Source organism: Silurus aristotelis, assembly GCF_946808225.1.
Source record: "Silurus aristotelis genome assembly, chromosome: 7".
NCBI lineage: Eukaryota > Metazoa > Chordata > Actinopteri > Siluriformes > Siluridae > Silurus > Silurus aristotelis.
Genome location: NC_139580.1, coordinates 16,657,028 through 16,718,908, shown reverse-complemented (window position 1 = coordinate 16,718,908; position 61,881 = coordinate 16,657,028). Strand labels below are relative to the sequence as shown.

Genomic DNA, 61,881 nt, shown 5'->3' with positions numbered 1-61,881 from the left:
CCTCCATGATTTCTAAGTGGGAGAACTTGCAAAATAGCAGGGTGTTCAAATACTTATTTTCCTCACTGTATATATATATATATATATATATATATATATATATATATATATATATATATATATATATATATATATATATATATATTTTTTTTTTTAAGCTACTATCATTTACAAAAGTATGGTTTATAACATTGTGTGAAATGATTGCTTGTAATATTATCTTTAAAGTGAATATAGAAGAAATATTTTCATTCAATTTACACTGTGATATCATTACTATTACTATATATATATATATATATATATATATATATATATATATATATATATATATATATATATATATATATAATTTTTTTTTTGTTCTGTATTATTCCATGCTTATAGTAAAGACTTAGAGCATTTCTGTGTTCATATTCTGAACAAAAGATGTGTTTGTTCGGGTTATAAAGATGATGGCAATTGATGGCTATGTTATACATAGTTAAGATGAATTAGATCATAATGATGTAAAGACCAGTAATGTAGAAAAGAAGCGATTTTAGTAAAACTGTTTTTTCAAAAACAAAAGGGGCAAAAAGCCTCAAAAAGATTACCACTCCGAATAAAACATGTACCTGCTGCAGCAGACAGAAAATTATTTAATATTTCGTAGGATTATGCCTTTTGTGGCATGTTGATTTTTTTCCATGTTAACCAACAGCAAATATGTTGTGCAGCAATGTTTTTTAAAAACGTGTTTATTGCTGTATTGATTTATCATAAACAGTTCGATACGTCTGATTGTACTTAATATATTATTAAACGTTAATACAACTATTCATCTATACTATTTTATTTTACAAAGAGGAGTAATGCAGTTGGATGTGTTTGCTTACATACACAGAATAAATCATGTTTTAGTCTGCTGTAGGTTTGTTGTGTACTCTAACCCAGTCGGGGATTTCTCCCTGCAGCTTAATCTCCTGCAAACCCCACGCACCAGTGCTTTGGAAAACTGTGCCAAAAAGAAATGATCCATTATATTTTCAGGTAGGTCTGCTGAAGAACTGATCCACAAGTGAACAGGACGCCATCTAGTGGTGAAACACACAATGGAGGCGATTATCCCGAATTTCAGTTGGATCCTGATGGACATTTAACATAATGCAGTTTGTGGAGTTCAACTTTAATTTATTAAATGACAAATGAGAAAACTATAACACTATAACTCTATGTTAGCTGTACATACAAAGTCTGTGAAAGTCAAAGATAGAAAAGGCACTTACTAGAAATGGGACTGCTCTTTGACATGACACACATGAATTGTAATGATGGACAGAAAAAACAAACCATAAAAAGACAATATTTTCTTTTACATAGTTACATGCAGAACACAAGAATAATAAATTAATTTAAAATGTGTATACTCTTAACATGTCAGTTGCCTCTAACCAATATCTTTCCAACTAAAGTAAGAAAAATATCATGAATATATTAACTATATAAATCACAAAAACACATGGAAAAAAACACAGTTCAGCATATAAAAGAGTTCGCAATAATTTCTTAAAGAATTTAAGAAACCAGGAACTATTGTCACTGTACATATTAAACTTTTCTTTTATGAAAATAGTTTTTTAAAAGACAGTACAATGACAAACAAAGGCAAGATCTGCTCACAAATCCATTGTTCACTACATAATCCTTTTTCCTAACGTGTATGAAATTGATTTAAAGTGTATAATATTAAGTATGAAATTAAAAATGCCTACACGGCATTTGTGCATTTTGTAAATGGTATAAAAAGATCTGATAATTGGTGCATTAATATGGAAAACATGATCTCACTGACCAAGAAGCTCTCACTGTAGAAGCTGTTAAATTGTGAGATTTGTTCCATGTTTTTCCATGCTCAGGTTTTGGTGAATGACTCTGACTGTTCTTTGTGCCTAATTTGTTCACGTCCAGTGCATGTTTTTTGCATCTGACAAATTAATTTTCTTAATTTTCATAAATCATGGGCTTTGTGGTCTGCTAGTTTGATGTATGCATTAATGGGAGTTGTTGCGGTCATTGGCGACGTCCTGTAGGCGGCGGAAGAGAGCACTGTGGTTCTCCTGGCACAGCCTCTTAGCAGGAGACTGCTGCTCCTCCTCCAGAACCATGCTGCGCTTCTTAGTGGGCGTCTCTCCAGTACGGAGCATGCTGTTAATCTCTCGCAGTCGCTAAGAAAAAACCAGAGCAAGATTAATTTTAAGCAGGTAACAGGATGTGTAAATGTTTCAGAAATCAGACCAGGCATGGAGGATTAAAATACATGTTCATTATTGTGTGAAAGTGTGTTGCTTTACATTTGAGGGACTCGAGCTAATGTAATAGAAGATCTTGTCCCTAGGAGTGAGTGGACTGTCATTCTTATGGGGAGAGATGTAGATGGAGTGGTTGTGAGAAAGGAGAACTCTGCGTGGGGACCCAATCCGGAGTGAAGGATATGGACACAGGGGTGGAGTCTCTGCCTATACACATTAGAAATCACATAGAGAATTAGACAACTTTATTTTGAAGGGATGTTAAAAGGAACAGTTTTTTTATTAATATTTTTGTGATGAAAAATGTCTTATAAAATCATACAAAACATAACAAAAAAATCTCCCACCCCTGCTTTAGGCGAGCTGGAAGAGTACCGCAGGGCAAATGGTTTGATCTGTTTGATGTAGACGTGGTTGTAGAAACAAATAAGGTCCCCCCTCTTCTCCTCTTCCTCCTGCTCTGGCAATGTGCCGGGAATGCGAGTGGGTGTAGAGGAAGCACTGCTGGGTTGAGGAACAGGCAGTGTGCTGCTGGAGCGCATCGACAGAGGACTGCTGTTACCACTCGCTACTGCTGCTGCTGCTGCGGAAGAGAGCAGCATGCACGCTTAATCTCAAATTTACATTTGGTTTGGATATATATATATACACAGTAATACCCCGTTCATAAACAGACGCCACCCAAAAAAGTACTGTACTGTATTAACATTTTACTTTTGTGCATTTTATAATTAATAACTATATTGTATCTAATGAATTTCATTATTTCAACATAAACATTTTTTAAGTAAAAAAAATCCCCCAAAAAAAGTTTTTTGGTCTATGGTGCTATCCACGAGAGACCAGGAAAATCATCCAAACAAATTAGTTATGTGGCAAATGCAAGTCTGTGACTTGGGGCATGAGATTTAAACCACGGTAAAGTGGGGGATTAATAAATATATATATACTTCTGACTTTATAGCAATGGCACTAAATGCAGATCAGATCATTTCAGTTATATTATGTAGTACATTTAATATAACTGAAAGGATCTGATCTGCATTTAGCTTCATTGCTATAAAATCAGAAGACTCAGACTTAGAATAAATTTTAAACATATAATGAAGTCTTGTCTATTTAAATGGTTGTATGGATAAGATATGTGTGTGTCTAAAGGTGGGTATATACCTTGTTCAGGCCCTCCTTCAGCCAGAGAGTTCTGTCTGTTGTTTTCACTCTTGCCCGAGTGGCGTCTCTTTCGTCCCGTTATCAGAACACTCCTATATACCTGGAACAACAACATCATCATCATCATCATCATCATCATTACGCTTTTATTGTGTTGTCCATGTCTGTACTTACACTGCTGCTGGCCTGAGGCTGAGATCTGTAACACTTCATAATGTTCTGGAAGGATTTATCTTCTTTAGTCACCTGTTCAAAATAAATTAACAGACTGATCATGTAGGTGTAAGTCGCATGGAAAAATTTGTGATTGTAATTATGATTCCAGTTTATTTTTCTGTTTTGCACCTTAGCCATGACATAGATGGCACACATGAGCAGTTGGTCGAGGTGTCGATCCATCATGAGCTCAGTACAGTGCACTAGTGAGTACTCGAAGCAGGTCCAGATCTTCCTGCGCAGGTCTGTGCTGATATCCAGCTTCACACACAGGTCTCGGAGACGCACACTGGCCAAGTGATACACCTGAATCACAGGTCGGAAGAAACGGTTCACTGCACACTGCACTTTGGGTTTTGTACTGCACTTAATATGCAATGTAACCCACTACTCAAGCAAGAAAAGTTTAGAATTCACACAAATGACTACAGATACTCTGGATGTGTTAGTGTTTAACACAGACACAGCACTCAAACAATAATAACACAGTATAATAACAAACTAGGGTAAGTGGTAGGTAAACGTCTAGATTCTTCTCTGTTTTGCCACCGAGGTGGTGGAATAAACTTCCCCTAGATGTCCACACAGCTGAGTCACTGCCTATCTTCAAATGATCACTGCACACCTCTACATGGTTTAGCTGTAATAAATGGACATTTGGTGCAACCCAGATGAGGACTGGTTCCCTTATTGAGTCTGGTTCCCCTTAAGGTTTGTACCTTATGCCATCTCGTGGAGTTTTTCTTTGCCACAATCACCACCGGCTCACTCATTAGGGACAAACCAATGAACATCTTATTCATTCTTTATTACTGCATTATCTGTGGAAAGCTGCTTTGAGACAATGTCCATTGTTAAAAGCACTATACAAATAAAAATGAATTGAATTGAATTGAATTGAAGAAGCTTCTCTTCCTGAAACATTTAAACTACCACTTTTCCCCCTGTTTGTTTTATGTCTTTACGATTAAAAACATGTATGGCACCAGTGTTGATCTATTCATTGATTCAGACTCAAAGCAATTCTGTACGTCACTCTGAATGAGGGAGTCTGCTAAATGCTGCAAATGTAAATAGATACACGCAGTACAGACACTGGTCTTTTTTTTTTTTTTTTTTACTTTTTTTTATGCCATGTTTGATTGTGATACTTGACATCTGATGTATTTCACACAATGTATTTTCCAATGTATATTACATCAGATGTAATTCCCCAGCAGTGTTTCCCCACTACAGCTTTATCACTATGACTGGCAGCTTTACTTTTCATTACTGTATACTGACCTTGCTTTAAGGATGCTTTGTTAGCAGCTAGCATTTTATCGCATTTTGCTCATTTATTTTCTTTCTTCCTATTACACTATCACCCCTTCCTCATGCCTATCTGTTAGCATCTTATGAAAAACTGTCCTGTCATTAGGACAATCAACAAATTCTTTAAACAACATTGACATCCTTGTTCACCTTGCGGAAGAACAGACAGAGGGAGCCAGTTCTTTGTGCTCTGTTTGATGTTCCATGCTGAGGGCTCATCTTGGCATTCTTGCCGGCTGTAGGGCTGGTGTGAACAGTGCCAGCAGGCATGGTGGTCGTCAGCTGTTGGGTGTTTAGTGAGCCAGTCAGAGCCTGGGCAGTGAGAGGCTGTAGTCCTGGTCCACTCTGCCCTGTCACACTCACCTGCACTGGGATAAAAGTGATGCCTCCATTCTCATTGGCTATACCTACAGAGAGGACAACATTTTGTTATTACTCTTTTTGACTCTAAAGTAGAAATTGCTGTTTTTTATTTGCTTTAGCATTTGATACTTAGTAGTATACTCTTAGTAAGCTACAATCTACAGGTGGTATCTAAATTATTATACAGAGTTATTTGTGCTTCCTGTTTTTTTTTTTTTTACTTTATTAAAGCAAACATATGGCAGAAACAACAAACAACTAGAAAATTATTTTGTCAAAATTGGCATACATATATCTTATTATTATAGTACTTCATTTCCACTGTGTCTAAATTCGACCAAATGCAACATTTAAATAGCTCACAGAACCTTGCACAGGTATTGTCACGGTCTGTCCATTGTTAGCAGTAACAGTAGCTGTTGCCATAGTGACCACGGTTTGACCTGCTGGTATGGTGCTGACTAATGAGGGCTGGCTGACCCGGGTTGCTGCAGGAGGGTCAGAGGGCATTTCAGAGTCCACAAAGAGACGCCTGCGTATTGTTGCAGTGGGTGGTGAGCTGTAGCGCTCGTGGAGATTTGTGGAAGAGGATGACACTGCTGATGGGAGCAACAAAAGTAAAGCTTACTGAACAATGATTAACAACTTAGTGGCTGATTTAAAGTTTTCAACATATACTCAGCTAGTACATGGTACACTATTACACTGGGTGTGCGCTATAGGCCTTTACCTTTTCCTGTTCCTGAAGTGTTAACGCTGAGCTCATTGTTTTGGGGGCTGTGTAGGTTACCAGACCCATCCTCCAGGTACTGAGGAGGCATTACCTAACACGTATGACCACAACACCATTAATGAACACTATTTAAATGACCAAATAATTAGCATTATCCTGAAATGTTTTGGCTGAAAACAGAAAGAAATTGCACTTTTGATTCTTTGCACTGTATAAAAACTTAGATTTTTTTAGCAATGTAAATTTGAAAGTGATTGAAAATGCTGTTTCTGCAAGCCACATAATGTAATGTAACTTCTAAATACATATTTCATATTAATTGTTTTTAATTATTGTTACCTTAGTTTTAGGCTGAAAAGTTGTCCTGAAAAAGTATGTCCTGAATTTCAACCACATTCAGCCGAAATTTAAATCTCCATGCATCAGTAACATTAATACCTTGAACAAAACATGGTTAGAAACAGGTGTTCAGTCTCACCTCCTGACAGGAAGGCACATGGTTTTTGGCCCCTTTAATGCTCTCCCAGAGTGGGGAACTCTCTTTCCAGGCCAGTCTCTCCAACACCTGCTCCTCCACATGGTTTAGATGCTTCACCACCTCCCTGGCGAGACCTTCTTCTGCCCGAACCAGCACCTCGATCACCTAATGAGGAGAAAACAACGAGAAAGAGTGAGAGGAATATTTTTAGATATATAATTTTATATTAATGTGTTGTTGTTTTTTTGTATGTTTGGATTGACTGACCTTATAAAAGTGGTAAGGGGGGATTTCAAAGGTCTGCAAAATCCGCTGGAACTCACCCGGTGGGTGGTATGAGAAGATGATAATCTCTAGACAACAGGCTATCAGAGAACGGTGGAACATGTCCTGCTCTAGAATAGACTGGAGAAGACATTGCCACTTAGTGTGTGCTCAAGCTAACTCAAGTCACTCAGACTAAACCATACAAAACTGTTACTAGCATTACATAACACAGACAAACCACAATATATAGAATTATTTTAAATAGATATTTTATACACCAGATAAGCCAAGCTGGTTACAGTGTTTAACGTTTTACAGTGAGTAAAATGAAGCCCACAATGGCTGATACTAATCAACACCTTAAAAAACATGTTGTGGTTGTTAACTGACCAAAATTCACAGCTGAATCTAAACAACAAATGTTAAATATTGGCACACAGTATTCAGTAACATGTTAAACCATATGAAATTCGTGATAACATTTTTTGCCAAATGTATACAGATTCTTATGTGGATTAAAAATTCATTAATTCAATTGTATTTTGTCAACATTTAAGCATGTCAGTTGATTATGTTGTTTTTGTTAACATTATTTATAGTTTATTAATGCTGAAATATCTTATTTTTGTGTTAATTATTTCAGCAAATTCTTTATGTATAGCATTACTAAAAGAATAAATCTAAACAGTATGAATGGGGGAGATCTCACAGAGAGGTCACTGTCACCGAGTCTCCTCTTCTCCTGGTCAATGATGCCCTCCAGTGTCTTATAATACAGTGCCTCGGCTAAGCAAAAGTATTTGACAACAGTATCTGCAAAGTAAAAAGAAAAATACATGTATACATATACAGAGAAATGCATAATATTTGACATTTTGTGAAATAGTTGTAACATGGTTGAGACCTTTTTCCAAGCCTCCATTTGCCTCTTCCTTGGCCTCATAGCTTTGGAGGAATGCCTTAGTCATCTCCTTCAGTCTGGATGCAATATTTTCACTTGGGTTCCTTGCACAGGCCCTAGGTTTTATAATTAATAGACATGAAAAAAACTATTCTTATAATTGGGAAGACAGACCAAATACATTTTGTTTAAAATTATTAATCTAGTTTTTAGTACCAATTTAGTTTTTTTAGAACTGCAATAACAGAACTCCTTGATTGTAATCAGAAATATTTGGCAGACAAATGTCATGTCCTGTTCACTGCTAAACAATTGATGTCCAGTGTCCATCTCATAGGACACAAAATGAATATAAAAATTTGTGATGTGCAATGATTTGTAATTTGACTGGGTACATAAGTATGTGTGTGTGTGTGTGTGTGTGTGTGTGTGTGTGTGTGTGTGTGTGTGTGTGTGTGTGTGTGTGTGTGTGTGTGTGTGTGTGTTGTGTTTATTACTTCAGCATGTCTCTCAGTCTCAGGCTTGGCCTGTGTTTGAGTCCTGCCAGGAGACTTTGCAGACGTGAGATGCCTTCCATTGCTGTGAACACTGAAGTGCCAGAAGCAGTCTCCTGTAAGTACACTCTTCCCGTCAGTGGAGTGGACACTTTCAGAGCTGATGCCTGTAAAAGAGTTATTTTAAATAGGGCTGTCAATCGATTAAAATATTTATTTGCAATGAATGGCATGATTATCATGAGTTAACAAATTTTTATCTGTTCCAAAAGTACCTTAAATTAATACTTTTCAAGTTTTAATACTCTAATCAACATGGACATGGACAAATATGATTGAGGTAAATGTATGTTTATTATTACTGAAACTACCCTTAACATCCTAAATATTAACTTGTTAATTCCTAATAAACACATGGAAAAAAGAACTTCTCTTTCTTAGCACTGAGCCAGTTGCTCAATCAAACAAGCCTGTTTTCATATAACAGGGCAGCTTGTGAAAATACTCTTGTAAAAGTTTTAAAGTAATTATGGTGTTTTAAATTACGTATCCAAATGAAACTTTTCCACACGGGCAGTTTTAATTGCCGGATGTGTGCATAATTGCGGATTTTGATGCTTGATTTGATACTTGGTGTTTTTTTTTAGAGTAAAAAAAGGACACTGTAAATAAATGTGTTGCGTTCAAGGTTTTTAATTTCTCTTCTTTTATATTTATTTATATTTTTAAGAAAAATTAAGAAATAAATTTTTACAAACAGAAATGTGCGCTGCATTAATCTCGTGTTAATAAAATTTGTGTCGATAAAATACATTTGCTTTAACGCATTATTAATGCGTAAAACTGTATGCATCTGTATGAATCAACTGTATGAATTTCATGGCGGTTTTATTACATTTTTTTATCATATCTCTCTAAAATGAGATTAATATACAACTGTGAACGTTAAAGGGATAATTAAGAACAGTTTACTCTAAATGAACTTAATGCTAACTTTTTAAATAATTTTTGTGTATAGGCCCAGGATGTGTAGCTGTGTAAGTGCAGCTGTCTCACAGCGAGAGATTTGTGAATGCTGGCTGTCTGGTTCTCTGTCCCCTCACACAAATATGGTCCTGGTGTATTAATGTCCTCTCTCGCTCCTTCACCCAGAAATATCCTCTCATCTAGAGCACCTGATGACAAGACATGCTCCTCATACGCCCGATTAAGAGATGCACTGAGACACACAAATGCACAGGTAATGTAAATGAACCAACTATTTAAATATACATATTAACACCTATCTGTTGCTCTAAACAAATTTAGATAGAGATAGAGATACAGGTAAAAATACTGACATTGTGCTGGACTCCAAGCATACAGCAAATACTGCAGCCTGATTAAATAAAAAGCTTCATTCACTTCATTTTTAACTTCAAATACTTACAGACTGTCTCCAAAATGAACAGGATCCAAAAATCCAGTCAGTGTCTCTACCTTTCCCTTTAAAATCTGTAAGTATGTGAGGAATATAAGTGAGCAATAGAAGTATGTTTGCTAACAGAAAATTCACAGTATGACTGTACAAGAATCATATAAAAGTTTTGTATTGTATCTGTCACAGTGTACACTGGGTGTTATAACACATTTATAATCCATTAGTGGATTTTAGAAAACACAATACTGAATTTATTTGGTTACTAAATAAGGTATAAATATAGGTATAAATACTTCTATAAAAGAATACAAACAATATAAACATTTCAAAAATGCAAAAACAACAGCCTTTTTAACTGTAGATGATAACTGACCTAATGTGCTGCATACAATAAGTCTGCAGGTGTTATAAAATACTGTTATTTATTATGAAGTTTAATTACCAAGTTTTAATATTTTTTAAGCATACATCTGATTTAATTTGAGCTTTTTTTCTAGACTCTTGACTTTTTACCTTGCGTTCGAATAACTTCTTGATGAAAGGCTTCCAGAAGTGTTCCTTCACTCCTTTTGCATCAAGTACCTCACCCTGATGCAATTCACACAGCTGCTCTATAAAGCAGAGTGAACCAGGGCCTGGTCTATTGTCCTTACTATTTAATTCTTCTGAAAGGCCTGTACCCACACACACACACACACACACACACACACACACACACACACACACACACACACACACACACACACACACACACACACACACAAATAGTGAGAGACACAGGTGTGAGGTACAAAGTTGATATGGCAGATGTAATTTCATGCTGTGTCTCTCTGTACTGAAGTGTGTGTGGGCATGTATATGTACCTTTGAAAGTGGGATTGAGCAGATCTTTACGGCTGGAGCACAGCAGAGAGTTGGAGTAGACTAGGTCAAATGCACACAGCAACAGGTGATAGGAGTTCACAAGGTCATCGCTGATCATAGGGAAGTTTCCTACATAGAGCAACAGGACATAGAACAGGGGTGTGGTGGTTGGGTGTTAAAGAGGTTTAAAAGGGTACGAGTAGGCTGCATGCATCGTTTTTGACCTGTGTAAAGTAATGAATAGCACAATACAACCATTCTCCAGTTCTGCTGTTCTTATCCACAAATCAAACAGTGACAACCCATGCTGAAACCCACAGCAATATTACACAGACACACTGTATATCAGCCAGACAGGACCCTAATCGCTTGGCATAACAGGAAAAGTCTGCAAGAGAGAGGCTGCTTTGCTCAGCGGTGTGGTGTAGATTTATTTCTTCCTGTTTAATTGAGTTCCAGAGGAACCTACACACACACATAGGTTTAGACAACAATCCCCACGGTCTTGGCAATAAATAATGTTTAATATTTAGACCAACCTATCTTCCCTCAGCTGGACACACAACATGTTCTAAACACTTCAGCACTCAAGCTATCAAATTCAAACAGATCTATATTTATATATGCACTATAATTAAGCTTAACATTATCGTAACACATTAACATTTATATTACAAGTAATATTCCATAATCCTCCAAATAATGCAAGATTCTTATAAACAAGGCATTAAGATTTAAGTTCACATCACATTCAGTAACATGTACTTACATGATCCTGAGTGCAGTCCACAAATAAAGCAAAAAATCCACATTATAAAGCTTTAACAGGAAGGATTTCTACAAATAACAACAGCAGATTGAGACCGATTTCAACCAAAGACGGATAAAGAAAAATAGAAGGGAAATAAAGACCATCCATCCCACTGGTCCTGCAGAGACTATTGGCTACTTAAATGTAGACAAGTTCTGACTTGTCACCTGCACTGGTTGCTATGATAAGCAATGAATGCTGCACATGCCCGAAAATGATTGTCTCAGTCATTAGGTTTGCTTTATTCCCCCTGCTGTTCTCTCTGCAGCTGTCAAAATCTATTGTTCTCTAATGTCATGCTCCATGCTATATATTATACTTAACATTTGTTTTTATATCTCAACACAAGACTGCATTTTAATAATTAAAAATAGTTTGGCATTTCTGATCTTATAACTACATATATTTCCTGTTAGTTTTCTAGCAGTTACTTCATAAAATAAATAAATGAAATGAGTAATGACACAATAGTTTATGGGTTTAAGGGTTTAAAGTAAGAATATGTTCACTATTGAATGTTTTCTAGTATATCAGTTGATATAACCACACTGCAATGATCCCAAACATTAATTACAGACACACACATAAATATAAGCTCTTACACAATTGTACTGAGCTCATTTTACCCAGTGGCTGTTTTAGCACATAGCAAAGTAAAAAAGGAGGTCAGAGAAAATGAATGCAGTGGGTCAGCGTGTGTGTGTGTGTGTGTGTGTGTGTGTGTGTGTGTGTGTGTGTGTGTGTGTGTGTGTGTGTGTGTGTGTGTGTGTGTGTGTGTGTGTGTGTGTGATGTGTAGGTCCCCTGTGGCTTCTAGCTGAAGCTGACAAGTCAGCACAGGCCCAAGTAATGATTGGTGATCACATGACCAACATCTTTTAATGCTACCCAATAGGAATATGCACTACTACATGACTAATGCACAACTACTTCATGTCTAATGACCCCTCTTTTTAAAGAGAGTTATAGGAACATATTCAATAAACGCTGCCTTTACTTCTCTTGCCATGTGTTGGCAGTTAACATTTTCTGTTTATTTCTCACCGTTAACTTAACTGTGTTTTTCTCTCCTCCTATTTCAAATTCTTGAAAAATGCATTCTTAATAAATCCAACCACTCAGATTAACATAACTTCATTTTTATGACTTTATAATAAAAACTATTTTTTAAACATTTATTCATTTGATTGTTTTTAACGCACAAACAGGACTAACTGCTTGGAAGGTAATCATGCAGAAATACTGCAAAATGGTAAGTAATGCAGGCTGATATTTTGCAATGCTCTTATTGTAGGGACTTGCACAAAGAAAACAGCCCACTTCACGTATCGTACTAACGTCTTATTGCAAATGAGATCTTTGCTGTAGAAAAAAAATGTCCAGGTTCTTAAGCTGACCCTGATCCAACTACTTCTATAATGCCTTTATATACTTCTATAATGCCTAACCTTTTACTGCTAACCCTAACCCATTTATACCCACATTCATCTAATCTGAAACACACTGAGTTGTCTCTAACCTCATCCTAGTTAGGAAGAGCTGGATCAGGTCTGATCTTCATTCTACACTTTAGGTTTTACAACAATAAATGCTTGGGCCAAATAAGCAAGCATGAGGATGCTTATATAAGCAGAGTCAGGTTTCTTACCTTTTGCATGCACGAACAGGACCCAGCAGAATTGGAAAAGCTCAGCCACAGTGCAAGGATGACGTCTAATGACACAGGAAACAACAATTAGCTTAAGCTTCTTATAAGACAACAAGGGTAAGGTTTTAGAAGGTTTATAGCTTGGCACATATGGCCAAATGATATAATCCAATAAATCGCCTTAACATAATTAAAAAAAAAAAAAAAAAAAAAAAACTGTTTTAGTAAACGTGATAATTAGTTACTACACAAGCAACCTTTCCAGGTTTATGTCATTTCCAGGGTAATGTCAAAAAAAGTTTCACATTAGGTTCTCATACACAGAGTGTACAGTAGTTGTGTACAGTTAAATAATGTTTTCTCTAATAACCTACTTTTGTTTTCTGTTTCTGTGTGTTCTGGGTGGTTCTTCAGATGGGGGTTTAAATATGTCCTTAAATATGGGGACGTATTTTTTAAAAATAACAGCTGTCACAGTGAAGTTCCTTTCCAGCTTTTCTGTGCTCTGCCGGAATTCCTTTGGCAGGTTGGCCATATCCTGCCATTTCTTCATTTTGCTGAAAAATTCTATTAAACTGTGAGAAGAACAGAAGATATTCGTTCATATATGCATTCCCTAATATACAAATATATAAACAAATTCAAATATATGAATCAGTTTTTAATAATTTCAGCATGTTTTTGACTTTGAATAAAGCTAGTTGCATTATATTTATTGGGAGCCAACATACTTTCAGATGCTGAAGAATCAGAATTATAGGCTGTAGTTACAACTTCCAAAATTAATTTTAAAATAAAACAAAAAAAGAAAAACCTGTCCTTGTTCACAGAGGGCATGGCTGGTATGATGTTGACATTTACAGTGTATCACAAAAGTGAGTACACCCCTCACATTTCAGCAACCATTTCAGTTTATCCTCTCAAAGGACAATACTATAAAAATGGAACTTGGATATATTTTAGAGTAGTCAATGTGAAGTTTGTGTAGCAGCACAGATTTACTGTCCTCTAAAAATAACTCAACATACAGTCATTATTTTATGAAATAACTGGCAACAACTTCTCCACCTTCAGCTTGATGATGCCCCACAAGTGCTCAATAGGGCTCAGGTCTGGAGACATACTTGACCACTCCTACACCTTCAACTTCATTAGCCTCATCTTAGGGTTGTGTTTGGGGGTGTTATCATGTTGAAAAGATGCTACCACCATCATGCTTGACTGTACGCAAGACACACATTTTTTGTTACTATACTCATCATCATGGTGTTGGCACACATGCTGGACACCATCTGAGCCAAACAAGTTTATCTTAGTCTCATCAGACCACAGGACCAGGTTCTTTCATGCTCTGGGACAGGTTGTCTTCAACAAACTGTTTGAGGGCTTTCTTGTGAGCCAGCTTTAGATTGTTTAGCGTTTTTGTTGCAGTGTGCGTATGATCTGAACACTGACAAGCGGACCTTCCACTTCCGCAACCTCTAAAGCAATGCTGGCAGCACTTATAATATTGTTTTTTAAGCCAGCTGCTGCACCTGATGCACAGAGTGAGGACTCAACTTCTTTAAACTACCCTTGCGAGGTCTGTTCTGAGTAGAACCCATCTTGGAAAACTTCTGTATGACCCTGGCCACTGCACTGTAACTGTTTAACTGATCAACTGTTACTGATCTTCCTATAGCCTAGGCCATCTTTCGAGAGGCATCATAGAAAGCATCCTTAACCAACTCCATCACTGTATTGTATAGAGGCTCCACTGTGCATGAACGTAAAGCCCTGAAAAGGGTGGTCAGAATCACCCAACGCATCACTGGGACCCAACTACCTGCCACTGAGCACCTTCACCACAGCAGATGTCTGCGAAGAGCTCACAACAATCATCAAGGACTCAGTCACAAACTGTTTAACCTCCTTCCATCAAAAAGAAGATACAGAAACATACGCACTAGAACCAGTAGGTTTAGTGCCAGCTTTTTTACATCCACCATCACACTACTGAACTCTACACTACACCATTTTGTACATACAAAGTACATATTGTAACTGTATAAACCCCTAATTTTCTACACATATTGTGCCTAACACACATCTGCACTATTATGTATTTATTATATCCTGTGTTCTGTATCTATATACCGTACATTCTGTATATCCTGTATTCTTTATCTAGATTAAGAACATAATGTATATCCTGTGTTCTGTATCTATATACTACACATACTGTATATCCTGTATTCTGTATCTATATACCATACATACTGTATATCCTGTATTCTGTATATATATATATATATATATATATATATATATATATATATATATATATATATATACACCACACATACTGTATATCCTGTATTCTGTATCTATATACCATACATACTGTATATCCTGTATTCTGTATCTATATACCACACATACTGTATATCCTGTATTCTGTATCTAGTATCTATATACCATACAGACTGTATATCCTGTATTCTGTATCTATATACCACACATACTGTATATCCTGTATTCTGTATCTATATACCACACATACTGTATATCCTGTATTCTGTATCTAGTATCTATATACCATACAGACTGTATATCCTGTATTCTGTACCTATATATATATATATATATATATATATATATATATATACACCACACATACTGTATATCCTGTATTCTGTATCTATATACCATACATACTGTATATCCTGTATTCTGTATCTATATACCACACATACTGTATATCCTGTATTCTGTATCTAGTATCTATATACCATACAGACTGTATATCCTGTATTCTGTATCTATATACCATACATACTGTATATCCTGTATTCTGTATCTATATACCACACATACTGTATATCCTGTATTCTGTATCTAGTATCTATATACCATACAGACTGTATATCCTGTATTCTGTATCTATATACCATACATACTGTATATCCTGTATTCTGTATCTATATACCACACATACTGTATATCCTGTATTCTGTATCTAGTATCTATATACCATACAGACTGTATATCCTGTATTCTGTACCTATATATATATATATATATATATATATATATATATATATATATATATATATATATATATATATATATATATATATATATATATAATATACACACACACACATTTACATGTATACACACTACACACTTTATATTCTGAATTCTGTATCTATATACCTAACATGCTGTATATCCTGTTTTCTGTATCTATATAAGCATTTTTGCCATTTTGCATGTTATTTTTCACTGTCTTAGCCTTATAACATTCTACTTTTCATACCTTTACAACAGTGTCTGTCAATCAGTGCCATTTTCTTACTGCCATAGCCCTATAAATATCTACTTGTACTTTTCAACAGTACACATTTTCACTGCTATAGCCTTTATTTATTTACTGTACATATGTTTACATATGTATTTACTGTACATATGTCTATCTATCTATCTATCTATCTATCTATCTATCTATCTATCTATCTATCTATCTATCTATCTATCTATCTATCTATCTATCTATCTACAGTATCTATGTGGAGAGCAACAATTCTAATTCTCAAATCCTCAGAGAGTCTTTGCCATGAGGTGCCATATTGAATATCCAGTGGTCAGTATGAGAAAATTGTACTCAAACACCAAATTTTAACTGCTCTAATACAAGATATATAAATGAATGGTCCTGTCAAACAGACAAAAATATGAACATGATGAATAGGACATGTGGCTTTCCTTGGTTACATGATGTACAGCTGTTATCACTTAGGGTGTATTCACTTTTGTTGCAAACTATTTAGACAATAAAGGCTTAATGTTGAGTTGTTTTCAGAGGACACTAAATCTGTACTGCTATATAAGCTGGACATTGACTTCTCTAAATATATCCAAGTTTCATTTCTATAGTATTGTCCCTTGAATTGAATATACTAAAATGGTTGCTAAATTGTGTATACTAAATTGTTGCTAAATTGTGATAATATTGTATGTATTACAATATTGATGTATATCAGATTTTGTTCACATCTGCATTTTCAGTATGTTATTTTTCTGACCCTGAGAGAACAGAAAAACACTATAAATACAAATGTTACACTGTATATTGTGTCACTTATAACACATGACAAAGTATGAAGTTACATGGAAGTTGATTATTTTCCATTAAAAGAAGGTCCTAGTATGTTTTATTTATCTTTTACCATTGCAATATTGGCAGCATTTACCGTTCTTATTAGTTATAGAATGGGATGTTGTACTTGCTATACCACAACTCTGATCGATATAAAGCAGGTTGCTAAAGGGAATGAAATTGAGTAAGATCTGTGTCTCAAAACAAATGCTCTTGACTCTGCAAATCAAACCCTTATCAGAATCCCTGTACTGATATTATTATATACATGCATGTACATGATTCCTGGCTCATGAGAGCAGTAAAGCACAAAATAACGCTGCAGTGCTTTACAGCTGCAGTGTCATATATAATTGTCTTACACACCTCTGATTTGAAGAGCGGAGAATTCGTGTGAGCGACACATAGTTGCCTTCAGCTGTGCCTTTACCAACGGTGGGCACAGACGTCCTGCAGGACACGTACAGAGCACATGCCAACCAGTGCAGGTCACTACCCTGACCGAGACAGAAAGAAAAAGTGTAAGAAAAGGCAAAGGGGATAAAAAAAAAAAAAAAAAAAAAAAAAGATAATATATATATATATATATATATATATATATATATATATATATATATATATATATATATATATATAAGATGGAAAAGGTCGTACAGGCTTAATAGTTGCAGGTATTAAGCTTGTCAGCTTGTACATTTGGATGGTGCTGTAAAGGTTGACTGTATCGTGTTTAGTTTCAGTGGTAATTTATTAGAAAGGCAGATGAGCTCGGAGCTCGGTGTGTTTAAAGAGATAAGGCCTGAGTGAGATCCAAATCCAGCCCCTTGCTCTAAATCAACAACTAATAAACAGGACAACATTCGCACCCATACAAACCGGGGACTCTGTTTGCTTTTTAACTGCGCAGATGAATTGAAATGGACACAGAGACACATGAGCGCTCCAGTGTACATGCACATACCGGCGAGATGTCCGCAAAGGCGCCTTATGGAACCGCGATCAGCTCTGTCTTACCTCTAAAGTGTAATTTTTGTTGATCTTTTCGTAGCTCCTCCATGCCCCGTTACTCGCCTCCTCGTCCATATTCAGAGCTCGACAAAGATCATCAAACGACAGCCTTGTTTTCTGCACAGCCTCTTCCTCCACGTTCATTTTTACGCGTATGATCAAACCAGACTGTTATACACAAGCCGCGACGTTTCTGACGCTTTAAAACGAGCGATCGGCTACAAAATAAAACACGCAGTTATTTAACGTGGTCATTTACAGAGCTGAGGGCTGAATTAAAACCCGGATCGAGGGTTTCAGTGTCGTGCCGCAGACTGTACATACACTTCTGCACACTGTAGCCATTTAAATGCCCTCTGACTGACAGCTACCGCTGGGCGCAAGATGCGTACGCCTCCAGCGTACTGCAAAGGCCGAAACGCCGCAGATTTGACGTAAATCGTATCGCGATATCGGATACGCAGAAAATCCTCTTCTAGTACACGGAAATGCTTGTCCCCGCCCACTTTCCACTTCCCAAACATCACGCTCGTTCTCGAAAGTCCGCTGTTTTCCAGTTAATAAAAAAGAAAACAAACAAAGTTTTTTATTTTTTTATTTTTATTTTTTATACAATTTCTGACTACTTTGTACATTTTTGTCAAGTGTAAAATTAATTGAGTTTGTAGGTTTCCTTTGCGAAATAAGACCCCCCCCCCGCCCCATTATCACTCAATGTCCGTGTTTTGCAGGGTATTATGCTTCCTTCAAGAGCTCCCAGAATGTTAATAAATACGTGGTCCTCAAATTCACACGAGATTCAGAAACCGTACGTGTTACTGTAGCACTTTAAAGGAAGGCATGAAAAGGCTTGTACATTTTTCATTTACTTTTATTAATAATACGGACCTCACATGCAAGAGAATTTGGATTTGGCAATTAAAAAACAACCCGAGGAGCACTTGAAAGTAGCATTAACGTTACTGAAAGCGTTAATAGAGTATTTTTAAAGGATATAAAGGATTTCTCAGTATTTGGATTTTCACTCGCTTTTAACATGCAATAACATAAGGACCATCAATCCCCACATATATTTATTTGCGTTATATAATATACATATTGATTTTTATTTATATTTAGAATATAATTTAAATGTATACAAAACACACTTCTTTAGGGCTCTGTACAACGGACTTCTTTTCCCAGTAGGCTTTGCGGGAAGCGTGTTTGGAGGAGGTCATACAATGGTTGTTTGCTAGCAACAGTCGCTGTGCATCACCGAAGACATGGATTTGAATTAGTAAAATAATTATACATGGTTGGTATTTGCTTTGTATTGATTTTAACCGGTGTGAAATACTGTGCATGTTTTAGTTCTTTGCCTGAACGTTGTAAGTAATTCAAACCGTGTCTTTATATTATTGTATGTATGGCGGGATTTTATACTCCTAGCATATAAACATTGAGTTGTTCAGCATCCATGGTTACAGTACAGGAACATGAGCTTTGGCTTTCTGCATTAAAGTTATTTTTAATAGCAGAAAAACAGAGCTTTCAATGTTCTCTATAAGTTTTTTCATTTATTTTAGAGAGTTAGTTTGAGCTGGAGTTTCTTTACACTGTATAGTGTATAAGCCGGGTAGTTATTGAAATACAATGGGAACACTGGCATTTTACATCACAGTAAATATTTGTGTTTGCAGATTACAAAATGTCTGTCCTGACTCTACCTGATGAGACTGCTGGTGATATTCCTGTCCGGGACATCACTTTAAATCTGAGCGGAGCAGGCATACCAGTTTTAGAGAAAGGTAAAACTGTAATAAATGCTTGGCTCTATTTCTGCCCTACACACTGCTGAGAATTGCACAATATCACTCCAAATGGGGGTGAACATGTGAGTGTGGAGAAGGCTTTCGCCTTGCTACAAAAATAAATAACATCACCACCACCAAAAAAATAAAATAATAAATCTCATCTCTAAGTGTTCATTTGATTGTTTTACTTTCATGTTTATTAGGAACCTCAAAGCAATTAATTTAGCGTTACAAAACAAATCTGAAATACTGTAACTTTTAAACCATTGGTGTTTTTAGTGTCCTCTGGAAACTACACTGCATCTATTGAGTGTTATTTACAAGTTTGACATATGGATCAATTTCTATTTACAGAGTCACTGCTTTTCCAAAATGCCAGAGCCAGACAAACTGTGGCGAAGATCAGCCGAGAGGAACTGGAGGACCGATATCTGCGCATGCAGGAGGAAAACCTCCTACTTAAACAACACTCACGCAAACAGGAAGACAAAATCAAGCGGTAAAAACTTGCTTAATCAGTCTGAGACTTGCTGATTTGCTTAATTAATTTAATCTCACTTTGACTCTGAATTTCCCTTTTAAATGTGTGTGTGTCCAGGATGGCTACGAAGCTGATCCGCTTGGTGAAAGACCTTAAGCGAGTGGAGCAGGCTTCATCAGCAGGCCAAGTAATAGCAGGTCGGAATGTTGAGATGGAGGAGATGATTGAAGAGCTTCAAGAGAAAATTCATGACCTGGAGAAGCAAAATGAGGGACTCAAGCAGCGATTGCTCACAGCGAAGCAGCAGATTCAGACTCAGAGTCGTAGGCCAACCCCATACAGTCATATTCAATCCCGTGTTAACTCTGGACTGCGCAGAATTCGGGAGGACATGCCATTACTGCCTCAGCAGCCAATAACACCAAGAGGAGGTATTACACACAGCTGCTGAGTTTAATCTGCTTTGAGGGATATTTATAAAGAAACAATAGAAATCATTGTTTCATCAGCAGGGACTAGACATGTGGAAGGGGAAACGAGCAGCAGACCCCCACAGGGACTTTTACCTCGCTATGGACACAGTCTTCTGGATGATGCTCGTTCAGAGATTCGTAATCTGTAAGTTCTTCACATCATCAGAAGATCCTGTATACAAAAATTGCAATGCGATATCCAGAATTTAATCTGTTGCATCTGACTGAATCTGCTGACATTCAGACAGATGTATAGAGGGAAGTGGTAGCTCAGTGACATTAAGGAATTGCATTCAGAATTGGAAGGTCATTGGTTCAAATCCCAGCACCACAAAGCTACCATTGCTGGGCCCTTGAGCAGGATTCTTAAACCTCAGCTACTCAATTGTAAGTCGCTCTGGAGAAGGGCATCTACCAACTGCAAAATGGAACTATAAATGTAATCTAAATTAACCTTTTTTTATGCATAGTACTCTAACCCTTGCTATGCGCTAATGTTTTATTTTCACTTTTCACAACTCAAAATTGCAGTCTGAAAGCCTGATAAGATATTCAAAATCTCATGTACAAAAAAAATGTGCTGTATGAAGTACGATTGTTGATCACTAGAATGGAGGTTAATTATTGGCTTTTGGTTTTTAAAGTGAGAATGTTATAGAAATGCAGAAGGCCCAGATAGAAGAGATTGAGAGAATAACAGAGATGTTGAGGGAGCAGCTGCAGCTTAAGGAGAGAGAGTATGAAGAGTCTCTCCTACAGCTTAAAGAGCAGCAGACCACTGGCCAGAGGTACCTCCATAGATTTTAATACAGATGGTATGGCATAAAATGATTTTATGTATACACTTGGAGAGAACTGTTCAAAGCACATTGCATATACTCTCAGGTCGACCATTAAGGACAATGTGGAGATGATAAAGCTGCAGAAACAACTGGCTGATAAAGGAAACTCTTTTACTATGTTGGAGGGAAGATTCCTTCAACTACAAGAGGTAAAAATAGAACAATTAAATAGTCTGTCCTATTAGTATTTCAATTAAGATTGTACAATAGATGATATTGCACAATTTTCACTTATTCTGAATGCAGTTGATTAGATGAGATGTTTGACATTCAACTTTAGTTATTCACTGAAGCTACATATGTAATAGTTTTTCATGTACTTACTTTTAAGCAACCAAAACAACAGAATATTGGTTTCGTAAACAAATCAAAGATAAGATAAGTGGGACTATAGTATTATCATCCAAATGAGAATTCTGGAACAACCTTTGGTGAATTACATAATTTTTTATTACTTTGGTGGGGGGGTTCATTGATTCCTCAGTGTTAAAGATATTACAAGATAATACGCTTGTTGACTTATCTACAGTAAATACCAGTGTATACAGTAGAACTTATTTTAAAATGAAAAAATGCTGCTCTGTGATGCTGTTAGCAAACATGCTGATTTAATGTCACATTTTGAATTGAGGAGACTTTCATGAGTTTTTTTTTATGGAATTGTTCCCCCCCCCAGTCCTAGCGGTTAGAATTTTTCAAGTTTGGTTGCATCACAAGTTTGAGTACATGCTAAAGTATTTATTAAACTTTGTAGATTAGAATAATTAAAGAATGAACAAGTCTATGTGATGCCATGCTGTTTGAGGCAGACATCTAAAAAAAAATAATTTAATGAATGAAAAAAAAAAGATGCTTTGCTTGATCATGGCTCAGTGGGTTATTGGTAAATTGTTGATCCATATAACCTATGATAGTATTGCTGTTTCATGTCATCAGCACTAAGCTTTATTAACTAGTGGAGTTTTACATGTTCTTCTTGTGTGCATTTGAGTGTTCTACTACTATCACAAAATCATGGCAATAGGTGGATTGGCTAGGTCTGATTGCTTCTGCGTGTACGGATTGTGTTCATGGTGTCCAGAGGTGGAATAAGTCCCGTCCATGGCACTAAAGATAGGGTTCACATACAGTGTGACCCTGATCGGGATAAAGTGTTTACTATAATGAATGAATGTACTTTGTGGCCACATCTCACCAGATAATATTAATGCTTGGTATACACAAATGCAGAGTGAATGAATGAATGAACATAGTTTATTTAGCTTGCAAAGAAATTATTCACAATGTTGTTTGGAAAAAAAAAACTGTATGAATGTTTACTGACTCATGAATATATGCAGAGCCAGAAGACCCTGAAAGCTAGCCATGACACAGCGATGGTTAAATTGGATGAGCTGACAGGGCAGCTGAAAGATGAGAGGCTGAAGAGTCTGGGCCTAGAAAAGCAGTTACAAACTAAAATGCTGCAGGAGAGGAGGACTTCAGAGGTACTGCTGAAAGCAATCATGTGTTGGTGAACTGAGGTCATGGAAGGCTGCCAACAGTTAAATTTCATAACATATATTTTAAACCTGTCGTTAGTTGACTTGGTTTCCTTTTTCAGTTGCTTGAGCAAATTCAGGATTTGGAGAAGGAACGAGACTTGCTTAAAGAGAACTGTGACAAGTTAATGAACAGGCAAGTAAATCATTTATAACCGGATATCAGAACGTAACAAGGTTGTTATGGCCCTGGTGTAAAAGTTTTGTTTTTTTTATAATTTCAGTGCCTTTGACGTTAGTCAGGAACAGAAGTGGAAGACAAGAGAGCAGCAGCTTAAACTGCAGATCGCTCAGTTAGAGATGGCACTGAAGTCTGATCTCACTGATAAAAACCAAATTCTGGACAAGATTAAGACAGAGAGAGGTATACTAGACTGTATGTTTTTTTCCTTCTTTTTTGTGAGGGCATAATAAAAATTTGTACACTTTAACAAACAAAATATGTCTATTTTTTTAAGATTTAAACGAGAAGCTGAGCAATGAGAATAAAGAAATTCGACGCAGCTATCTGGAACAGAAGCAGCAGTTAGATGAAATAAAAGATCGCATGAAGTTCTTTACAAAGGTGTGTTTGAAATACAGAATGGCATGTATTTGGTCATCTACTAGTTGTCTGTTTAATTATATTTGGCATTTGGATTTTGTAGGAGAGTGAAATTGATGCTGCTGAACTCAGTGAAGCGCTGATGCTCATAAAGGTAAGTAGCTTGATATGAATGTGTGTGTGTGTGTGTGTGTCTGTGAACAGTGGAAATGGGATTGGTGTCCCATCCCAGATGTATTTCTTGGGCATGTACAACTCCACAGATTTGTTACAACCCTGATCAGGATAAAAGCAGTTACTCTAAAATTAGTGAGTGAGCAAATAATAACGTTTACGTTCGTGAAATGAATTCACAGGTGTTTACTTTGAAAATTCACAAGCATTCACAAGCCACTTACTATTACTTAGCTGGATCAGCTTAACTGTTTATATCCCTGCTTATATTTAAGTAATAAATATATTAATGTATATTTGGTATACTGTATCCGTATTGTATCCATCAGGTGTGTTTACCTGATGTTATATTTTGTATGTATAAAATGTAGGAAATTAATGAGGCAATTAGCCTCGTCTTGCAAAATATGAAGTGAATAATTTTAAAGTGAATGCAAATGTTTTGCAAGGCAACACAGCAGTGAGCCAGAACACATTTGTTCATTTTGAAGCTGTTTTTGAACATTTTATAAAGAGGTGTAAAGAGTTCAAGTGTACATATAAGTAGTTTGTTTGCAAAGATGTTCAAAAAAGACCATTAATAAAAGATTGCAACATTACACTTTCAATTTAAACAAAAATCTTTTTGCAGGTGCGTAAAACGCAGAAGAACGGAGAGTTGGATTTCCTGGAAAAAGTAGATGAGGAGGTTCAAATAGATGCCGAACGTTCACTGAAGGAACTCCAAGCCACTTATGCTGAAACTGTCCAAGAGCTAGAGAAGACAAGAAACATGCTCATCATCCAGCACAAGATCAATAAAGATTACCAGGTATAACACTAAAGCTGTAGTTTTTTAGCTTTAAACTAAAAAAAGTTGTTTTTTTGTACTTGCTCAACCCAGGTGGTTTCAGCTTTTATTGCTCTTGTCAAAAAATCATGCTGTTTAGGCTGAAGTTGAAGCAGTGACACAAAGGATGAATGATCTGCAGCTGGACAATGAACTTAAACAGGAGAAACTGGCTCAGCTCTTGGATATGAGAGCTGTAAAAATTAAGAAACTTGAAGGTTTGTTCAGATTTAAAATACTTTATTTTGAATAAACTGAGGCTGATCCTAACATTACTTTTTGTTTATGTAGCCCAGTTGAAAGACATTGCCTATGGTACCAAGGCCCACGTCTTTCGACCTGACATCACAGATGATGATGCAGCTGACGAATTCGATGAATCGGTACACCTGGCTAGAGGAGAGAACCTTCTGGAGATTCACCTTGGAACTGCACGGTTTAATTCTCAGGCTCTGGACAGTCTGGGAGACAAAGACCCCTCCACCTTTTGCACTTATGCCTTTTATGACTTTGAGCTGCAGTCCACTGCTGTAGTACGAGGGCAGCAGCCAGTTTATAATTTTACCACCCAATACCTTGTAAAGGTGGATGATCTCTTCCTGCACTATATCCACAGCAGCTCCATAACTGTGGAAGCACAGGTGGCCGAGTTTATGTCTTTCCGCACCGTAGCCAAAGGACAGATACGGCTGAGTCAGGTGCTGGAGAGGGATGGGAAAGTGTTTGGCACCATGCATCTTGTAGGTATGTTTTGGTAGTGGATGACAATATACTTAAGTAAGCATGTAAGATGACTGATTTGGATCCTTTAAAAATTATTTATTGTGTGGGTTGTGTAGTAGTAGTAGTAGTAGTAGTAGTTTCTTTCGGCTTCTCCTGTTAGGGGTCGCCACAGCGGATCCTCCGCACGTTTGATTTGGCATATGTTTTACGCTGGATGCCCTTCCTAACGCAACCCTCCCCAATTTATCCGGGCTTGGGACCGGCACTGAGAGTGGCTGGGGATTGTGTGGGTTGTGTAAACTGGCATAAATGTTACACAACCACAATTTAGAGTGCAATACCATTTTAAACAGTGGGGGCAGTATAACACATTACAAGTTACCAAAGCTTGTGGCATAACTCATGTGGTGGAAGAAAAGAAAAAAAAAGAAAACAGGTATTTTTCAAATTTTCAACAAGTCTACATGTGTCTGTGCCCATTGTAGCCTCATATTCTTGTTCTTGGCTGACAGGAGTGGAACCTGTGTGTGGGTGTGTGTGCATATATACAGTGGTGTGAAAAAGTGTTTTGTGTCCTGATTTCTAATTTTTTTTCATGTTTGTCACACTTTTAAGTTTCAGATCATCAAACTAATTTAAATATTAGTAAAAGATAACACAAGTGAACACAACATGCAGTTTTTAAATGAAGGTTTTTAATATTGACGGAAAACAAAATCCAAAACTACATGGCCCTGTGTGAAAAAGTGTCTCTGATACTCTGTGGACTGACGAGACAAAAGTTAAACTTTTTGGAAGATGTGTGTCCCATTACATCTGACGTAAAAGTAAAAGTAACACCGCATTTCAGAAAAAGAACATCATACCAACATTAAAATATGGTGGTGGTAGTGTGATGGTCTGGGGCTGTTTTGCTGCTTCAGGACCTGGAAGACTTGCTGTGATAAATGGAACCATGAATTCTGCTGTTTACCAAAAAATCCTGAAGGAAAACGTCCGGCCATCTGTTCGTGACCTCAAGCTGAAGCGACCTTGGGTTCAGGACAATGATCCAAAACACATCAGCAAGTTCACCTCTGAATGACAAAATAAAAAATGAAAAACAAAATGAAGACTTTGGAGTGTCCTAGTCAAAGTCCTGACCTGAATTCTATTGAGATGCTGTGGCATGACCTTAAAAGGGAAAGTTCATGTTTGAAAACCTTCCAATGTGTCTGAATTACAATTCTGCATAAGTGAGTGGTTTAAAATTCCCCCACAGCGCTGTAACAGACTCATTGCAAGTTATCACAAACACTTGATTGCAGTTTTTGCTGCTAAGCATGGCCCAACCACTAATTAGGTTTAGGGGCAAACACTTTCACACAGGGCCATGTAGTTTTGGATTTTATTTTCCCTCAATAATAAAAACCTTAATTTAAAAAACTGCATGTTGTGTTCACTTGTGTTATCTTTTACTAATATTTAAATTAGTTTGATGATCTGAAAATGAAAAGCGTGACAAACATGCAAAAAAATAAGAAATCAGGAAGGGGCAAAGTTTATATATATATATATACAGTGAGGAAAATAAGTATTTGAACACCCTGCTATTTTGCAAGTTCTCCCACTTAGAAATCATGGAGGGGTCTGAAATTGTCATCGTAGGTGCATGTCCACTGTGAGAGACATAATCTAAAAAAAAAAAATCCAGAAATCACAAAATATGATTTTTAAACTATTTATTTGTATGATACAGCTGCAAATAAGTATTTGAACACCTGTCTATCAGCTAGAATTCTGACCCTCAAAGACCTGTTAGTCTGCCTTTAAAATGTCCACCTCCACTACATTTATTATCCTAAATTAGATGCACCTGTTTGAGGTCGTTAGCTGCATAAAGACACCTGTCCACCCCATACAATCAGTAAGAATCCAACTACTAACATGGCCAAGACCATAGAGCTGTCCAAAGACACTAGAGACAAAATTGTACACCTTCACAAGGCTGGAAAGGGCTACGAGGAAATTGCCAAGCAGCTTGGTGAAAAAAGCTCCACTGTTGGAGCAATCATTAGAAAATGGAAGAAGCTAAACATGACTGTTAATCTCCCTCAGACTGGGGCTCCATGCAAGATCTTACCTCGTGGGGTCTCAATGATTCTAAGGAAGGTGAGAAATCAGCCCAGAACTACACGGGAGGAGCAGGTCAATGACCTGAAAAGAGCTGGGACCACCGTTTCCAAGAATACTGTTGGTAATACACTAAGACGTCATGGTTTGAAATCATGCATGGCACGGAAGGTTCCCCTGCTTAAACCAGCACATGTCCAGGCACGTCTTAAGTTTGCCAATGACCATTTGGATGATCCAGAGGAGTCATGGGAGAAAGTCATGTGGTCAGATGAGACCAAAATCGAACTTTTGGGTCATAATTCCATTAGACGTGTTTGGAGGAAGAAGAATGATGAGTACCATCCCAAGAACACCATCCCTACTGTGAAGCATGGGGGTGGTAGCATCATGCTTTGGGGGTGTTTTTCTGCACATGGGACAGGGCGACTGCACTGTATTAAGGAGAGGATGACCGAGGCCGTATATTGCGAGATTTTGGGGAACAACCTCCTTCCCTCAGTTAGAGCATTGAAGATGGGTTGAGGCTGGGTCTTCCAACATGACAATGACCTGAAGCACACAGCCAGGATAACCAAGGAGTGGCTCTGTAAGAAGCATATCAAGGTTCTGGCATGGCCTAGCCAGTCTCCAGATCTAAACCCAATAGAGAATCTTTGGAGGGAGCTCAAACTCCGTGTTTCTCAGCGACAGGCCAGAAACCTGACTGATCTAGAGAAGATCTGTGTGGAGGAGTGGGCCAAAATCCCTCCTGCAGTGTGTGCAAACCTGGTGAAAAACTACAGGAAACGTTTGACCTCTGTAATTGCAAACAAAGGCTACTGTACCAAATATTAACATTGACTTTCTCAGGTGTTCAAATACTTATTTGCAGCTGTATCATACAAAAAAATTGTTAAAAAATCATATATTCTGATTTCTGGATTTTATTTTATGGATTATGTCTCTCACAGTGGACATGCACCTACGATGACAATTTCAGACCCCTCCATGATTTCTAAGTGGGAGAACTTGCAAAATAGCAGGGTGTTCAAATACTTATTTTCCTCACTATATATATATATATATATATATATATATATATATATATATATATATATATATATATATATATATATATATATATATATTGGACACACCTTCTCATTCGAAGAGTTTTCTTTATTTTCATGACTATGAAAATTGTAGATTCACACTGAAGGCATCAAAACTATGAATTAACACGTGGAATTATATACTACATAAAAAAGTGTGAAACAACTGAAAAATGTCATATTCTAGGTTCTTCAAAGTAGCGAACCTTTTGCTTTGATTACTGCTTTGCACACTCTTGGCATTCTCTTGATGAGCTTCAAGAGGTATTCACCTGAAATGGTCTTCCAACAGTCTTGAAGGAGTTTCCCGAGAGATGCTTGGCACTTGTTGGCCCTTTTGCCTTCACTCTGCGGTCCAGCTCACCCCTAAACCATCTCGATTGGGTTCAGGTCCGGTGACTGTGGAGGCCAGGTCATCTGGTGCAGCACCCCATCACTCTCCTTCTTGGTCAAATAGCCCTTGATGCCTTCAGTGTGACTCTACAATTTTTATAGTCATGAAAATAAAGAAAACTCTTTGAATGAGAAGGTGTGTCAAAACTTTTGGTCTGTACTGTGTATGTGTATGTGTATGTGTATATTTTTTTATATATATATATAATTTATTGTAATGTAATAATTTTTCATGAGCTTGTAATTTTACAGTAAACTAGCATGGGCTTCAAACAATAGTTTTGTTTTTTGCATGGACATGTAAATCTCTTGTTGTCTTGTAGGAGTTAGTAATGATATTCAAGTTTTTGGCACTCTGGACTATTGGCTCAGACTGAGGGTTCCTATGGAACAAGCTATTCGTCTGTATAAGGAGAGAGTGAAAGCTCTGGGTTATCTCAGTTCCAGTGGTAAAGACCAGAACCAGGTATGGTTAGTACTCATGGTATGCTGTTTTTTCCACCTTGCACCCAGTGTTTCCAGTATAGGCTTCGGATCAAATATAACACTGACCCGTTGGGAAGATGATATTTATACCGGTGCGGTTCCAGAGTTTCTATGCCAGTGTTCACTGAGGTAGTTCTGGTGGCTCATAGTGGCTGAATACCTCACATGATTTATTTTTTTGTCAGCTGTCAGATGACCATATCATGTCAAGTAGTTTTAGCAAAAGTTTTAGCAAATCAAGAACAAGCTTGTTTACACTTCTATAATTTGTTGCTCACTTTCATGTGTTTTCCCAGGCTTCATCTTCCCCACTCTCTAGCTCTTTGATTAAGGATGGGAACCTAAATGAACTCTACATCACAATATGTTGTTGCAGTAAACTAAAATCCAGGGGACCTCATACACAGCCCAGTCCATATGTCATTTACAAATTTTATGACTTCCCTGACCATGATACACCAATCGTTCCCTCCACCAATGAGCCACAGTTTGAGGATCACATGATTTTTCCCTTGACCATGAACTCTGACCTTGATGCATATTTGAAAGCAGAGGCTTTAACCCTGTATGTGTTTGATGACCTGGATTTTGAGAATCAGCTCTACCTGGGCAAAGCCAATGTGCCTCTTATATCTCTAGCTCATGATAAGGCCATCACTGGTGAGGATTTATATATCTGTATAGTTCACAGTATAGTTGTTTATCTCTTTATGTTGTATGTAATTCTAATAAGTGCATAATTGTTGATGGTTTAACAGGAACATTTGAGCTAACAGACCCACCTGGTGTTCCTATTGGCTACATAGATGTGACTCTTAAATGGAAGTTTACATACTTGCCTCCTTCCGGGTTGGTATCAACAGCAGAGCAGGCCAGGTTTATCACCAAAGAGGCTCCAAAGATTACAACTCATCAGGAATCTGCAAATGTGAATGCAGTCAAAGTGAATGAAAAGGTTCCTGCTATGGTGAGGACTACACCTGTGCAATGAGTATATAAAACAATGTTTTTGACTAAATAATAAATGTAAAGTGTACACATTTGTAGTCCATGTGAAAGGCAATAATATTGAATAATAGTTGCATATAGTTTTATAAACTATATTTCTGACTCGTTTTTCAGACCCCGATGCCGAAGCCCAGATTGCGTACCCTTACGAAACCAGCTGTTAAAAATGTTTCATTCCTAAATGTGACAGAGTCTGAAATTCAGGTAGGAAAAATCAAAGTAAGGATGTTTATGACGTTCTTCCTCATCTCCTCTTAAATGACTGTGGTAATGTGCCCAATGTTTTTTTGTAAAGAAAAAAAGTAAATATGCTTATTAATGTGTTTTTGGTCATTTGTCAGAAAAAAGGAACTGCTCCCCCCAGTGGTGATCAGGAGATGAAGCCCTCTACTGTTATTACTTCAAAGGTTTGTGCACATAATAACAATTTGTTTATATGCGTTTTTGGGCATAGTGTTGTTTAAAAAATATGTGCTGTTGTATTGTCAGGAGACTGTCAGAGCAGTTGAGGAAGGCCAAGTTAATGAGGAAGATGAAGAGTCCCATTTTTCAGAGGGCCAGGTGTTTGCAGTCAGCTCCCAGTCTGTATCTGATGACTCTGAGATCTCTGAAGAGCTGGAAGAACCAGAGGATGGTGGGCATTTCTTAGTGGTTTAATATGTTTATAAAACACACTGTCCGCACTTGAAGCTCATTTTGTTAGGATTTAGTTTTTTTGAGAATTGCTTCTAATATACAGATTAAACTCATGATTATGTAGAATTCTAGGAGTTGCATCAGTTATGCTGTTGGCAGGTGAACGGTCTCTTGTATAATAGTGTTAAGGCTATGCTTCTCAAACATTTTTCCATACATGAGATATATATCTCCGGCAGAGATTTTAACTTCTGTACCATGTGCGGGAGATGCATATGTGGAGCTAAGGTTATACAAATCCACTTGAAATGGTTTAATATATAATCTTTATTGGATAATTGCACGATTATGCTACCTGTAACAAAGTGTTTGTATGTGATATTTATGGAAAATCAGTAGCATACACTACTTAGTGTTTACTGATTGGGGTTAGAGGTGAAATGTGTCTGTTGTTATTGGTTTTATAAATTGGAGAGTGTTGCACCTAGTAATGTATCGGTGCAAATAATCTGTTATAACTTGAGGTTATGGAGAAACTGTACGTTGTACGTATTCAATGGTTCATCAATTCAAACATGGTGTGCCACAGCTGAAACTCAGTTGAACTGCGGCAAATGTATGCAAATCACAAATGCTAATTATCTGAATTCTTAGGATAGTCCAAATGATATATATTTTTTTGTTTCTGAATGAGTAGTGGTTTTACTGTATTCTGTATTTTCTCATTGTTTTTTTTCCTCCACAATGCTTGCAGTACGTTTCAACACTCATTGAAAACCTGCTTCAACTGTTGTATATTCGATCCCACATGCATTCATGGGAAATCAATTGTGTTTCGGCTTTGTGTTCACTTTTATGTGGAAATCCCCTACCCTGTTGTTTGCCAGGCCTTGGTAAGGGAAGGCCTTCTTACAGCATTGTGAGATTAGAAAAACATAAATATTGCACAAGCTGTTGCCAATACCATGATATGTTGTCCCTTGGCAGCCAACAGCATAACTGTTAATGCTGCTGACCTTGGTCAAGAGGCTCTCTTTAAAAGTCCAACATGTCACTCTTATCTTTTGTTGGCCGATGGGGTAGTATTTTTATTGTGAGAAACTTCTCTAATGCTTTCAATCCTTCCCCAAGTCAGTAGATTGCCTTTTCTTGCTTTATGACCGACATGGTTATTGTGCTGTTTAAATCAGTGCTCTTTTTCTCTTTTTTCTTCTTCTCCAGACATACAGCCAGCAGAAGGCTCAGATCTGAGTGAATCGATCCTTACAGACAGCGATGACTGCATCGTGCCTGCTCAGTCTACCCAGGCCAGGAAACAGGTGTGTACTACTGTGTGAGTCTGTTAAAGCAATGAGGAAGGACTCATCAAGGCTGTTTCACTTACATCCAGTGTGTTTTTATCAGAAGCCTAAAGATTTTAACACAGCAGTACAAACCAGAATAGCCTGAAAGCTGCTGACCTTCACACTGATAATGAGACTCCAGCTAAGGGGGAAAACAACTTTCACTAATGTTGTAGTTAACTTCGGTAAAACCAAGTAAAGTGGCAGGTTGTCAATTATTTAGTTTTTTTTGCACATTGCTTAATTTTTTTTCCTGTGTATGGATCATAATTGTGTTAAAATTTCTGTGTAGATGAGGGTGAAATTATTTATACTTTTCCAAATGGAGGTTTTACTGAATTAGTTTATGAGGTTACAGTGTATTATTTTTTATAATAGTGACAGTTTTATGTAAGAATTATGCAAGGAAATTGTATAATAGCTTGCAAAACCTAAAAATTTTACAGTATGTATTTAAACAGTAAACAGTTATAACTTCACTAGATAATCTGTGCTAATTGCTTGAATCGTCCATGTAAATTCAACTGATGATTAACTGTTTAGCATTTAAGGATGCAGCTTTTGCAGACACAACTATTTATATTTAATGCCAGTTATAGAGGTTGAACAAAATGGGTTTTTCTCTGTCCGATGCCGATATTTAAAAATCACGGCAGCTGGTGGCCGATATTTTTTTTGTCCGAATTTTCTTTTTTTTACCCCATAATCTCATAAAATCTAATACTTAATGAATATGTGAATATTCCCATTTTCTCTCTCCAAAAGTTATTCCCAATTTCTCTCTCCAAAAGTTATTCCCATTCTCTCTCTCCAAAAGTTATTCCCATTCTCTCTCTCCAAATGTTATTCCCATTCTGAAATAAGCACGCAAGAGAAAAAAATGGCACATGCCTGTTGTCATTCTTACTCTTGTCTTTGCAACTTAGCAAACATGATTGAAAAAACATACACGTCTGTTAGTAATGATTGCGGGTGTAAACGCTGCTTGCTTTATATATTCACAGTTATAGCTCTTTCGGTTTCTCTGTTTGTATGCCGAATACAGACTACTGCCACCTGCTGGTAACAATCGGCCGGCCTAATTTGCAGCACAATCGGCGAAGGCCGATTAATAAAAATGAAACGCCAGAAATCAGCCCGATTAATCGGTCGACCTCTAATTAATTAACAAGAACAAACAATAAACTTTTGTTAATACACTAACAGTAACTATAATTATTTAACACTTGTATTATTCTTTTTTCTTTTTCTTTTTTAAATAAGTCAGATCAGCCAATCAACACTTGCATATTTAAGATAAATCAATGATTTATATGAACCAACATCTTAATTGCTATGTTTAAGTTAGCAGCCAAGATATTAAGAATTTGGATTGAAAAGCATATTTTAATATTTATACATGGAGACCAGAATTCAGTAAATTCTCAATTAAAATGTTAGAATTTATTTACTATATGAACAAAAGTATGTGGCCACCTGATCATAAAATTCCACATTTAGTCTCCATTTCCTTATAACAACATCCAATCTTCTGATAAGGTGTTCCACTAGATTTTGAAGTGTGACTGTAGAGAGTTGTGTTCATTCAGTTATTTGTTATGATGGTAAGATTTTTAGGATAAAACATCGGATTGTTGGTATGAATTGCTGTAGTTTTATCCTATAGTCTTGCACAAAGATATGCGTACAGATGTGATTTTTTTTATTTACATTCCTCTCTGAGATGTAAACATTAAACCATCTTTTTGTGAGTGATTCTGACACTGATCCTTTAAGAGGTGTTAGACTTCACAGAAAACTGCCATAAAGTCACTCAACTCTGACTTCATTCAGCAGTTGGAAAATTGGACAAGAGACAGAATGATGGGTGATGCAGAGAGTGGTGAAGGAATCTATATGATGAGACAGATGAGAGATACAGAAAGACAGACAGCTTCAAAACCAAACTCTTTTAAGTGCCAGTCTTCATGGTGAAGACTTTTAAAGCTGAACACTGGACTGGAAGATTGACGGACTGACACGAGTCATAGACAAATAGCTTCAGGTGCATCCATCATTTCAACTCAGACATTCCCTGTGGACAATGTGTCATCTTTGCAAAAAACCCCCAAAAAAAACCCAATAATAATAATATCATGTCTTTATTGTGGCCATCATTTTTAATAGACTAAAAATATGAAGCGTGTCTCTCGTGTTAAAGAAACCGGTTATAGGATGCAGCCACTGCTTCCAACACAACTCTTAATGTTCATGCTGGGTGATAATGCTGGGTAGTGAGTTTGTCTGTAGCTTTATAAGGAATAGTAAATATTTTTGTAGAATTACAAAAAAATATATTTCTCTTGTTTGTGTAAAATAATTTTTGCTGGTCAGCAAAACAAATTCACATGCGAGGATGATGAGTGTGCTTTTCCTAATGAATCTAAAGGGCTGTTTTGTGTTGCTTTGTTTTGCTAGCCCTCTGAGAGGATCCGTGTGGAGATTGTGTCTCTAAATCTGAAGCCAGGATCAAGGGTCTCTGTGGACTCTAGTGTGGTCAGGCTGTTTGTGGAGTATAATTTCCTGGACCTCCCTTTAGAGGAAACGCCGATGTCATTGCCCAAACCGCTGCCTGGACATAGTATCTACTACAATTACAGCCACGGTGTGCACACAGCTGAACACATTCATCTAATTACCTGCAACATTGACCACCACAAAAAGCGTAGGATAGCTGTATCTGTGTTAACAGAATTAGCTACTTAGTTATGATACACATAGAGTTTACTCTACCAATCTACCAGTCAGTGTGTTCCAACCATCTTAAAGGCAAACACCATTCTGAAATATGTTAAATATATATCTAAATAGGATATATATATTTTTTTAAAGTACTTCAGGTTTCTACTGCTAATTTGTTGGTTAGTTGTGTTTTCTATATTTCTGTTAATTTTTTTTAAGATCTTCTTTTAAATCACTGTTTTCAAGCTATGTTTAGTGTCATATTAATGAGATATTAATCACAAACACAATTAAGAGGATTAAGTGAATGCAAAGTCTAATAATACTAGGCTGCTATTAAATACAGTTACTCTCAGTAACAGCGGAGGTGCAACTTGGCTAGCAAGTAGCAATATGAGCATAAAAGCTAATTCCTGTTATTAGCAGGTATTAAAAAAGTATTCACCTTTTTAATAAAATACCAACATGGAAAAAAAGATCAGGATTAAGTCATTAAATAAATCTTTTGCAGAAGTGAAGATGGTAATGAAAAATTACATTTATAATATTATAAACAATTAGATATGTGATGAAATCTTTTCTGCTTGAATATAAAAAAAAAAGTCCATTATTTTACCTTTATGACTTGATTTATGAAGTTTCACTTTTGTTGTGAGTTTTCAGTATAAGACTTTGTAATGAAAGTAGCCTGGTTTGGTGTGTGTTTGTTGACAGTGATCCATGTGGATGTGGAGAATAACCAGGCCAGACGTCACATGCTTAGAGCAGTACTAGAAGGCAGGAACACTAAGCTGGAGAAGTATAGATCTTTTTCCTTTTTTGTCCTCGATTAACCTAGTTTTACTGCAAGTTGCACTATTTGCTTATATTCGTAACATTTTCTACTAATTTCAGCCAATTTTAGTCTCCAGTGTTTAGTGAGTGACAGAATCTGACTGGCTGTTTCAGCATCAGGTTCACAGTATTAAGTGACCCGCCTGAGGAAGAAGAGCAAGAAAAGGAGTGTGAGGATGTGGGCGTGGCCTATTTTCGGATTTCTGACATTCTGAAGAAGCAGAAGGACCTGATAGACATCAGTCTAGACAGTGAGTGTTTTTGTATTTTCACAAATATTTCAAATATATATGCGTTTTATAATAGTTGGTTCACAGGGTCTTGCAAAGCATTCTACGTAATTAATTGTTTAAACAAACATCTTAACAATGAATAATTGATTGCATTTGATGAGGTGAAGGTTTCGTAAGAGGACTTTTTTTTATATATTAATTCGAAGAGTCTTCAGTGTCGGTGCTTTTTACAATCAGTAATATTTTGAGCAAATTTTTTATCGAAAATACAAGCTGTGTGCAAGTGAAAACAGGAACGTGCTTATCCTGCTGAGGTTCCACAACATTAAATATAACAAAATTGTTCAAATGTACAATATTCCATTAATTATTCAATGCAAAATTGTATGCTCTGTAACTGCCGAAAAGTGAAGTGTTTTTATACTGTATACATCTTTTTAACTTGCAATACCACATGATTGTGTCTTACTCATTTTGTTGTGTGTGTAGTTGTGGATGTGCAGGACAGCACTGAAGTAGTGGGGACTCTAAAGGTGACTGTAGAAGCTCTGGAGGCTCTCAGATCCATCATGGAGGATCCAGACCATGATCACTCAAAGCTTCAGTTGGAAAGATAATTTCAGAGAAACAGCCTGAGCTAGTGGGTTTGTTTAGCGAGGTAAATTTTGGATCTCACATGTGTCATGCATAAAACCAAGAGGATAATGTTGGCTAAAACAACAATGATCTCAGTGTGTGACTGCTTTATTAATGCATTACAGGGATGATAGAATGTTCATCTTAATATATGTTATTGTAAATTTAGATTTTTATCTAGTAAGGAAATTAATAAAAATATTCTGCCTCCTCATATCTGAGGACACAACATTGATTTGTTTTACATAATCCTCTAAAACAACAACAAAAGGCAATAATAACATGCATATCAAATACCTTTCCAAATGAATCGTATCAGAGGGTCTTTGGTTCAAAGTGTGACATTCATTATGATATGAGAAATTCACTGTGGGTCTAAAGCCTCTAGTGCACAGTTTGATGTGCTGACGATGTTTAGCACATTAATAACCGCTTAATGAAAAGCCTGTTAAGTCTTATTAGCTGCTGTGTGCCACACGGCTGTTTTTATATTGAAGATGTGGAATGGAATCTAACTGAATTTAATGGGATTTAACCCATCTCTTTAAAATGCTAATGCACAGTTTCACGCATGTTGTCTCATAGCGTCCATGCTCTTCTTCTGAATGCTCGCTGGCTCTGCACTGGACTCTTTAGACTTTACTTGTTTTGTTTCTTTGACGTTCTTGTATTATTTATAGGCTTTATCTATCACACTTTTAGTATTTAGTTTTTTTTTTAGTATTATATTTTCATACAGAACCATTATTCTTCTATAAGAGCACAATTAAATGTATTTATATTTATTCAAAGCTTTTTCACTACTGTGTTTTGGAATTAGATCTGTTTTCAAGAATGAGAAATGTCAGTATATTTAAATGTATTTGATATTTATTAGTTGTTCATATGGTGCAGTTTTATTAAAAAATATTCTGTTAAGTTTTGCCTCTGTCAGTGTGCACGTATATGTTTATTCACTCACATTATTGGTATAGCTAGCAACTGTATATTCTGAGGGTTTAACAGATTTGGCCTGCTGCACAGTTGGTCTGTCAGTCTATCTGATCTGTGGTATTGATTGACATGGTATGTGAGCTCTTTGTGTTTAGTTTTACCTTATCATTAGCTCTGCTGAGGAGCTGATCAATAGCATCGATCACTGCTGGCCAGCACTGCTCTGAGACATTCTTCTCTACCCCGAACACATGCAAATGCTCCTGCCACCTGAAAAGAAATAAAGAAAAAAAACAAAAAAACAAGAAGTGGTGTCCCAAGTGGCCTCATTAGGCATTCAGAGTTAAGACGTGGGGCGGGTCATGTTGTCATGTGCAGATGATTGGAGCACAGCCCTTTGACAGCTGTGACAGGCGGGTGGGTGGCCTCATGTCCCCTTCTCCTCTTTTGGTCCATCTGTCATTTTACATTGAGCTTTTTTGCCATTGAGAGGGAACTGTACAGTACTAGTCCTCAATTAGGCATGTTAGCTACAAGAGAGAAATGTCACTTTCATGACAGGGGATAACCCCTGAATCCACCAAGGCCACTTACTTCAGCCAGACCCCAAATGAGCCTGAACTGTGAAGTCACTAAAAAAGCAAGAATGAGGCAAATGTCATGAGACATTTCAGTTGATTCCCCCCGTACCCTGCCTCTAGGTTGTTTTTAATGCTAACCTCATTTTTTCCCTTCGTACATGTTTTCATTCTATCTAAAAGGCAACAGGAAGTTTAAAATCTTCAAAGTCTCACCTCATGTTTGAGAATACTGATAAACATGAGTAGACCCGTTGCTCAGGTGCGCACTTTGAATGGCAGTGTCTCATGTTAGGACATTTTTTTCTTCATGAATTGCTAATGGTCTCATTTCCATCTCTGATACATGTGCCTAAAAAGACAGTATAGGAGTGCTTTCCGTGTTTCTGTAGCCGACAGGCCCACCGCGAGCAATGGTGCATGATGTTTGCCTTTCACTCCTGTCTCCCTAATCCGTCACCTCCGACCTCTGGTCCTGTATTTAGTGCCCGCCTTGGTTTTGATTGACTGCTCCCGGACCAGCTGCAGTGTTACACTCGTCATTGTGTGACTGGATGAAGCTCTCGCCTGTCTCAAGCTTTCATTACGCTGCGTGCGCCGCTGCCCACCAGCCAGTACTTCCACACTGCAGGCCTGTCAACCACATGATCAGGGGTGCATGAAGACATGACCTTGCTCTCCCTTGCTTCCATATTGTAATATAGGCAGATTCTTACTGAAACTTATTCAAATAAGCTGCACTGAAGGAAAACCGGGAAAGAAATCTGTTCTATGATATACCGTACACCCCATGTTTTAATAAATGATGTGCAAGAAATAAAGAAATTAAAATATTGACAATTAAGAAAAGTTAGTCAAAATTTTTATTTACTAAGAAGAGGTAATTGAGTACATTTTAAGAATAACTTAAAATTCTCCAATTTTATACACACCAGTGCAAAGTTTTATCAGGAAGAATGCCAAGCAGCCAGTAGGTGGCGTATGAACATCGCTTTTGTCATATTGCAGCCCACGTTCTGTCTTACTCCACGACTCACTGATCCTGAGGCGTTAGAGCGGGAGATTTTTCCGTCATAGGGCACAGTGTAATCTCTTAACCTCTTGCCCAGTCAGTTTTCCTCCCCTGTGTGTCAGCCCTGTTACCTGCCCTGATATACCATAATAATTAGCTAAATATATCACTACCGGTGCCTTTTAGCTTAGCCTGCCCTTTATTTTTAAACTGTCTCCTTGCGTGACAGCTTTAACATTCCTTGGGTTAAGTAACTGGCTCTTGGGTCATGAGGCTTCTGACCTTGTTTTTTGGCTGGCTCTGCATTAACAACACTTTAATATATGCGCAGCATGTCACTTCCAAAATTACACGTCCAATTCAGCGCAGTCGCTGTTAAAGTTTTACAGTTTTAAGCTACTGTACAGGCCATGGTTAAAAGATTGACTGCTTGGGCTCCTTGAGGAATATTCATTTTCTTGAGGGTGTACAAGTGTGTGCTCACATTTAGGTTTGTCTCCTGTTGAGGATTTTGTTGTGACCTTCAGTCTGGCCAGGACAGGGCTTCTCAGAGCAGCGTTTAAGCGTATTGATTCCAGCTAACATAAAAATACACTTATTGAGAGGCTGTTAAAAGCATTAGCATCTTCCTGATAGCACTTACACTCCATAATGTCAGACTACTAAGAGTCATTGTGTGTTGAGCTTAAAAACTGTGAAGCACTGTCTCTTAATCAATGCTTTTCTCACTCTATATCCTTACTCACGTACTGTTCTTCTGAAGATAACCTCCTTAACACCCAATAACGTTTTCCACCTGAGAGAATCTTATTTGCAAAGAGGAATGGAATCAATAGTATTTTGCTACACAGAAAAAAAAGAACACTGAAGCACATTTATTTTGGATTGAGTGTTACATCTATGGTTTTTAATTGAGAATTATTGAACGGAACCAAATCTTTTTTCTCTTCGATGGACCATCATTCGTGTATCCCCTTTAGATTGGAGGTGAGTGTATATGTGTGTGTATTGGAGAGTAACCACTTTTAAGTGATGTATTAGTCAGTAAGCAGGGCTCAGTGTTCTGTACAGTTCCCTGAATCTCTCTCTTGTGCACTCTCTCTCTCACTCTCCCTTTCTCTCTCTATCTTTCTCTCTGCAGGCTGCTGCTGCAACATGAATTTTCCCGTACTCCTTTAGATACAGGCTAGACAAAGAGGTGGACAAATCAATCTTAATATTAATCATCTGTACTCCTGACACAGCTTTACAGAGAGATGACCTTTGCCCCTGTTCACACATTTAAATTACCTGCCCATTGTTTCTTCACCCGCGTAGCTACTGGCAATAATTTTCCAGCTCCACCTGGGATGCTTAACCTGAGATTTACTCTTCACTGATTGGTATGTGAGAGAGGTTTTTGTGTGTGATGAGAATGGGAATCCATTGCAATTTTCTTTTGCCAGTAGATTTGCATTAGTAAATATTTAAAATTGGATCTAACCGAGCAAAGCTTGTGACCTGTCATGTGCTGTGCTGGCAGCAGGCTCACATGTTTTGAGCTAAGTTTGCTTAATTTTTTTTGTAGTTAATTTTTCTACATTTTTGTTATGTTCTCAGAATCCTCAATGCATGCTATACTGTATGAAATAAGAGCTTAAAAAATTTAATAAAATTCAGTACAAATTGTATATTGTGGAGATGAAATTCAGTCTAGAATGTCTTACATTTCTATAAAATGAACACTGTACTAAAGATAAAGTAACCTGTAAATATAATTACGTGTTTTTAATGTTTAATTTTATTTATTTTTAATAATGTATAATGTTGGGGTGTGTTAATGTTACCCTTTCCTTTAGAGTTACATTTCTTTCCAGTTTAAGAAATGACAGAAAGGTGGATCCATCAGTATCTTTTCAGTGAAGTAAATTGCAATTTAATAATTTAATTGGATCATAACTAATAATAGACATTTCATAATTACCTTATTTTTTCAATCTATTCCAGTTTGAATTGCCATGTGAATGAATGACTAATAGTTAGGTTTTTTTGGAATGTCTAGGATGTTTACATGGGTGAATAAGTATTCCTTTTCACACCTTGGGAGAATAAGCTGAATAAATTTAGAAGGCTGGTGCCCTTTGGATTAGACATTAGATGTCATTGGTAAGACAGACTGTTCTACATTGTTAGTGATTAATTGAAAGTAGCGGACATACACCTTGAGTAGTGTTTAATGCTCCAATGACCTTGTGGAAAGTTAAAGGAGCACACGGAAAATTACAGGACTTGTGTTTCAGTGAGTGCGGTGCTTTAGTTCCCCTGGAGCCACATACCTTAAAGCTATTCCTTTCTTTTTCAAATTTTTTTTATTTTATTTTTTTAATCCATTTTGCTTACAAGACGATAGATCTTAATGTGTTTCAGTGCTTAAGGCAATTCCTTTCAGGATGCCTGAAGAGCTCAAAGCAGCACTCTAACACCATCAAAGGCCATCATATCCTATCATCCTATCATATCTTTTTTTCTTTAAAAAAAAAAAAAATATAGTAATATATAACGAATCCAAATGCTTATGTTGTGTTTTACATCTTACTGTAGTGCTCTTGAAGATTCTGTGTTAAGGGAAGCTTGTTCTCAAATGATGCACCTGTAATGTAGGGCTGGGTCAAAAGTTACTGCAATTATTGTCATCATAATTCCTTTTTCTATTAGAGTACTGTTTAGATGTCTTTTAAATGTTCTCATTTGTCACAGATTTTAATTATTTGCCCCTTGTTTCTGTATTTCTGTTTCTGTATGTTTATAGTGAATATCAGCTTTACTGTTAGTTAGCAAATCTATACTATATCACATCATATTTGGTGACCTGCTAATATGACAGGTAAAATATACAGCTTTTATGCTGTTGATGATATTTCTACAGTTACTGCTGTTCATTCACACACATCTGAGCTGACTAATTGGGATGCCAGAAGCACACAGGGGGCATTTTTAAATGACGTGTGTATATTTTTAGATCCCGGCTTTTCTAATGAAGCCGTAAAACTGTAATGTTCCTATGCCATTTTTAGTAGTTTAAGCAAACGATGTATTATAATTTACTTTTTTTGTGCTTTTTTTCACTTGATTTTTTTTTATATCACATGATTAGGACCACTGTGTTTAGACTTGCTTTGCTATTGGTCATTTCTTTTTCTTCTAATGATTATTTCTCTCACTTTCTGTCCATCTGTCCATTCCTAAATCTCAGTAACACTCCCTTCACATTTTTAACAGAATACAGTCAGGTTTGATGTCGGGGCTGGTATTGCCAAAGGTGCTGTAACGTTAGCCCAGTGCTTGTCGCAGTGTTTGTCTGCGCTGTCAGTTTTATGTGATCAGGTTGTGTCTGGGGCGGGTGTCAGCCCGGTAGTGTATATGAGGAGTTTACTAAGTAAATACTGTGATCTGTCTTCAAACTGCCAAAGACACTCTAAATATACTGCTGTCTGCGCTTCTGTGTGATGGAGGGCCTCTGGCTCAGAGCTTAAATGGAGAAATTTTTCTCTCGATTTCTCTTGAGCATGTCATCTCTCTCTTTTGCTCTCTTTCTTGCGTGCTCTCTCTCGCACGCTCTCTCTCTCTCTCTCTCTCTCTCTCTCTCTCTCTCTCTCTCTCTCTCTCTCTCTCTCTCTCTCTCTCTCTCTCTCTCTCTCTCTCTCTTTTACTCACACACACTAACAGAATCGAGCACTGCATTGTGATTGTATTTATCCAGACAGTTAATTCTGTTACAAAGAATGCTGAGCATGCTAATTTAACATTTCTTTATGTATAACCTGATTTCTTGTCGACAAAGCGGAGACAACAAGAAATGAGATTTTACATGGTACCTTGCTTTAATAAACAAACAAGAGAAAGAACAAAAGACTTGCTTCACTTCAGGTCTACTCTCGGTGTGTAAATACAAACTGAGCACCATGATGAAAGCTGTTTTATTGCAAACATGTTATCGGCCAATCTCAGACAGAGAAGATAATCCATAAAAAAAGGATTATAAAGCATGTCTGCTACAAATGCTTTTTTAGGGTGTCTGTTGAAATATGTTAATGTATTCATCAATATTTATATTTAATCTTGTTAATTTTTCAGCCATGGAAACTAGCATATGTTGAGCCCATCTATGTGTTTGCTATAGTCTGTTGTGGAATGTGTTAATGATTCGATGGATCTGACAAGCATACCTCAAGTTTTCTCTTTACTTTGGTATGCACACAGTGGATGTATGTGAAGTGGCATAGCAGAAGTGTGCAACCTTACCCAGCTCTCTCTCTCTCTCTCTCTCTCTCTCTCTCTCTCTCTCTCTCTCTCTCTCTCTCTCTCTCTCTCTCTCTCTCTCTCTCTCTCTCTCTCTCTCTCTCTCTCTCTCTCTCTCTCTCTCTCTCTCTCTGTCTCTGTGTCTCTGTGTGTGTGTGTGCAGCTTTTTAGCCAAAGTCATGTAAAATTGCAGCTCTGAGTCATGTTCATCTACTTCCTAACACTTCTTTCTAAATCTTTTTGATTTTATTGCATTGAATTTATTCTTCCATTTTTCTTTGTTTGTTTTATTTCTTTTGCTTTTCTCATATGGAAGGAAATGCACTTTTATTTATTAAATCTGACTGGTACCTCGTTCCCTTCTGCCCTTACTACAATGTAGCTTTTATAGTGTTGCTGTTCTTAGACTTATATTTCAATTCAGCAGGGCATACATTTAGCAGATCCTTATTCAATTTCTCTTAGATTACCCAGTTTTAAAGATTTCATTCGCACTGTCCACCTGTAAATATTAACGTTCTGGTCTCGTCAATAAAAAAATCATTACTCCAAAAGGTTTTATGAAACCGATCATGACCACCTGCTTCTCCACTCCACTATGTAGTGTGAACATTGCGTGCGTCATCATCCGACTCCAGTTTCCAATTTGACTCCAATTTAATGGCTTTTACCCACTTAGGAGTCTTTGCCTGTTCTATCTACTTCGTTATGTGTCTGAATTAGAGGATAATTACTAAAGAGTGTTGCTAATTATAGACCTTTAAAGCAGATCAGCATTATTTCATTTATCTGCCAAAATAAGCAAATTAACTGCCTACACTATTTTATGGTATTCATCAGCATTTTTGTTGTTTTGCGTGGTTATGGTGGCTTAGGCCATCATTTCAAATCTGTCCAAATGATTGATTAGACCTTTTGTTTCTAGTTGGCCCTGGGGCCACAAAGTCAATATATCCATTATTTATGGCTGCTTTAGTGCTGTGAGGTCCCATCCAGCCCGGACTGCTACTTTCCTTTCTTCAGGACATTTACCTCTGTGTTCTGTCAGCTCTCACCTGGTCAGTACTAAGTTTTAGTCATCACTTGCTTTCAGAATGCTAAACTGGAATTAAAGACTAGTTTCTATTGATCTCCATGTGATCTCCTTCAAAATAATTTCCTTTTACATTTGACAAGACCCCAAACTGATTTGAACATGAAGTGGTGAATAGATTCAAGCTCTGTCCAATCATCTTTGAATGTTGTCTTTTTTTTTTTTATCAAACATTACTTTACTAATCAGACCAAGGAGATGAATGCAGTGTGTAAGCAATCTTTTGTTTCTTAATGATTTGCATTCAGAGAAATCATTTACATAAATATGTATCTGCAACTGAAAATCTGACACAGAGACTGTCATGGTTCATGTAGTTCATGTTTTTGTTCACATGTTGATTTCACTGGTTTTTGAGTGCTTTATTAAATAAAATGCTTTGCTGAATTTACATCTTGTCCATGATGCACCATCTGATGACTCTATCGTAATGTTTTGTTTTATTTATTTATTTATTTATTTATTTATTTATTTATTTATTTATTTATTTATTTATTTATTTATGGCAATTTTAATTTATACTAATATGTAGATGTTATACCAACTGGCCAGGCCTGTGCATGTCTCAGCAATGCTCATTTCCCGTATCGTTAGCCGCCTGTGCCAGCACTGTACTCTGAGCCCTAATTGATAGTGAGAGTGAATGCACTTCTCCACCTGATGTTCCATTAGCAATCGACATTCTCCAGGCTAAAGTTGTGCCCAAATTCAGCACTTGTCAGCATGTTCACTGCACAAGTTTCACCTATCAAACTGACAATTGTGACAGCTCTCCCATGGAGATGTTGACGTACAGTACATCAAACCATTACCACATGATTGGCATGTCATAAATACAAACAAGCTCATCTGGTGATATTCGCTGTAATTGCTGTGTGCAGAGAGACAAGGATAAACAATTTGTGTTGTCAGCCGTAATAAGGCTATTTATAATTGACTGAAGACTCTCCAGAGTGGGATGACTGATCTCTTGTTTCAGTCCTGATTGTGCTCTGCTGTCTTTTGTGTCATGATATGACAGTTTAATTGGCGAGTGTAAGGGCTGTCTTTTGCATTTAAAGATTTTTGCTTTTTGTTTTTGCATTTTCAAGTTGCTTTTTTTGCTTGTGTGTTTTGCATTAGGTTATCTGAGTGGTGCAGCTGTTAGTTATAGACTGTAAGAAAATGGCAGACATGATCTGATGACGTAATGCAAGTGGAGAGCTAAAGCTTGCCAAAGACAGAAATCTATATATCTAGCCCCTTAAAAAAGCTCCAATGCTCCCAGTGTAATATAAATATAACAATGAAAAGACAATGAAAGAGACTACAGTGTTTGGAAAAAACAAACCAAAAAACCCCACTAATCCTGCGATATTCTTCTTCTTCTTTCGACTGCTCCCATTAGTGGTCACCACAGCGGATCATCCGTCTCCATACCCCTCTGTCCTCTACATCTGCCTATTTACATTTGCGGCATTTGGCAGACGCCCTTATCCAGAGCGACTTACAACTGAGCAGGGGAGGGTTTTAGGGCTTTGCTCAAGGGCCCAGCAGTGGCAGCTTGGTGGTGGCCTACATGCGCTGTCCCTCTAATAAACTTGTTTCTTATCCTGTCACTCCTGATGAAAACCTCAATATCTACAGCTCTGCTACCTCCAGGTCCACCTCCTGTCTTTAAACCATACAACATCTCAGGTCTTCCCCACTATAAAGTTTCCCTTTCACTCTTGCAGATACTCTTCTATCACAAATCACTTCTGCCACTCTTCTCCACCCACTCCACCCTGCCTGCACTCTTTTCTTCACTTCTCTAACACACTCTTCATCACTTTGCACTGCTGACCCCAGGTACCTGAACTCCTCCACCATCACCATCACCATCTTCTCCCTGCAACCGCACCACTCCACTGCCCTCCCTCTCATTTACACACATGTACTCTGTCCTACTCCTACTGAGTTCTACCATAGAAATGCCCCTGTACACAAAACCATCTCTAAAAACATATGGTTAATATGGTTTGGAATGGAAGATCTTGAGTGGCCTGCTATGGAGCTTTGACCTCAACCCTATTGAACACCTTTGAAAGGAATTGGAACGCTGGCTGCACCCCAGGACTCCTCACCCTACTTTAATACCTGACTTTACTAACATACTTGTGGGAATGAATGAGCACAAATCTCCACAACCACACTTAAAAATGTGAAATGGGAAAGCACATAAAAATCTCATGGTCAGGTATCCACAAACTTTTGTCTGTGTATTGGATACACAATTTTTAATTGTACTGTATGTTCATCAGTGTTGTACCTGTATTAATGCATATAAAATTTTATTCAGTAATGATACAGATACGAGACAATTATAAGTCCCATTTAATAAAAGCCTCTGCCAAATGGCTTATTTGTAAATGTAAATATAGCAAGGGGATTTTTTAAGCACTTACATTATCTATACACTATATACACTAACAGGGTGAAAGCAAGTAAAATAACAAGTAAACTTGATTATATAAATTAAATACAAATTAAATTTTTTTTATTATTATTATTCCTGCTTTAATGCTGTGAGGCTTTGAGAAATAAACAGTAGAAAGTTGTTTGTATATTCATATACCAATAACACTAATGGACACACTGCTTATGAGAATGAACAAATATTTTTCATTCTCATAAAGAAAATGATAGAAATTATTAAAGAAGAGAAAGAAAAAATACATAAAGACTGTTGATTATTATTTGTTTTATTTATTTTTTTCCTGGATCTTTAGGAAAAGCCTCCTGATCAAAGCTCACTTATGAATTTGCTGGTGATGTTTAACATTTATTTTGGTCAGTGCATAATTCTGTGTTATTTTATAGTGGTTAATGTATTCATTATTTTTCTACAATAGTAGAAAATACTTTAAATGAAGATATTATGAATAGGGGTGTAACAGTACACGTATGCATACCTAAATTGTTTGTTACAGGGCTTTCATGTCGGTACACATGTGCACAGAATGCAATCCTTTTAACGTGCGGAACATACAGTAGTTACAATCTTAGTTCCCTCAGGAACGTTATAAGTAGTGCAATTTTTTTTCTGCCTTGAAAGCGCATTTTTTGTTTACAATTATTATTAAACTTGAAAACATACACAACAATGCCACGGGTATAAAAAAAAACCAGAGTTAGTGCAGTATCACTGTGGCTACTCACGCTGTACTAGAAATAAGATTTGTTTTGTGCATGCATGAAAATGCTAAAGAATCCATAGCGCTAGCGATAGCTGCGTTTTCTTTAGCATTTTATGTCCAGCTTTAAGAATTTCTCTTAAAAGAAGAAAATCCTGACAATTTGACATCGAGGGAGTGAATGAATGAATGAAGGAATTAAGACATTTGTCAAAGTATCCTGAAAGTATAAGTTAAGTACAACATATCTTTAGAAAATTCAATATTAAATGTAAACACACACACACACACACACACACACACACACACACACACAAACACACACTCACACCCAAATGGGGTCTAACAAATGTGTACTGTTTACAGTAATTTAATGTTTCCATTTATTACATTTTATTTAATCAATGAAATGTGTTTGATTTAATTGATTACTAAATTTCATCAATATAAAAAAATGTGTATTGCATTAATTTGATGTGTTCTATTTTATGTTTATAAAATATTATAAAATATAATTTTAAATATTATTTAACCAAGCAGGCAATTTATTAAAAAAAGGAAACATTTGAAAATTTAAACAATATAAAAATGTCAATGATAATAATAAACTGTGTTAATAAAAATGACAAACAATTTTATGTTTTTCATTTCTTCCCACTAACCGTACCAAAATTAAACCAAACCTTGGCTTTAAAACTGAGGTACGTACCGAACCGTGAATTCTTTGTACTATTACACCCCTAATTATAAACCGGTGTGTCCAGACAGGCGTGTAATCTAAGCTTCTTACTTTATCAGGCCTATGCTTTAAGATATGTTGCTCTTGTCTTGTTCAGAGGAAAGTTTAGACTCATTGTGGATAGCAGAAGCATTTAGATTTAATTACATTGGCTGAAACTAAGAGAACAGTGGGAGAAGTTAATCTTCTTCATCACCTGTGATTAATACAATTTTGTTAGTATTGAGATTATTGTGCTGTATGAAAATTAGACCAAAATCAGAATGTCAGAAAATCTAAATGTAACTTTTTTTTGCACAATAGTCTCTCAGAAATTCACAAACCCAAGAAAGTAGAAAGCAGTCACATAAGACTATGTTGATTTTGTTTAATTTCTAGTTACAATTATTTATTTGTTTCCACACAGATAAAAACATCATGCATATATACAACCTGACCTCCAACAGGCTTCAGTAGGGACTAGACATTTGTGCTAACCTATGCATGGGTCAGGTGTGTGTCATCCTCTGGTGATGATTGATGACCTGCGGCTTTTGTGAAGTGAAGTGGTCAACATGTTTTTCACCAGCTCTTTGTAAGCTGTGAACTGTGTGCTGCTTCACAGAGTAGTTAGTTTAACATTACCTCACGCTACTGACCAGCAAACTGGGTTAGCATTAGCCGAAGGGGTTTTTAACTTTTAACTTTAGGTGAGAATTATGCAAAGTAGCACAGTGACAATCAAGATGCAAATAAATGCTGTTTTCACAAAGTTCAGGAAGTGTGCATTGAGGTGCATCACAGAATGGCAAAAACTGAATGGCTTTCATTAGTGGTGGCTCTCTGGTGAGCTAACTCTTGCTCAATACGAAAGCTTCTATAGGACTCAGCACAAACTCTGCTTCGTTCCCATGACAGTTGAATGCAACAGCAGGAGGAGAGAATGATATTCAGCTCTCCTGACCTATGTGTCTGCAAGTCGACCTCTCTGGTGACACATCCAAACACAATACTGCTCCACAGCCTGATGATGACAAGCCTCCCTCACACATTCAAAAGTGCACACACAGCTGGAAATTGGGTAGCTTTTGTGGTTGTTTTTCCTATTTGATTATGAATCAAATAGAATAGCATCATGAATAGCATGCATTATTTAGCCATTGAGAAATAAGTGAAATATTAGTTGGAAAAAATGTTGATCGAGTTCAACAGATGTGTGTAATAAAAAATCAGTGAAACAATTTTTTTTTTTTTTTGACCTATCTCCCTACTTGCTTTGTAGGTGGTGAGTGGTGTGGTAATTCTTGAGACAGGCGTTCGCTGAAATATTTTTCACAGGCCCTCCCCTGGGTCTGTTTGAACTAAGCCGAAACAGATTTCCTCTTCTTATAACCAACAAGGAACAAAAAACCCTGCTCATTCTGCCTCACTTCTTCTATACAGAGCATATGGCAGAGCGGGAGTGCAACAGTTGGTTAAATGGAGGGCTACCGACCTGTACAAAGAAAAGCCCAGACATCACTAGCATTCCAAATAGGAGGCAGGCACAGTCTCTTTTATTGGACCAATATGTTGGTGCTTTTCCTTAGAGAGCCACTTTTGTTCCCATATCCTCTAGCATTCAAAGGCATGTTCTCAAATGTTTTACACCTCATATAGCACTTTGTATTTGTCAGGCACACTTTGACACAGATGTAAGTGATGTTAGTCTTTTGAAAGAGTTCAGCACAACAGAGAAGGTTATTTTGGTCTAGCTCACGATGGGCAGTGGGAAATGTGTGAGGGGCAACCTTAAAGAGTTCTGGTGTGTGTCAAATCATGCCATGGTATTGTATGTTCTTTTATATATTGTTTTATTTTTTATTTTGGTTTTTGTTTATGACTAATGAAATATACATCATTTTAAAAATTGTAAACTGTGAGATTGATATATATGGCAAACAGAAAATGTCCAATCTAGTACCCAAATTGACTCTTTGGTTTGTCCCTCCAGGATGATAATTAAGGATTAACTGGATAAGCTTAAAAATAAAAGTGTTTTGAAGTTTTCTGCCTACTTTGAAAAACTTTTAAATTATAGCACCATTGAGAACTAAAGAAATATCATAGTTCAATGTTACCATGATGTGGAAGGAACTTTGTGTTGGGAAATGATCAGTTTATTGTAAAAGCAACCATGTTAAGTTCTGCTAATAATAATAATAATAATAATAATAATAATAATAATAATAATAATAATAATTTAAATTGTATTTATTATAGTCAGAACTGTATACTTTAACATTCCAGTTACAGGAAACTATATGTCCAACCTCAGACTATATTTGTAAGCAAAGGTTTAGGTAAATTAGTTATTGAGGTTTGCAAAAAACAAAAACAAACAAAAACAAACAAATTAAAAAAACAATTACATTTTAGGAATAAATCAAACAGGTTAATTAGTATAACATTAAAAAAATTAAATTAACTTTGTAAACTATAGAAAGTAGAAACCTACTGTACCAGTGAGCTGTTACTAATAAAGAAGCTTTGACTACATAATTATATATTTCTTTAGATATAACCATTTTCTACATTTTCTAACTAAATGTCTGGCCTAATAAAATTGTAGACAACTCCTGCCAGCCTATATAAGCAAGAGACAGCTATTTAAAACATACTCACCTGGTTTTCAAGGTGTAACAAAAAAACCTGAAAACTTTTAACTGAATTACATTTAAATGTACTACATTTGTAAGTGTTAACACAGTAAATTACTTTACTGCACATCAGTAGAATAGTTCGGAAACGAAATGTATTGAAACTTATTTTATCCTGTGCTATGATTGTTGGCCTAGTTATTTTTATATGTGCCTGTTTCCAAGCATTTGGTCCTTGGAGTATTTTTAGTGTGTCTGCCTACACTGGAACAAGAATTATTCATGCTGATTTGAAATCAAGCATGCTTGCATGCTGACTGAACAGAAACCTTTTTTATGGATGAAGTGATAATTCCTAATTTTATACAGCCATGAAAACGGAATAAAACAAAAAATACACCAAGTGCCTTGTCTTAAAAATTAGGGTCTTTTTTAAATGTCCATTCATTCACCCCATACCTGGAGTCAATTGGAGGTCACTTACCTGTATAAGGTGACAGGGGTTGTCATCTGTCTATAAACACTAAGCCAAAAGAAGCTTTAGCCAACACAAAGAGTTTTAGATAAGGCAAATATAGCTACTATGAGTCTGGCTTTGACTAGAGCCATTCTTAGGCTGGAACTGAATGGAATGTTTTTGAGTAGTGGGTGATGCTGAAAAGTGTCTCTCAGCAGCTGATTACTATAACCAGAGGTCTACGCCTTGTTTGGAGGTTAAGTTAGGTGTACAAAGGGATCACTGGCAATACTTTTAAGGCAACAATGTGTGTGTTTGTATTCAAAACTCTTGTAACCTTTTTTGCCTCAAGATAAATTAGGGCTTGAGGCGAATCAGGTTACCTACTAAGCTCTCACTTCTCTCTGTGTTGCAATCTACGGAGTATGACTAAAATGTTGTTAGTAATTGTGAGATAGCCCAAAGCTTTGGGACTCAAGTGACCTTTCGACCTTGGAGTGACGTTTTAGACAGCACCATTGGCAGCATTGGAAAACTGCATAACATCAGTGTATTATTATTATTATTATTATTATTATTATTATTATTATTATTATTATTATTGTCTATCCTATCATGCAGGCTGTGTATATGCAAAGTAGTGTTGTGTTGGAGCCCTAGATAAGAGGGTCTGAATGTGTATATGGTTAGACCCCTGTCACTGCTCCTATTGTTTTGTCTGATGACAGCACCTTTCACTACACTCACTTGAACCAGGAGGACCATTGCATGTAACCTTTAACCTCTGACCCTATCTGACATCTTCACACCCACCCAGGAAGTGACCCTATGCTGACCTGCCTGACAGTGGCAGGGTGTAGAAAGGCCGGTTGAAGATGGGAGTGGTAAGTTTGAGTGAGCGAACTACAGGAGCAGGCCGTAGGGGTTTTTGTTCTAATCGTTTTAGACCAATGTCGGCTTATTGAAGAGAGGCTATTACATGATAATGGCCATTTGAACTAAACGATGAGGGGGTTTAGGCCATGTAGGGGGGCAGGAAAATAGAGCAAAGGCAGGGTAAGGCTTGCTGGAGCCAGGTTTGATGAATGAACTGGAGGAGAGGCCCATCTGCTCTGGCTTTTACTTTTTTTCATTTTGGTTGCAAATTTCGTTTTAGGAAGGAGATGGCTTATTTTATTCACCGGATACTTTTTTAAACAGTACATAGCTTTTTCTTGTTAGATTTTAACTGTATGAAATTAGTTTTACTTTAATCTCTCTCTCTCTCTCTCTCTCTCTCTCTCTCTCTCTCTCTCTCTCTCTCTCTCTCTCTCTCTTTCTCTCTCTCTCTCTCTCAATCTTTTTAGCAAATTTCTTTCATGACATGCGAGATCAGAGGACATCGCCGTCGGCCTCTTTGTCATAACCAGATATGGAGCACCCTGGGACTGCAGACTGATTGTTATCATTTACATCGAGCAGGCTTGACTTTAACTAGAGTGGACATGTGTGTGGAAACAATAACATTAGGAGCTCTTAATTTCCCCTGGAAACACCATCAATTATTCATGCAGATCCAGTTGGTGTTATGGTTGCCTCCTTCACTCTGTGAACCACTGTTAATTACAACCTACAAGACTGTTACAGTTAATTTCAAGGCAAGCATATTGTCTCTTCAAGGCTGTCGAGTGGGTCATAAATTATCCTGAAGGTGAAGGAGAACTCGGGGGAAGCAGTTATGAAAATTTCATCAATCTCAGCCGCGCGCCACAGCTGCTCCTGTCAGCGGCCGCATTGTGGAAGAGTATCGCTGGGCGCGGGGTCAAAGCTGGGGGGCTGCCAGGGCCAGGGGGGCCTGTCACATCCCAGGACTGCTCTCTGTCACCGCAACACACTTACCCTCTCTCTCTCTCTCTCTCTCTCTCTCTCTCTCTCTCTCTCTCTCTCTCTCTCTCTCTCTCTCTCTCTCACACACACACACACACACACACACACACACACACACACACACACACACACACCAGTCGTTACTAGGGTACTGGGAAGAAAGCCACAGAGGCAATCTTCAGGCTGTCCTCTTCTATTAATTTACTTAGAGTGTGCACAGTGGTCAAGCTCCCTCTTTTATTATATGGTGCGAGTGTGTTTGTGTGTAGTGTGCAATCATCATGACTGAAGTAGTCTTTTTGGGTCAACCTTATCGGGGCTAAACCAGTCCAAATATTGCTAAGTCTTTATGTCCATCTGCAGCTAAACACATCTCCACTCAGTAGTGCAGCTGAGCTGAGAGACGCTCTCCAAATCTTAATCCATTTCTCATTGATGTCAGCTACATCACATTACGTTACATTACACATACACCAGCACACCCCCACACCCCTCATTTCCTCTGATCAGCAGTGTGAGGCCAGCAGGCATGAATTCTTCCCTCTGGTGCCCCATTCTGCCAACAGCTGTGCCACCCATCCGCAGTCATACATCAGCGCCCATGCCCATCCTCTCCCCCTCGGCCTGAGACGGGCACTCAGGTGTGCGCGCCAGCCTTGCTCGTCAGGTGTGTACATCCTCTTCCATCCCTCAATCTGTCAATTAGCGAAGTATGTGTGTATGCTACATTCCATGAGCTCTGATGTTGGCCGGCTGGCCTGTCACTAAGCGGAGTAGGGTGGAACAAAGCTGACATGGCTGTTTTGTCTTTTCTATTATTAAAGGCTGAGACGTGGGGTAGAATTTTAGAGTCTGTCATGCTGACAAAGGCTTTTTTATTATTCAAAGTGGTACAAAGCAAATAGGCTTATACATTACCTTCCTGACTTATTGTTTCATGTACGCTCTAAACAAACGACCGCATAATCCTATACAGGTTTATTCAGTGATCATACGACTTGAAAGAAAAAGCAAGCTTGTCTACACTGCCACAAATTAGTCTTTTTGTCTTTTATATCTCAAGTAAGTATGAGGTCTGAAATGTGTACTCTCTCAGCGAAAGCCATCTACATTTTCCCCACTGAGAGATGTGTGATGCCTGATTTAGCGAATGACCTTGTGTGTTCGGGGCTCTGTCTGGGTCTTAGGAAAAGCCGTCTTCTCTTTAAGATGAGCACGTTTTGGCACCTCGGACAGACGCGTAAACAGATGCAGTCTCTGTTAGTAATGACAGGTGATTATATGTGGCAGTGGTGCCAAGGCAATTAAACGGTGGGCTGACGGCACCATTTGGTGCACTGTTATTCCAGCGTTAGGGCTAATTGTAGCGGCACTTTCACTCCTGCCAGGACGTGGCTTCGAACATCGTTAATTTTACACAAGAACATGTCGTCTGCAGATGAATGCTGGCTTTCCTGGTGCTTGCTTCTATTCCAGGCAGGAACAGACACTCTTAAGTAATTAGACTAGCCTTTTTTGCATCTAGGGTGTGTTTTCATATTATTATGTGGCTTTTCCTTGGTAATGCTATGTCTGATTTGGTGTGCTTAGGTGGTGTGTGTTGACCAGTAGGTTTAGGTGGCACCATGTTCCCCTCTGATCTGTTTGATGCCTTTTAACTACTATAACTCTGGCATGTATGAGAAAGATATCATTTTATAGTATTGGTAGTTTTGACTTATTTTTGGACAAATTAATTATGATCATTATAATCATTATTGAGATTTGAAAGCTGTACACTGTATAGCAGCTTGGTTTAAGTGACTTTAGATGTAACTTTGTTCAACTGACGCAGAAGTCCTGAAATTAGCCCACACAATTCCTTCTTTTCTCATCCTTACATGGAAAGCAAGGTCACTTTTATTATCGATGCTTTAATTTTCCCTTCTCTCTCCTTTTCCCCCAATATATCTAACAGTTGAAATGCATGTGGACATCATGAATTAACTATTCTTTTATTGCAGCAATGTCATTCTGATTAGTTGGTTTAAAACAACATCATGGCAGCCAGTGACTATTTTTAAACAAATCTTGTCTGGTTTTAACTGATGTCTGCTCCTACTCTTACATTGAAAATGTTCACGCAACAAATATGGGGCAGTGCGATTCTTGCCCTGTTGGCCTCCATTAACACATTGTGCTCTGCCCCATAATTACAATCTATTTAGGGGAGCAAATCAAAGGAGCATCAGCTTATATTTGTCATAAAGCAGCATTTTGGGTACAAAATTGTTGATTACTCTGAAGAGATAATGATATTGTCAAAGGAATGTAATATATGATGCTATTAATGAGGACTTTCTAAAGATTAATATATTGAATCTCTGATGTATATGATGGGAAGACTATAGACAAGCCAGCACTGCAAAGCAGTGTAGGTTGCTCTTGCCTGATACTAGTAGGAGAAAGATGGCTGTAACTGATTATATGGTAAGGACTGCTACCCTGGCTTAATTTGCTCTTAGCCCAGTCTGTGCCAAATGACACTCGCTCGGTCTGCTGGACTGGTTAACATATGATGCCATTTGCTGTCCCCCAATGTGGCATGCTGTTATTCTTTAATTACTCTGGCTTTAACAGTGCAGGGCTTGGGCGGCCTCTGCTAACTAGCTCTAATCAGATGGGATATTTAGGAACATGCTCTACCAGTCTGCAATGGTATGTATGGCTTAACAGTCATGTACACACACCCCTTTACAAGCAGATGCACTTTATTTCTGTCTTATACTTGGATCTCAAGCAATGAGCTTGTTATCCCTGGATTTATAGTATAAGTGTTGGCGGAATGCATCTGATGCAATAACCGAGGCTAAAAACAGTGGTTATTTATGCAATTTCTCAAAGATTTTCCCTTCACCTATTTCACTTTGCAAACAACAGAAAGGTAAACAAAATTAAAAGTGTAAACATTTTTGTTTAAGCCTTACATTTTAGTTTGTACCTGGAGATAATTAGCTATTTTCACAGTCACATAAATCACTATATTAAAAAGTAACCAAAAAAAAACCCACCCACATCCAATAAGTGATATATTAAACAAAAACAAAAACAACTGAAATAAGAATAGTATCCAGTAACCAGTATTGTCTGTAAACTTGGTCCACTCCTCCATGCAGATCAATTGAAAAAAATAATTTTAACTCCTTTATATTTTTGGGTTTGTGGATGTAAATTCTGTTTTCAATTTAGATCACAGGTTTAGCTCATCATCATGTTTAAAACATCTGGCAGAGGCAACCAAGCTTTGGGCTGAAATATATTGTTACTTGGATTTGATGATATCTTCACGTTTTATGAAATCCTCTGAAACACCAGCCACAACAAAACATCCCCAAAGTGTCACTAAACCTCCATGTTTGACAGTGTGTATCAGGTTTTTTATCTTTTTAGAGCGCCCTCTGACACCATTTGGTCTCATATGCCCATAACACATGCCAATTGTAATCCTAACAACAGTTCAGGTGCTTTATTTTGTGAGATGCTCTCATGGCTTATTGACTGTAATGCTGTCAAGCAGTTTGTTATGAAATTAAAAGACTGACTTCCACACAAATGATAACCTTAACATTGCAGCACTTTTACACTAATCTTTGGGTCCTTTTCCAATTTCTGACACAATTCTTCAAACTTTTTGAAAACATTTTTGTTATACTAATTTTGTTTGTTTGTATTTTTTGTGCCTTTTGTATTTTATGTGTATTTTTTATGCATTGTCCTATAAATGCTTTATGCATTTATTGTATTTTATTTTTATTAAATGACAATTTACTGTGTTCATTATAAAATTTGTATTTGTATTTTTTTTTTAGATTTTTTATTACTATTTACTATTTACATTCATATACAATTGTCCATATAATAGTCTTTTTTATAGTATATTAGTAACATTTAATTATTATATATAATGTGCATTTATTTTTGTTCATTTTTCTAAATTGTACCAATAATTTTAAATGAGGTATGTTTAATAAGCAGGATATCCATCATGTATTTATTTGCTTGGATTTTTTTGTTTTTGTTTTGCCTCTTCTCATTTTGGGATTTTCTGAAGTTCCTAATGTGAACACTGGGAACATTAATGTAAGAGCTACTGTACATGTGTGTATGTGTGTGTTGGCAGAGGACAGTGGTGTCAGATGGAGTATAATTAGGAATCGGTGAACAGACTGTCCTCCCGGTGGGGTTAGTATGCTAGATGCTGTTGGGATTCAGTGTTGTCAGTTTGGCCAAGGCCAGCGACTTCTAAATATTGGGTCAAAGACACTTCCTGTGTATTTCCATCTAATCCCCTTACACAGCTGTGCCAAACTCATCAACGGTAATGAGTCTCTCTCTCTCTCTCTCTCTCTCTCTCTCTCTCTCTCTCTCTCTCTCTCTCTCTCTCTCTCTCTCTCTCTCTCTCTCTCTCTTTCTCAAACACACACACACACACACACACACACACACACACACACACACACACACACACACACATGCAAACTAACCTACTGTAATGATGGCAAGTTAGTTTTTATGTGTAAACCAATACAGAAATATGCAGTTATATAACTTACATAAAAGTTACTGCAGTTTTCTTGCTGAGGTTTTAAATAATTCTGAAGATCAAACTGCTGAACAAACTGAATTCACATTTCAAGCTTGAGTTCTCTATAAGCTTTCAAGTTACTCCCAGATGACAGTCCTAAATAACTTTTGTCACAGGCAATTATATTTGTGTTTAATTCCAGGAACAAAAATACCCATGCCAGTGTAGCTGATATAACCATGACTGTTCAATTTGACATGGACCTAACCACCTCATAACATACCATTAGAGCACACCATAATACAAAGGAGGCAGCTTAGAATTTGAAGCAGGGAACAGTCTGAGTATCCCTGATAATCCCTTTCTGATTGAAATGTCACTGATAGTGCGACGAGGCTTGTCACCCTGAATAACAAATTCTATATTTACTCAGGGCCAGACTAGAGCTCCACTACCCAGGGTGCACATGTCTCCCTCCATCAACTGAAAAATTAATCAGCCCCATTTAGGCAGCACAATGCAGGTGAGCCCTGGGGCAGTAACACTTTCTTAGATGCCTTTTTTTTTACAACAATATTTGTTACAGGTTCATCTTTAGCATCTTTGTTTTTCCAGTTTTGACAACCTAGTTAACATTTGTTTTCTCTATAAACAGTCATGTGTTTATTTTGATGGTTCATTTTTTTTTGGTATTTGATGCACCAATTTTAAAAATAATATTTTACAGAAAGAACAATAATAGACATCAGATATCTTTGGCATATAGATAAATATTGAGATAAAATATCTTATGAAATATTTCAAACTTTATTCTTATGCACTTGTAATTAATACTGATAAACAAGACATTAATATAGTGGGTGAAATATTTTTCACCCACTATATTAATGTCTTGTTTATCAGTATCAGCTTTTAAACTTCAAATTATCCTTTTTTTTGCTATCATGTGATTTACAGGATCTTTTTTTAAATATCATATTTATTTTGGCAGCTCTTATGTTTTTTCTTCCTGTTGTGTACATTGGGACTTGGTTTAAGATAGCATGTTAAATAGTGAAAATAATCTGTAACTGTGAGATTTAAACCTTTTTTGCCCAATGTTATTAAAAGAAAGGAAAAAAGCACTGTTGAACAATTGCATGTGTCTATTGGTGCTGAGCAATATGAACATAATTGTAGATTTATTTTCACATAGATTAAGATTTTACCTTTTTACAAAGATTTACGGTACGTGATTTTAACACGTATCAAATAGAGGTAAAAGATCAAAATAAAGCAGGCAGGAGGATTTCCATCGTTTAATATATTTGCATGCCGGTGAGACAGGCCCTGTAAATACAGGAATTATCACAGAGTTAGTGAGTTAATTAACAAATGTTAAGGAGCCCCACAGGAGGAGGGTTTGACAGACTGCTAAAATGGTTTCTCATTACCTTTCCTGATGACCTTTAAGGTAAAAACTACAGTGAACAGCCAAATTCTGCATTTACAATGGAGAACATCAGTATCACTAAATGGAAAAATAATATAAAAGAAGTGCATATATATATATATATATATATATATATATATATATATATATATATATATATATATATATTTTTTTTTACAGGCCAAAATTATTTTTTAATGATACTGATGTTCTCCATTGTAAATGCAGAATTTGGCTGTCCACTGTAGTTATTACCCTAAAGGTCATCAGGAATGGAATGACATTTCTACTATTTAGGCACCAAAGCATGCTGAGTGTAATATTTATTTAAAAATAATAATTTTTTTATGCATGTCCTTAAAAAAATAGTTTTTAGATGGTTGTTTGATTCTTATGGCAAAACAATTGATGTTCCTCAGGTATGCATGCTGCCTTCTATGAGTAACCTCCTTAAAAATACACATGTCAAGAGTTTGCAAAACACTTTTTGACTCTTTCATTGCATTGATAGCTGCTGCATGGTCTCTTACTGAGGTCAGACACTCAGTGTTATTGAATCAGGTCTGATCCACTGCCAATGAGAATCCAATGCCATTGATCTCTGTGTAATATGAGCTCATTAGTGTACTGACTCAGGGTCAGGTTGTTTGGGAAATGAAGAGGGTGGCCATTTTGACCTTAGCAAGCGCCTCCAATCGATTAGCTCTGACTGGGAAAATAAGCCACTGAGAGGTTAACTCTGCTTTGCCTGAAACACGATTACAGTACTTCAGCCTCTTGGTTAAAGCATTAGACCAGAGTAACTTAATTAGCACTTTCTTATAGTATTAATAATGACTTGGGCAGACTGATTTACATTGATTCTTGTTTCGTGTGTTTCATGAGACGAATGGCACCACATATTTGATGTGTTTAAGTTGTGTGAGAGTGCTTGCTAAACTGCTGTACTCAAAGGTAATGTTCTTTATGTATTAGATTAGAGGCAATAAGTATTTCAATTGAGTGTTACAGACAGAGTCAGGTAGGACTACAGATACTTCATGGCACAAAATATAATACCGGTGTTATGAGGTGGTGAATTTAGGACTTTTGGAGGTAATACAGCCTAACTATATATAGAGAAACTCTGTTGTTGTCATTCATATGTTTCTGATTGCTCTGAATTCTGTTGAATAATTAACAAATTACTCCTTTTAACAATCTTACAAAAACGGCCTTTTTGTCTATTGAACCTCATCTGTCCTCTAAACGATTGTTGACACTGTGGAGCAGCATCTAATATAAATGGTTAATGGCTTGTGATGACCAACTACATGGTTGAAAGACCGTGTAATCTCCCCTCAATTACCGAAAGGCGCATGCAGCCCTCACTGAAGCCCTTCCCTTCCTCCCATTCTCTCTCCCTCAACCAGCTGCCACTGATGAGCTCTGATTGTTGTGCTGTCAGGTGTAAAAAATGAAAAGCGCTGCACTAAGAAAGGTACTTAGATGCACTAAGCAGATGACTAGTTATTTGTGTGCTTGCACCATGTGTCACAGTAGAAACACGGCAGCCCACTGCATCTGCACATCTATTGCTTTAATTAGCCGTACAGTCTGTCAATGCAGAAGTGGGCAGGTATTCTGTATATACACAGAGGTGTGTGGCTGCATTAATACAATTCAGGCTTGCTCGGTGACAAGACATTCTTATGCAATAATCACAACTAGGCTCTCACAGAGGCAACCTTGTAGGCAACATCGCTTTTAGATTTGATTTAATATATTTTCTGCACTTTCTTTTCTCTGAAACATTTGAGTGAGCACATTGATATACAGAGGGAGCAGTTCTTTGTCTTGAACCTTATCCACTACATTATTTCTAATTATGTGAAAAAAGAAACATTGTGAGTTCAGGGATGTTTCGATAATGGCTATCACTTTTTGAGCTACTTTTTGCAATAGCTTTGATTAAGAGGATTATACATAGATTAATGAGGTTTCCAGTTGAGTGCACAGAGTAATGGGGATAATTTCCAGCCTGGGATTCCTCTTTCACTGCAATCTTCACTCAGGTGATGGAACTGAATGATCTGAACTACCCTCTCAGAAACGCATAACGTAATCAATACCGCCTCAGTATGAAATCATTTCAACTGAA

General features: G+C 37.0%; 2 protein-coding genes across 10 annotated transcripts; one reads left to right on the top strand and one right to left on the bottom strand.

Moving 5' to 3' along the window:
- Positions 1-1,159: 1,159 nt before the first annotated feature.
- rbl2 (retinoblastoma-like 2 (p130)) lies at positions 1,160-18,815 on the bottom strand. Of its 4 annotated transcripts, XM_083545744.1 has the most exons (23): positions 18,305-18,437; positions 18,124-18,270; positions 17,476-17,606; positions 13,343-13,543; positions 12,969-13,033; positions 10,512-10,640; positions 10,161-10,321; positions 9,657-9,721; positions 9,284-9,446; positions 8,231-8,394; positions 7,737-7,849; positions 7,542-7,645; positions 6,833-6,970; positions 6,566-6,730; positions 6,085-6,178; positions 5,723-5,953; positions 5,142-5,398; positions 3,807-3,983; positions 3,636-3,707; positions 3,462-3,561; positions 2,639-2,871; positions 2,334-2,498; positions 1,160-2,207 (listed from the first exon to the last, which is right to left on the bottom strand). In XM_083545744.1, the coding sequence occupies exons 2-23, from the start codon at positions 18,259-18,261 to the stop codon at positions 2,034-2,036; spliced, it is 3,240 nt and encodes a 1,079-aa protein (XP_083401870.1). In that variant the 5' UTR covers positions 18,262-18,270; positions 18,305-18,437; the 3' UTR covers positions 1,160-2,033. The 4 variants fall into 4 exon arrangements, with proteins under 4 accessions (XP_083401870.1, XP_083401871.1, XP_083401872.1 ...); XM_083545745.1 differs by having other exon boundaries at positions 2,639-2,868; positions 18,124-18,815; XM_083545746.1 differs by having other exon boundaries at positions 5,723-5,950; positions 18,124-18,769.
- Positions 18,816-19,285: 470 nt separating this feature from the next.
- Positions 19,286-37,928, top strand: rpgrip1l (RPGRIP1 like). Of its 6 annotated transcripts, none has more exons than XM_083547400.1 (26): positions 19,286-19,414; positions 19,800-19,907; positions 20,268-20,412; positions 20,512-20,825; positions 20,907-21,012; positions 21,512-21,655; positions 21,753-21,858; positions 23,050-23,196; positions 23,313-23,386; positions 23,475-23,614; positions 23,709-23,815; positions 23,898-23,948; positions 24,600-24,779; positions 24,898-25,015; positions 25,089-25,541; positions 29,443-29,585; positions 29,902-30,265; positions 30,364-30,572; positions 30,728-30,817; positions 30,955-31,020; positions 31,103-31,247; positions 32,471-32,568; positions 35,050-35,236; positions 36,028-36,112; positions 36,262-36,398; positions 36,870-37,928. In XM_083547400.1, exons 2-26 carry the CDS (start codon positions 19,808-19,810, stop codon positions 36,995-36,997), a joined length of 3,837 nt encoding a protein of 1,278 aa, XP_083403526.1. In that variant the 5' UTR covers positions 19,286-19,414; positions 19,800-19,807; the 3' UTR covers positions 36,998-37,928. The 6 variants fall into 6 exon arrangements, with proteins under 6 accessions (XP_083403526.1, XP_083403525.1, XP_083403523.1 ...); XM_083547399.1 differs by having other exon boundaries at positions 20,904-21,012; XM_083547397.1 differs by having other exon boundaries at positions 20,886-21,012.
- The last annotated feature ends 23,953 nt before the right edge of the window (positions 37,929-61,881 follow it).

Bases quoted from the DNA above. Each gene is read 5' to 3' on its own strand.
- rbl2 (XM_083545744.1), bottom strand. From the start codon at position 18,261: ATGAACGTGGAGGAAGAGGCTGTGCAGAAAACAAGGCTGTCGTTTGAT. The intron at 8,395-9,283 runs GTGAGACAGCTG...ACTCTTTTACAG, and splicing joins GCATTCACAAATCTCTCGCT to GCATCAGCTCTGAAAGTGTC. The intron at 5,399-5,722 runs GTTCTGTGAGCT...TCCTCTCTGTAG, and splicing joins CGTGACAATACCTGTGCAAG to GTATAGCCAATGAGAATGGA.
- rpgrip1l (XM_083547395.1), top strand. From the start codon at position 19,412: ATGGTTGGTATTTGCTTTGTATTGATTTTAACCGGTGTGAAATACTGT. The intron at 23,387-23,474 runs GCAAGTAAATCA...TTATAATTTCAG, and splicing joins TGTGACAAGTTAATGAACAG to TGCCTTTGACGTTAGTCAGG. The intron at 29,586-29,901 runs GTATGGTTAGTA...GTGTTTTCCCAG, and splicing joins GTGGTAAAGACCAGAACCAG to GCTTCATCTTCCCCACTCTC.